The sequence below is a fragment of the Zingiber officinale genome, chromosome 2A (assembly GCF_018446385.1).
Source record: "Zingiber officinale cultivar Zhangliang chromosome 2A, Zo_v1.1, whole genome shotgun sequence".
In the NCBI taxonomy this organism is placed as follows: Eukaryota; Viridiplantae; Streptophyta; class Magnoliopsida; order Zingiberales; family Zingiberaceae; genus Zingiber; species Zingiber officinale.
The window spans coordinates 163,943,019-164,011,408 of NC_055988.1; the positions used below are offsets into that span (position 1 = coordinate 163,943,019).

Sequence of the window (68,390 nt, forward strand, 5' to 3'; positions counted from 1 at the left end):
GCAGGAGATCTGAGCCGTCCATGGCGCGATCATGCCAACCAATGAGAAGCAGACAAGCTTTTTCTGGGGAGAATTGAATTCGGATTCGGTGCCGTACAGATTTGGTGAGTCAACGAAGGCATGAACATGTGGGGAAAATATTGTCAGAATGAAGGAGAATAAAATCATCAACAAATATTGAAATCTAAATCCTAAATAATAATGCTATGATAAAAAATACGAGGAACTTTCAAAGACTAAGATCATGTAATATATTACATTTTCAAGATATATTAAAGAATTTATAAATTTTATGAATGAAAGGAAATAAAATCATCAATAAACATTAAAATCTAAATCCTAAATAAGAACGCACCTGCCCCACAATTATGGTATGCCTTAAACAAAAAGAATTCAAATCTAGTTTAAAAATTTTGTGATGCTAGGCCGTCTGAAGACCAGATAAGTAAGAAAAGATTAACACATACATGATAATACAATACAAATAAATGAAAAGGAATAAGAATTTTTTTTTCTTTTATATCTAACAGCTTTGAATAAAAATCATAAAGTTTAAGAATTAAGAGATGATAAGCTCCGTTGTTGATAATCAATATAACATCTTTACTAATTAGGTTGAATTTTTTCAACTCTAAACTTAAATAAACTTGTCGGTACATTAAGAGAAATTTTAAATCGATCAAATTGGTACATTAAGAGAAATTTTAAATCGATCAAATTGAAATAATTGACGGAGAGGAAGCTAATGATAAGATAAGTAGACGATGCGATAGAATTGATTGATGAAGATGGGTCGAACGAGAGATTCTGGATAGACTCCGAAGTAGTGAAAGAATTAGAAGGGACATGTCTTGTTTGATTCAAGATTTAAATTTGAAATCGATTAAACAATGAATTTGAAAGTAAGATCATCCATATCAACTTTTCCTAAATATAGAATTTACTTTATATTTTATATTTTACTTAATTTTTTTATCTTATCTATTTTTTAAATTTAGATTTCATGAAATTTAGGAATGAAATCCATTTACTAAATATTAAAATATATTTAATTTAGGAGAGAGAAAAAAAATAAAGAGAATGTATTGAATAATGAAAAGTAGATATTATAGAGAGAGAAAAAATAATAAAAAATCATAAAAATGAAAAGAGTGAAGAAAATAATAAAAAAATAAAGATAATAAAAAATTTAGGATAGCTGATGTAATATGCAGTGACAAATAATTATCTAAATTTAATAAAGGGAATGATGCATCTTAAATTTTAGAAATATTATAGGAAAATTAGGATTGATGCTCCAAGTGTCATTTTGTAGGGATTGATGGGAGGGATTCTGTTTTGATAAAAATATATTAAAAAAATCCCCCTTTGACAATTTTAATAAAAAGGTGTTTTTTTTTATTTTTTGTCAAAAAAAAAAACAGGCGTCAAAATGAATGAGAATGCAATTCTTTCCCTACCTTTTCCCCTTATTCTTCATTTGTTCTATTACAATTATTGCTATAACTTTCTTAGTTTCGAATATATTCTATGGATAAGGTGCTTCTCTTTATTTGATTCGTGTTAAATGTGTTTGGTTAATTAAGGAGGTCAATTCAAGTAGCTAAAGGAACTATAAACTGTTTTAATTGATTGGATAAGGATTTTTTTTATTAAATATTAAGTTGGACAATCAATTAACCCTAGAGTTTTCAATCAATTAGATGTAGAATTTAGGCATATAATAATAATTTTATTTAGGTTACAGTAGATCGATAGGATTTTAAATCAACTAAAAATTTGAGAAATTGACTGAAAAATTACTCCAATCATTGAATGATATAGTTGTTGGAGCACAATTTATGTAGGATGAATTATAATCTAGGGTAAGTATAGCAAATAGAGTAGATTTTATTTTTGGGGTTCAAAAAAAAATATGCTATCTATTACGAGCTTCTCACAATACATAAATCATACTCGAAACAACAGCTTCTGATTTTAACCTTTCCCACTTCCTTATTAGATCTACATTAGAGAGAATTATCACATGCATTGTTAACACATGAGGAGATCGCCATCGCCATCATCGACCATCGTTAAAAGGAATATTTGAGAGTCTATTCAAGTAAACACAAATTTAACCTTTTTTTTAAGAAAAAAAATTAAAGAATAAAAGATTTAATATGACGGTCTTTTATAACGGCACGCATCCGATACGTTCGACATGTACCTAAAAAGGGGTGAGCGTTACAGCGACGGAAGCAGACGGATGTGGTTTATTAGGGCTCCGTAGTCGGCACCCACGCTCCTCTTCCGAATCGATCCATGGCTGACGGTGGAGAACGAAGCGGGATGAGAGCAATTAAGGGGGAAGAGGAATAGGGAGAGCGAGATCGCCTTCAATCCCTCCTTCGACCCTCCTCATCCCGATCGAGCGAAGAGGTGCGCTGGAATCACGAGGATGCCCATGGACAAGGCCGTGCTCGACAGCATAATAAGGCGGCTTCTGCTAGCCAAGGGGACGAAGGCGGCGAAGAACGCGCAGGTGACGGATGCGGAGATCCGGCAGCTCTGCATCACATCCAAGGAAATTTTCCTCAGCCAGCCCATTCTGCTAGAGTTGGAGGCCCCAATCAAGATCTGCGGTATACGCCGAAAAGGAACTTTTTTTTTGGATTTTGTTGCGGTTTTGAATTATAAGGCCCCGTTTTTTAATATTTGATCTTTCTATCTTGTGCCAATTTCAATTTTTTTTTTTTGTTGAGATTGTGTGTTCTTTCTAATTTGTGAACCACCAAGATTCTTTGTCTTTGATAGCTAGCTGATGTCATGGTTTCTAGTCTTTCTTGATGCATACTTTATTGTTTGTTTTTAATTCTTTTACTTGATAAATTATGGCGATGCTTAAGATGGTGGCTGGGAATTTTGACTATGGAGTGGAATTTATCGGCAAGACTGAATTGTTTGTTCATAACTAGGTCTTCATGAATGCATTTTATCCTGTTCTTTTGTGGTTGTTGAAAAGCTAATATATGTTTGCTTTCAATGCTCACAAAACTTCCTCTTCACAAAGTAATTGTTGTGGTTTTATCTGTCAACCATGGGGGACCCATAGAGAAGCAATAGCCCTTCCCTGTTTCCGATGAGATATGGGATGCAACTTGGGGCATGGTTTATTCCTGATTGGTTTTGATCTGATCATCTAGCTAATAGTTCCAAGGTAGAATATGATTGTCTGAATTGGATGATAATTATCTGTTTGTCTAAGATGGGATAGCAATCAGTGCAGGGATGCTTCTAAAGCTATTTCAGTTTTACTGAATAAGATTCTATACAAATTTTTTGCCTTTCCATCGCTAATTTATTTTTCCCTAGCAACTCATTTGGCAGATATTTCAATGTCATTAGCTTTATAGTAAAAATCTCTTTGGCTGCAAACAGTGATAAACTTGTGCCAATAAAGTGCTGTGGTATTGGAGTGTTTCATTTTGTTCAGTTGACTTTCAATGTAGTATATGAGAACGAAGATGTTTTTCTAGTTACAAAGGATATATTTGGGATTTTAATGGAAATTGTTTGTCTCAAATGTGTTTGGACAATATAAATTAGTTCCACAGAACTGTTTTTGTATGCAAAATTATAGCCTTGATAGATAGAATTTTTATGTAGATATTTGAGTGGTCACAAGATTTCAGTTGGGGAAATAGAAGTTCTACATATCCTGAAGTTGATGGCAAGATAGGTAAAATAGGGAATTTATAATACAAAACTTGCCCTATGGTACAATTTTCATGAGAAGGGAAATTATCAGCCTCAATAGATGAATTTTTTATATAGATACTTGAGTGGCCACAAGATTTCATTTTGGTAAATGGGAGTTCCACATGATGGAGAATGGTTGATACAAAAGTTGCTCCTTGGTACTATTTTCCTGAGAAGGATAATTGTCAGCTTGCATACATAAAATCTTTATCTAGAAATTCAAGTGGTGTCAAGATTTCCGTTGGGGATTTATAGGAGTTCTACATATTTGGAAGTTAAAGGTAATATAGTGAAATAGGGAATACTAACAAGAGAAAAATGGTCTATTTCTAGTATAAATCATGACAGAAGCTTACATACCTAACTGCAAATAACCCATGTTACTGGTGAGAAGATCAACTTTATGTTGATGGCCATTTATTCAAGTACTGAGAAAAAAATCCTTGTAGTCAGCCATAAATAACTGAGACAATAAGACCTAGAACTTGTTATACTTTAGGACTTTGGTACTTCTTTTTTGTACTGTTCTATAATGTATTATTTTAGGCAAGCTTTTAATTGTCTCAATGGGTTTTGGTTTGATACTTAATTAATTTATGCAAAGATAAGTTGATTTTATTGGCGGTGTGTCAAGGGGAAGAATTATTTCAACTCAAAACTTTAAATCCAAAATTAATTTGAATTGTCTTTGAACTGTTTCAAGATACATTAGTGTTGTAACAGAGGCTTTCTTTTCTTGCATGAGCAAGGCCATGTGCTCACTTTAGTGTGGTGGCTTAACACTCAACACTAGTGATATTCTAAAAGAACTAGTTATAATTTTTGAATGCTTTTATGGACTATAGATATATAATTAGATTTACTTGATTCTTAAATTTGATTGATCTTTGGCAATCAACATAATTTTCTTGTTCTTATCTGCTAGCTATTTGGTTCTATTTTGGCTAAGTAGGACATGGATCTATTAACAACCCGACACAAATTGATACTCTATTTTTGTTTCCCATTTTTTGAGAGACACATATGAAACCAATTTTGATGCTTTGTTATGGATATTAAACTTTTGATGTTGCAGGAGATATTCATGGTCAGTATACTGATCTTCTTCGACTTTTTGAATATGGTGGGTACCCACCACAGGCAAATTACTTGTTCCTTGGGGACTATGTTGATCGTGGTAAGCAAAGCATAGAAAGTATATGTCTGCTGCTCGCATACAAGATTAGGTACCCAGAGAACTTCTTCCTCCTTAGGGGTAACCATGAATGTGCTTCCATCAACCGGATATATGGTTTTTATGATGAGTGCAAAAGGAGATACAATGTTCGACTGTGGAAAGTGTTCACAGATTGTTTTAACTGTCTCCCAGTTGCTGCACTTATTGATGAGAAAATAATTTGCATGCATGGGGGCCTGTCTCCTGAACTAAAGAACTTGGATCAGATTAGAAATATTGCTCGTCCTGTGGATGTTCCAGACCAAGGGCTGCTTTGTGATTTGCTTTGGTCAGACCCGGATAAAGATATTGAAGGCTGGGGAGAAAATGATAGAGGTGTCTCTTATACTTTTGGGCCAGACAAGGTGTCTGAATTTCTTCAGAAGCATGACTTGGATCTCATCTGCCGAGCCCACCAGGTAAGTAGCAACTAGCCACTTGCTTCCAATAACATGGTCATTGAATGAATACATCCAGTTTGCTTCAACACATGGAGCTGATCTTGGCAGGTGGTGGAAGATGGCTATGAATTTTTTGCAAAGCGCCAGTTGGTGACGATATTCTCTGCTCCAAACTATTGTGGTGAATTTGATAATGCTGGTGCTATGATGAGTGTAGATGACACTCTCACATGTTCGTTTCAGATTCTTAAACCAGCTGACAAGAAGAAAGGATTTGGAAATAATTTTTTGAAACCAGGAGTTCCTGCAAGAAAGGTAATAAATCGATAGTTTTCTGGGCAGTTTACAGTCATAAGAAAACACTTCATGCTTATGTTCAAGATAATCTGGTCCTTTTTAAGTTGCAATCTACTAGATATTATTCATGTTATTGACAATCTTCTTTAGTTACATAATGTAGATTCACTAAATCATGAACCTTTATTTATATGAAACCTGCCCTCAGGGCACATAGCATAGACGGTGGGTGCATGACATCTCTGGCGTAATGACCAGAGGTCGATTCTGAGGAACTGACGACCTGGGGTTTACCCCACCATTCGCCTGACGCCTGTGTACCTGCATGTATCTCCCTCCATATTCGTGGGGCCGTTAATGTAGTGGATCTATATTTTTTTTATTTATATGAAACCTCGCCATTCTCTTGCAAGATGTCAAATGTTATTTTAATGTGTATAACCTGTTTCTCTTTTTAAATATATGTTACCCTAGGTTACCAAAAGGTCTAGTGGTCCCCATAGAATTTCTAGCCACCTGATGATGCCCTCAGGTTTTAAGAAGTTCTTGATATTTGAAGTGCATGCTTTAGATGTGTGTTCCTGGAGATCTTTATATGTAGCCAAAACATGCATCATATAAGTGAGCAAATGTAAATTCTATTACCATTATCTAGCCTCATTTAACATACTAAATAGTTGTGCCAATGAATGAACAGGGAGTCATGCAAATAATGAGACAACTAATTCAATAGCAGATCTGGTTTAGAGCCACTACTAGAATTGATCAAGAACTTTAAAAAAATGGCTCTACTCTCCAAAAATCATGCAATTAAAAGTCTTGAAGTAACCTAAAATTGTGTTAAAGCTTTTTTCCACAGCCTTCATCATCGGTGATACCGTATCATCAAACAATGTTTAGCTCCAACTATTTGGCATCATAGATGTTATTCATCTATTGGACTCTAAAACCCAATCACTTGTAGCACTCAAATCTTTTAACAAATTGTTCTATAATTTTATGTTTCCTATCCCTTACCATTGTAACTCTCGTCGAGACATTTCATCATTGAATTATCATTTAATGAGGATCGAAAACACGACTCTGTTTTTGGCATAGGTTTACCTTTGTTTTTTTTTGTCAATATATTTCATGAACCATCCCCTTATCTCAAGCGTGTTTTGAATTGTTATTGAAAAACAAATGTATCATATTATACCATTTCGCCACCTACTGCATGGTTATACAATTTTTACTATTTACCTGCTTTGTATTCTATGTTTGTACTGAACTTGTTGTTACCTTACTACCGCACTAATGTTTGAAGAAGCATGTGTAATGAGTTCATGTATGGATTCAACAGGGAGGGAAAGATTGACAGACAATGATATGGGGAGGGTTGTACATTTAGGACTTGAAAGAAGCATCAAGGGAAGAAATGATCTGAACTGATGCTACATCACGAGTCAGGAATTAGTACCACGTTGAAGTTTTTACTGTTGTAGCTGAGCTCAGGCAGTATTTGTAAAGTATTACCAGCTCATCTGATATTGTGAATTCTGCAAGTTTTTATGACTCACCTTATATGATTGGGGCACTTTAGGTGTAGAAAGAAATATGTTTTATATGAAGCCCCAAATGTTTCTTCTCATGCACAGAGCAAAAAATTTGTTTTCATCAATTTATGATCTGGTTCCATGTATGTGATGGAGTTTGGACCGATCAACCCCATCGGTTCTTAGGGTTTTTTTAGTTAAGTGTGTTGAAAATTTTTATTTTGACTTAGGAACTCAGAATAGTGGAAAACAGTCTAGATTGCCCCCCTTCCAATAGCATTGGTTCTCAAATAACTCAAGGGATTGGCGCTCTCATTTGACTATGTTTAAACATGCTGAGTTGTATAGGTTTGTAAATGAGTTTTGATCAAAATTTATTGATAGTTAAAACTAGTTTTGTGTTGGGAAATTTTAGGAAAAATATCGTGAAGAGAACAAGTAAAGTTTGGAGTGACTGTGTGTTTAAGTGCATTGGTGACTTTTTAGCCAGGGCAATTATAGGAAGAGAATGCATTATGTTTAGAATGAATTTAGTATGTCTAGATTTTTAGTTGAAATTTATTGATGATTGAATTTCTTTTTAGATCTCATAATCTAAAATCAAAGAATTTGAGCAAGGATTGCGAGAAAGAAAATTGTACGTGTTTAAAATGAATCTCATATATTTATTTCTATTAATGTCGACTTTTGACTTTGTAGATGGTTGAAAAAGTATCAGATTCACGTTAAGCATAGTTAGATTCAAGAGAATGTTAGAGAATAGAATGGTGTAAGTTTAGAGTGAATACATTTAAGTTCATTAATGATAAACCTCTAAATTTTTAAAAATAATAATATAGATGAATTTAAGAGATTGTTAGGAGTATAATGGTGTAAATTTTCAAATAAATTTGAATTTTTTAAGGTCATTAATGACTTTAGGTTAAAATTTAATAATGATTATATATATATAGGGATAGATTTATGGGGTCGATAGGAGTGTAATTTTATTTATTTAGCATGAATTTAAAATCTTTAGAGCCATCAAACCCTCTTAATTTAGGGCTATTAAATGTTTTCAATATAAAGTCATCGGTGACCTTAAAAAGACTTTAAATATGGGGGAAAAAAAGAACTTGAATCTATTTAGGGGACTAATAGAAATATAATGACGTAAATTTAAAATAAATATAGTTATTTTAAGACCTCAATGACTTTAAATAAATATAATGACACAAATTATTATTATTTTTTATCTTAAACAAGAAAGGTTCTACTTTAGCTACAATAAGTGAAAAACATGCTTTTTTAATAATCAATGTGTCTGAATTTTATCCCATTAATGAAATGCAAAATATTTTTTAAAAAAATGATAATTTCAGTTAATCTATAATATCTGAGGTGTTTGAAATCTAATTGCGATCCTCATTTGGAAAAAAAAAAAATCTTATAAATATATCAGGATAAAATACAAACCACTTAGAAGCTGCGTATGGTGACCAATAAAAGTATCATCGAGGCCTTGTTAGATTTCAACACCAGATTGTTGCCATGATGTGCAAAAGAGATTTATAAATTCTATAGATTTTTTAATTTAAATTTATTTAACTGTTTGAATTTTTTTATTTTTAAGTTTGCGTAATTTGTTAGTAAATTTAATATATAATATTATTTGTTATCGTTTTTAAAAAATTTATTTATGAACATATGTTCTAATTTTGAAGAACATTTAATTCGAGCCACGTGTAAATTCGTTAAAAAAAAAAGATACATTCGGAAAAATAAAAAAACCGAATTTTCCCTCTCTAGTTTAATGAGTGTTACGAGGGTTCGGGTTATCAGTTTTCAACCGGATCCGATAACTCTTGGGCTTTTTGAATGGGCCTTTTCCATCTTCAATGCTGTGGTTCGCTTAGGATGACGTCACCCGTGGCAGTTTCCAGGGGTGAACTGTCCGGCTCAAGTAGCCGGTCCATTCCTTGACGGTGGAATGAACCAGCGATGTTTCGCAGAGTCGTGAAGGAAGCCTCGAACACCTAGACGACGGCCACCGGCGCTGGATGAAGTGCCCGTCGGCCACGTGCCTTTGGCCTGCCGCTCCTCCCTCTCACCGTGTCACCGCAGCTCTCGTCCTCAACCTCCCGTCTCCCGCTTTCTACACCGGTGGATCCGATGGCTCCATCGTCTGGTGGAGCCTCGCTGCCCTTCCCGAGATCCGACCCGTGGCCTTGCTCTGCGGACACGCTTCGACCATTTCCGATCTATCCCCTTGCTCGTCCTCCGAGTTCGATCTGCACGGCCCCAAAGCGCTGCTGAGTGCCTGCGCCGATGGCGTGCTCTGTGTCTGGACCGCTGCGAGCGGCCGATGCCGTCGCAGGAGAAAGCTTCCGCCTTGGGCAGGGTCTCCTTCTCTTGTATCGCCACTACCTTCGTCTCCGCGGTACGCGTGCATCATCTGCACATCTCCCGACTCTGTTGGTCACCACGCGCCCGAAGGCTCGAGGTGTGCTGTGGTCATAGTCGATTCTTGGTCTCTGAACGTGCTTCGGACCGTCTTCCACGGAAGCTTGCCAATTGGTCCTGTGAAGTCGATGATGGTGATTCCGTTGTCGGATGATGGAGGACAGAAGAGGCACGATGCGATCTTGGTTGACGGGCATGGAAAGACAAAATTTTTTAGGGTTTCCGAGAAAGAACACGACGGTGAAGAAACCACATCCCCTCAAAGAGACTCATCTTCCGATGCCACTGCATCTATCTCCGGAAGGAGTTTTCAGGACGAACCAAACGCCGTAGCGGTGGCAGTTTCCATCGATGGGAAAATTTTGGCACTTATATGGGCGGATTACTGTGTGTTCAAGTTGGTTAAAGATGGTGCCACCTTAGGTGAGATCCATTTAGCTGGTAGCTCCCTCCTCAATGAATACTCTTCTAAGAAGTCACTACTGATTGGAGGTATGTTTCTCAGAGAAGAAGATGAACAAAATCCGTCAGAGCCTGAGGATTTGGCTGATGGGTTTACCAGGAGATTTTTTGCTTGGAGCAATACCGGGGCAGGAGTGGTATATATGGTTTCGATCTCAGATGCTACATTCAAGTTTCAGCTTCTGTGTGAAATTCCAGCAAACCCTAACATTCTCGACGAGAATAAATCTGTCCATTTCTGTCAATTAAATCAATGTCTAGTTCGTGCAGAATCTTTATGCTTCAGAGTTGGTGGTTCTTTAGTATGGAAACCTGTGATTACAAATTGGTGCATTACAAAATCAGAAGGAATGGTAGATGGTAGACCATATGCTACAGAAATGCTTGGCGAAGGCAGTTTTTCTGTTGAACCAGCATTTGCATGCATGAATGCGGTGGAAGAAGGCGCAGAGAAAAACATCCAGGATAGTTACCTCGGATACTCCAGTGGTTCATCTGGCAAGTACGGTGATGGTAGCAGTGATTTCTTTGGAGTGAATAATGCTGTCTCGTCTTCAATGGTCCTTTCTGAAGACTTATATGGCCCATATGCTGTAGTTTATGGTTTCTATAATGGTCAGATAGAAATATGCCAATTTGTAAATGTGTTTCATGAGGAGAATTCTTGTTCTGGAAGGTCAAATAATTCCAATTATTTGCAAATTTCTGATCGTGTATTTGATGGGCACACAGGTGCCGTTCTTGGTTTGGCTGCACATCGTATGGCTCCATATTCAGAGGAGCTTACTTTTCACAATGTTTTGATTTCTGGAAGTATGGACTGCACAACTCGAATATGGAATATGGATACAGGTAACCTTATTTTAGTAATGCATCATCATGTAGCTCCTATTAGGCAAATTATATTGCCACCAACTTGGACCTGTCATCCTTGGAATAATTGCTTCCTGTCTGTTGGAGAAGATTGTTATGTAGCTCTTGTTTCACTGGAGACTTTGAGAGTTGAAAGAATGTTTCCTGGGCATCCCAGTTATCCATCTATGGTTGCATGGGACAGCACAAAAGGATATATAGCATGCCTGTGTAGGAACCTTCAGTCACTATCAGATGCTGTCAGTGTTTTATATCTTTGGGATGTGAAAACAGGTGTTCGAGAGCGGATTATCAGGGGGACAGCATCTCAATCAATGTTTGATCATTTCTGCAAAGGCATCCATAAAAACTCTATTACTGGAACCATTTTAGGTGGTACAACTTCAGCATCTTCGCTGCATCTTTCAGCTCCTAAAGATGCAATAATTTCACTATCCAATGTAAAACCAGAGGCTGGTGCAATCTTGTCTAAAACTGTTAAATCTCATAGGAGTATGGATTCTTTCGACAGCAATACTAATCAGCTAGAGAACACCAAGGCAAGGAAGCCAATTTTGATGCGCACTCCAAACACATGTGATGTTGATCACGATTTAGCTAGAGATATCTCTACAAGCCAAACAAAATCACAAAGAGCTAGTAGAAAGAAGCATCCTGTGAAATGTTCTTGTCCATTCCCTGGTATTGCGGTGTTGAAATTTGATCTTTCTTCTCTTATGTTTCCTCTCTCTATACAAAACAGTGATAAGCAAATAAATGTTCAAGTTTCTGAAAATGATATCACTGAGCCAGGTGGTCGTCACAAATCTTCTACTTTTAATTCTCAAGGACCTGATAGCAGACTTATAAAAGGGTCACTTGAAGGACATATACTTAGATTCAGTTTATGTTTTCTACATCTATGGGATGTTGATGATGAATTAGACAAAGTACTAGAAGATGAAATGCACATTTGTAAACCAGAAGGTTGTCGTATAGGTGCTGGAGTGATAGGTGATAGAGGATCCCTAACACTGATGTTCCCTGGCTTATGCAGTACTCTCAAGGTAATTGCTTCAGATTAGCACTTTTATTAGCTTCTTAGTTTTACTTTTATTAACTTGTCTGAGTTAGCTTTCTCTTTTTCAGCTTTGGAAGTCCTCACATGAGTTCTCTGCAATGAGATCTTTAACAATAGTATCTCTTGCACAGCGCATGATCACTATATTGCATACTTGTGCAACAGCTAGCAGGTTTGTTTTCTTTTGTCTGCTATGAAAATTTTCTTTGAAGATGTTATACGTTCAGGTATTTGTGTTGGGCTATGCTATCATTAGATCATCAAGCTAATTATTGACTTGATGAATCAAATATTATCTATGACATGTGAAACTAGAGGACAATGACCTTAAGATTTCTTAATATTCTATTATAACAGAAGGTATAAATGTATTGTCTCACTAGATATGCACCACCATGTACCATGTATCTACATGAAGATTTTGAAAGGCTCTATACTGTTTCTGTGTGGCATGTTTGTTGAAAAACCTAGTTGAGAGGAATAAAATTGCATTATGTTAATCAAAAGACAAGTAGACATCTCTTTCACCCATGAAACATTGAATTAACACCTAGTTGTGAGAGTGAATATCATTATAAGTTTAAAGAGAACCGCTATTGGACTCTAACATAACATCTAATGATTAAGTATTTAACATGGAATATTAATTCTAACATTCCCCTTAATGGTTCTAAAATGTGGTCGTCTAGGTCATATGTGGCCACCTTGATCCATTGGAAGTAGATCACATATAAATTACACATAGCTTATGCAACCTACATTATGCAGATAAAAATCTTGGCTTATTTTGGATCATTTAAATTGAACTAGATTGACTTACAAACTTAAGCTAGCATATTTGGTAGCATATAACTCATAAGTTTCAACTTGTTTTATAAGTGATGGACACTTTATTTTATTGCGATGGACACTTTAGATATTATTATATATTGTTTATTAAATGATTGACATATATTTTTTATATGAAATTTATAAATTGAATGTGTTGATTAATAAGCTTTAGAGTCATTATGATTAAAGGAATTAATCCACACGGCCTTAGGTAATCCTTCTATTTATATTTCAATATTATTATGAATATGGAATATTAAAAATGGACCCTTGTATCTTACACATTTATATATGAGCCCAATTATCTTATGACATTCTCCCTTTAGCTAGTTCAATTATATTAAAAAAACCTATGTTATTATAAATATATTCAATTTCAAGCCCTCTTAGCTATTTGGTTTGCAAATTTGCTAACTAATCATTATAACTAACAAAAGATACGACAATCTTGCATTTTTTTTCTCCAATGAAGTGAGATTAATATTTATATTGTTTATTTATTTTGAAAAATGAGATTCAAGGCTATACGCTTCTTAGGTTGATTGTCACAATAAAACTTTATTGGCTTTATTAGGGTTTATACCTATTCTGCTATCAAATACATTCTTATATTGTGAGATATAAATATCTCCCTCAAAAGGAGTCATCTCTATGTTAAGGAATTATCTGAGATTAGCCAAACCTATTTCAATTTCAATACTATTGTTAGGCCCTAAGGCATTGACATCACTACTTATTGCCTCTTGAACTCATCTTGTACTCCGAGCATAAGACACGGAGTTTCATCCAATCAATAGAGGAAACTAAGTAAATATGTTAAGTGGGTTGGATATTTCTCTAGAAATACACTTTTGTCCTAAATATTAACTTGGTGTGGATGATAAAAATATTTTGATGCATTGAGCCATGTAATGGTCAAATTACACACAATGAACACCGCCAATGATAAGATTTGATTGTTGGCATAAATATGTCTCTGATGTTCGAGATGGGGATCACTATGATCTTTGATTTTTTGATTTGAGATCAATTTTGCTTGCTCATTGTGACAAGATATTGATTGGATCGTATCATAGATTCACATGTGTCACTCAGTCAAGGCAACTAAATAACACGTGTCTATCATTGATTCTCCATGAGCCTAGAAAGTCATTAGCACATACTTTGTTTTGGGTTTACCTGGGATTAATTAAAGCCATAACTAAATCTTAGTAGTTGTAAATTGATTTTAAGATGTCACCGTGTGACAAGGCCAAAAATGCATCACATATAGCTAAATTATTATTTAAAGAGATTTTTAGACTGTATGAGATTTAATTTAAGTTATGTTTGCTTTCCATCCATGTACTAATAGACCAAGGTCATTCATCATAGTTTAGGAAATTTAGTTAGATGTTTAGTTGGCAAAGAATAGGTATTTAGGATTCTATTTTGGCACTTGGTGAATTTGCTTATAACAATTTAGAAATCAGACTACTAATTGAAGTATATTTGAAGTCGTGTATAGGTCCAAAGTTTAACCTATTAATATGATTCTTTTACCTACCACTTCCCATTTATGAGTCAATTGAGAACTTGTCGAGTCAATTGAGAACTTGTCGAGTCATTTGAGAACTTTGTTGAGTATATAGATTCACTTTGATATCAGGAACATTGCACGAACTTTGTTGAGTCATTTGAGAACTTTGCTGAGTATATAGATTTATTTTGATGTTAGGAACATTGCACTGAGTAATGAAGCTTATGAAATTCAAGACATTATAAATTTAAGGAATATTATGTGCTTGTCATACCTGCCCTAAATGCTTTCCAAAAATTATATTCAAAAAGCTTTATATTCATTTCTCTAGACCCTTTATGATTGTGTGGAACATTATGTTAGGGTTGCAAGGTTGTAAATAAAGTCCCACATTGAAAACACATGGGTATACTTATAAGGGAAAGATTTCTCCATTGGTATGAGACCTTTTGGGTAAAATCCAAAAATAAAACCATGAGAACTTAAGTCCAAAGTGAACAATATCATACCATTATGGAGATATCTAAATTCCTTTTGTCTTAACAATTGGTATCAGAGCCCGAACTGTTAGAAGGTCTAATCGTCGACTGTGCACAAGAGCTATGGTCTAATTGAGCCATGTGAGTAGAATATTGACCTCGAACAAAGGAAGTGGAGGCTCTCGTGTCTGGATCAAGAGGACCAAACACCATGCAGGAAGTTCGTGTAAAGTAGAAACCCTAGTTGCAACTAGGCAAGAAAGACCTAGTAAATCAGTTGGACTAAGGGGCAAAGAAGTCCTAGTAGGTCGGTGGATCAAGGGGCAGGAAGACCTAATAGGTCGGTTGGACCGAGGGGTAGAAAGACATGATGGATCAAGGATCGAACATCAAACGGATAGACTTTCTGCTTGAGAAGGCTATGGTCCTTCGTTTGAGAGAGAGAGAGAGGGGGGGATTGTTGGGGTTGCAAGGTTACAAACAAAGTCCTACTAGGAAAGATCATGAGCTTATAAGAGAAAGATATCTCCATTGGTATGAGATCTTTTGGGTAAGGCCTAAAAACAAAACCATGAGGGCTTAGATCCGAAGTGAATAATATCATACTATTGTAGAGATATATAAATTCCTTCGGTCTTAACACATTAGTACTAATGCATATGTTCATTTCTATGTATCCTAAACATTAGTCTAATTTTCAATATTAAGGACTTACTTTTATGCTAAGGACTTTTGAATCTTTTCAATTGGTTTGCTTTTATATCACACTCCTACAGTGTAATTCCTGCACTTTTATCAGTGACATAATCCACTCTTTAGATTGAGTGTGTGTATTATGGACACTCTGACAGTGGGATTGATGAATTATTGAGGATGAGGCTGATGAGCAATCACCATGCTCCCTAATTACTTGAAAAACAAATGGAGAATTAGTCACCCAAACTATCTACAATGGCATCTCCACTTCGCACATATGTGCAGTGCCATAGATTCTGATTTGGAAAGTCAAGTTCTTTTTGATGGAGGAGAATGATGTAAAAAAGAACCAAAATACAGAATAATTGAATTTAGATTTGAGTTATTGATAATTAGTCTATTTTGGTTTAAGGGATTATCTACTGACTAGGAAAAAGAATCATATTATATGTTAGAATTGCTAACGATGAAAAATATGCTTTATTAATTTAGAGTGAAAGTATAGCATGTGTTGGAAACTTGGAATTATATGCTTGTACTTGACTACTCGATAAAAGCTAATAGAATAAAGAAACAAGAGCTGCATTATCTTATTCTCACTGTTTCTGGAGGAGAAATACAATTCGAGACACTATCCAAGCCCTTGTCTACTATTCCATCCAATTTGTATAGATCATATGTATAAGTAAGAGCAGTGACAAGTATGGGTTTCAGAATGGAGTTTTAAACATTGCTTACAAGGATAGATCTGTCACTCATTCAATAATTTTCCCTGTCAAAACACATTTAGTTCTGATGTTAAACCATACTGTGGCATGAAATAATGGTGATTTTTAAAGCATTTGCCTCCTTGCAGTGCATTGGCAGCATTTTATACACGAAACTTTGCAGAGAAAGTTCCGGAAATAAAGCCTCCTTTACTCCAGGTTGCGTAGTATGCTAATGGTTTGCATCTTCTCTATCTATTTTTTTTTCTTAAAATATAGTGAGCTCCTAAGTCTTATATGTCTTTGATTTATTCTAAATAGCTTACTAATCTATTACTATATCAGTAATTGAATATATGATCTCGTAAATGGGAGAATGAATTGTCATCTTATTGGCAATGATCTGATATACCAAATAGAACAGTGAAACCATATATTTTAAACTTCTATTGATGAGCAGATTGAATCATCGCTTATTTTCATCTGTCTATTTACGGTATTCATTTTCCATGGTGGGAATCATTTCTTGTTAAGATTTTCACTAGTTTTTTTTGTCTGTTGGAATGACATTGTTGATTGTTATTGTTTCACAAATATTTGGAAATCCTGTTGTAGGCTTTCTACACTTGATTTTGGAACTAAATATACTTCAATTCCAGCTTTTAGTAAGCTTTTGGCAAGATCCCAGTGAGCATGTACGCATGGCTGCACGTTCTCTGTTCCATTGTGCCGCACCACGGGCTGCACCACATCCTTTGTGCTGTCAGAAAACAACAGATCCTGAAAGTACAAGTTCTGCTTTTATTTCAAGTGTTAATAATGAACACTCGAGTGGCTACTTAGACAGATCTGCCCAAATTTTTACAAGTGTTGAATCTGAAATAGCCTCCATAATTTCATGGCTGGAATCTTTTGAATTTCAAGAATGGACTTTGTGGATCAGAGGAACAAATCAGGATGCAATTGCCTCAAACATTGTAGTTGCAGGAGCTTTAGTTGTCTGGTACCCCATCATAGTGAAGAATACTCTTCCCAAGCTGGTTGTTAATCAACTACTGAAGTTGGTTATGTCAGCAAATGATAGATACAGTTCAACGGCGGCGGAGCTCCTTGCAGAAGGAATGGAGAATACGTGGCAATTGTGTCTAGGGCATGAAATTCCTCATCTTATTGGAGATATATTTTTCCAAATTGAATGTCTAAGTGGTTCTCCAGCTAAAAATACAATACAGAATACTGCCGTAGCTGTTACTATCAGGGAGGCTTTGGTTGAAATTCTTTTACCAAGCTTAGCAATGGCTGATGTTTTAGGCTATTTGAATGTAATAGAAAGACAAATATGGGCTACTTCATCAGATTCTCCTGTTCATATTGTATCAATTAAGACTCTCATCCGAGTAGTTCGTGGCTCTCCAAAGCTCTTAGCTCCATATCTTGATAAGGTACAAAAAACAATTTGTTTGAATGTGAAAGGTTTCCTTTTTAATGCATCTCTGTTCCTTTGGCATTACATCAATTATAATTTCTTTGAGACAGCCATACGGACCAGAATGTAGTTGTAATGATAACAGTTATGTTTTTGAGCTTGGTGTGGCAACAAAACTTCGCTAACAAAATGCATCTCGTGTCTACCCTTTGCTAAAGTGATTTATGTTTAATGGACGTCACTGTATTCACTTGCAGATGGCTTTTTGTACATCAGCTTCTTATATACCCCAATACATAATTTATGTTCGGGTTCCATTTTTTCATTTTTTTTACATCTTAATTATTCAATATGGAAGCAACCAATTTCACTCTTAAATTATATGAAAGAGCAATTTCACAGATCAAATGGTACTTGGCTTGGTTCTCTCTACTTTTCTCTGGAGGTGTAAAGCATTCAAAGACATTTTAGAACCTAGAAAAAAAATTAAGATGATGATATTTTAGAAATTAAAAATTCAGATATTGAATAATTCCAAATCAAATTTTAGGAGCCTCAAATGGCTGAGTCTTTTTGGTTTGTTTAGACCAAAGAACTCTTATTGGGACAGCTATTTTGTATATTGTGGGAAACATTGCTAAACTGGCATTGATTGGATAGGCTTTATTATTTATCTTTCTTGTCTCACATAAATGATTTGACTTTATTGTAATTATGCTCGCATTTATCATTTTCACAAAGAAAATTTTAGAATTGTCTTTTAAATTGTACGCATCCCTGCAGTCTTTTCATACTAATCCATTTAACTTTACCTATTTTCTATAAAACTAAATAGTTTATTTGCTGGTACAGTTATCGCTACTAGATCTTAACTAGTGACAAATTGCAGGTAGTGCACCATATTCTACAAACTATGGACCCTGGAAACTTGGTCATGCGTAAGGCATGTTTCAGTAGCGCCATGATTGCTCTAAGAGAAGTTTCTCGTGTATTTCCAATGGTTTCTTTAAATGAAACATCCACTCGACTAGCTGTTGGAGATGCTATTGGAGATATTAGCACTTCAGCTATTCGAGTATATGATATAGAAAGGTATACCAATGATGATATAAATTAAGTTAAAGGTATACCAATGATGGTATAAATTAAGTTGGATTTGTGTGTACAAATGTTGTTTCTTGCTGTTATTTTCCAACTCCATCTTCTTTTGCTAGGTTTTTATAGTTTAATTTTAATTAATTAAGATACTTCTTTGTTAAAAAGTTATGGATTGAAATGTTCCTCCTTTTATAAATGTAATCATTTCAATTTATGAAAGTTTAGCCCTGTACTTGTTGGCATAGTTTGGACTACCAATTGAAGCAGTAACTACTGTAACTGCCTATTAAGCTTTGAAGAGGACCTTTCACAACATAAAAATATAATACTATATGTATGCTGAGCTTTTGCCTGACTTGCAGACAGTCAAACCTCACTAATTGATTCACTGAACAGACTTAAAATAGATGTGACAGGCCCTTTTACTATCAGGAGCAATGGAGAAGCATGGCATATTTAGTAATATCATTTCAATTAGATTGAAGAATGTAAACATACCAAACATTTGTGAACAAACTCGGAACTTTAGTCAATATGAACTTGTTTACAAAAAAACTTGAACACCGTGTTTACAGTTCAAAGATGATGAAGCTTAGCCTTCTTGTAAACAGATCTTTTAAACTTTAGGCAAATACAGAAAAAAAAAGAATCATTGCTGGATTGAATCTAGGGATCGAGTTGTAGCGGGATTATTGTTCTTCTTGGAGCTTTGGGTCTTCTGTTCCTTGCTTTGTTATCTTGAACATTCTGTAACTTCCATTTTTTTCTTTCATTGTAGTGTTTCAAAAATAAAGGTTTTGGATGCTAGTGGACCACCAGGACTCCCAAGTTTGCTTGAAGAATCATCAAACTCAAGAATTACCACGGTCATCACAGCTTTGACCTTTTCACCTGATGGAGAGGTACTTTTATCTTTATCTTAATGCCTTTTGCACCCTTATTCATGCCTATGTAGTATTTCCTTGCTTTCTGCTGGAAGTAAAATTGTTTGGTGCATTGATTTGCAGCTGTAATTGATCTCCAGCTTGTAAAACCGTGTCTGGCAGCTTCTTGCTTTGTGGCACTTCTGTTTTAAAACTTTAGAAGAACATTCATTATGCCGGTTCATTTGTATCCAGTTTTTTGTCTTTAAGTTTGACCTTTTAGTCTTGATCCAATGCGTTGCATTATGCTGGTTAGTAGAAGTTGACAATAATTCTGACGCATGAGCAGTATAAACTAAAACTGCATTTCATATATCATCTTTTGTTTGTGTTACATACGTTTATGAATGCCACATCTCTCTTCCTGGCTAAATGAGACTATGAATAGACAGACCTAGGATCGTTTCATTGTGATTCTTGTAACCAAAATTTATAGATACTCTTAATTTATTAGGTATTTCCTTTGCCCGCCTTTTGGGCTTAATATACTCTATAAATCTGTAAAACCATGATTCTGCAATATTTTCTGAGTCTCAAGATTGCTTGTAACTTGTTGCTGGTCTGACATTGTTTTGTGCTGATCCAGGGATTAGTTGCATTTTCTTCTAACGGATTGATGATCAGATGGTGGTCTCTTGGTACAGCATGGTGGGAAAAACTGAGCAGAAGTCTCGTTCCTGTCCAGTGCACCAAGCTCATATTTGTTCCTCCAGAAGGATTTTCACCCAACTCTTCTCGCTCAAGCATGATTTCCAGCTTTCTCGGTTTCCCTAAACAGAATTCTCAGGTATATTTATCTAAAGGATATCTTCAAATATAACTGAAGAATGCGTTCGATAATTTTTCAAGTTCCAATTGTCATAAGTTGCTCTGGACTTGCTGTTGCCTGTGTTGAATTGCTGAAGGAAATGGTTCCAAATCTGTTAATTTCATATTTTCACAAGTTTTTAAAGTTTGGAGTGAATCATGTAAAAGGTGTAAGGAGATCAAACAAAACTCTAGATAATATATTAAATGATTAATTTGAATATTGCTAGTGATACAATATTGCATAGAGCTCAACTAAATGTAGCTCACCCCAAATATTTCAGACAAACACCTTAATGTTTGGTTATTAATAATGACATGGTAACGGTATGGTCTGAACTCTGAATAGCATGATACGACTCGTGTAACCAACATCAAATAGTTCAGATATGTACAAGTTCTTGTTTTATTTCATTTGTCGGACAAAGAAGATATAAATGCAGCATTTTTTATGAATGTGATCCATTTGCAGGATGAGATGCAAGAGCCAGATGATGCAGACTTGCTAAAGCCATTGATTCACAGCCTTGACCTTTCATACCGTCTTCAGTGGGTTAATCCAAGGAAGGTTGGGCTTATCCGGCATGGCCATGAGTTGGGAACATTTCAGCTGTGAGTTAAATCTCATTCGAATGATAAAAAAATGCCAATAATAATGAATCAGGTGCACGAGAACTTTGCCCTCCCAAGATTGTTTCACAACTTTTTTCCACGGTGATAAATTTTTGTAGTTTAGTATGTTAATTGAGTAAATTCCTTTATTTTAAGGTGTGTTAAGGATACAGATTTGTACCCCATGAATATTATTGTGTTAAGGATACACATTTTGTGTTCATTTTAACCAAAAGAAGAAATATGCAAATGGGTATAGATGAGTGGTTGTATAAAATAATATATAGATTTTACAATTTTTGTATGATTTAAAGTTGATCGATGTGATATATAATCTTATTGCTATAAATTGTGTTTTGATACAACTGAATCACACTCATTTGTTCCAAGAGTTTGCAGTGGAGAAAGATGATTCATTACCTTCACAGGCTTTGTGACAAGAGGCAGCAGCAAATGCCTCAGTTCAACAGGATTCTCAATTGTGCATGGCAAAACTCTCATTTGTTCTTAGTAGGCAAGGAAACAACTTGAGTAACTGCATCCGTCGAACAACCCTGTCGATTGGAAACATTTAGTGCATTGACAATGCAGAAATTGCCAAGGGATGAAACCATGTCGCATTTGATGAATGGTCTACACAGAAGGCAACTGGCTCTGAGCAACTTCAACAAGTTTCCAATATTCATGGACTCATTCCCACCAAAAAGTAACTCAGCCCTAAATGATTTTGCAATCAGGCGACTAAGTGCCATACCCTTGCGGCTCAGTAGTAATTGTTCTTGCCTCCGGTGATGCCTCATCAGTCGATATGACTCCCACTACCGGCGAAGGAATCAGAAGTCTGACAGATCCAGTCGCTGCGAGTGGAGGTTAAAAGAGAGAGGCCGGCTATCCATGGGGCCAAGGACGGATCCGATTTCCTAGTGTGGAATTTGATGAAGAAGTGTGAGGGTGAGGGGGGGACTGGTAATCAGTCTGTTGCATAGAGCAGCTACATTGGTCCCCTTACACCTACAATTCTGGATCAAGTAACTCAAATCTTTCACTGGATTCCACTGCCCTCCATTGGCAATAACCATCCATCTCAATTATTGAATCTCAAGTCTGACTCATCTTTCATTCCTATATCTACACATGGATTGGATTATAGTAGAAGTATAAAAATATTTTCAAATTAAAAATAAATTATATATATAGTATAAGTATATAAAAGGAATTCCCTTAATTCATCTATTGGTTAAATCTGAAGTACAATTACGTTGTAATTGCTATAATTACATGCTTGTGATGGAAATAAAGAAAATAATTTTGCATCTAGTAAATAAAGAAAAATATTTAGGGGTGTTAAAAATGAATCTCATTCGTCAATTCGATCCGAGTTAACTTGAAAAAAATTAGGTTCAAGTTAGGAATTTTCGAGTTCGGGTCATATTCGTGTTAGGGGTTTTTGTGTTGGTCTAATTTTGGATCGGTTTCGAGTCGAGTTCGGGTTGACCTAAATTTAGGATTTAAGATTTTTTTAGATTAAATTAAATTTTATTTTAAAAATTAAGATATATACATAAATAACATAATGTAGTATAATAATTATTAAATATTAAGATAAAAGTGAAAAATTATAAAAAAAATAAAAAAAAAAACAAATTGGATGGGTTGGACGGAATATTTGGATTATTTGGATTAGGATTTAAGTTTAAATTTTTCGTATTAAATTGAACTCACTCAACCCATCTAAATTGACATCCCTAAAAATATTATCAAATATTTATCTCACACTACCTCCTTTTACTTTAATAAATGAATTTTTTTTTTGTCTAAAAAAAATCTCAATGGAAAATAATTAATTTTTTCCCATTCAAATAGCACTCATTTACTTGAATAAAAAACTTATAAAATTATATATGAAACTCTATGAAAGTAAAATTATCTATTGTATTATTATTTTATTAATTTATTTTTTTTTAAAAAAAAAAATAAGTTCTATATAAATAAATTAAAAAATAGAATAAAAATGATGATTGAAGTGGGTGGGAGTGAGGGACAAGGGAGGCCCACATGAAGGGGGGTGGAGAGGCATCAAATGGGGAGAAAGGGAAAGGAGCATGTGCGATGTTTCCAAAATAATATTAGAAAAGATCAAAATAATAATAATAATAATAAATAAATAAATAAATAATTTATTTCATTAGGAAAATAATTCTGTTTTTTTTCTTTCTCTTTGGCTGGCTCTTTTTCTTCCAAAGGAAACGGAAGAGAACTCTTTCCATCCTTTATTTATTTATTAGTTATTAATAAATCTTTCACAAATTTGGCATTAATCTTTTTCATTTTCTTTCAATTTACCAAGTAATCGAGAGATAAATTCTTAATTTCTATTTCAATGTTGAGAAGATAGATGAAAATGAAAAGAAAATACACAATTTCAACTTCTCTCGGCATTTCGTTTGATACTCGAGCAAGATAGAGGATGACTCTAAACGAGACTCCAAGAGTCAATTGCAATCACTATACTTAATTTGTCTCATCATATTATAGTTAAAAGTCAATTCCGAATCTTAACACCTCCGAAGTCAATCGTATCAATACAATCGATCTACCTAAACTAAGCTCAAAAGATTAACTATAATCCCACATCGTAAGTTTTTTAGGTCATCCTTTAAAACTCCATAACCATCCCCGAGCGTAAATATTTTTATAATATTATATACTTTTAATAAAATATAAAATAATGGTATTTTGTGTTATTATTTTTTAAAAAAAATAATTAAATAAATAAATAAAGCTTCTTCTCTCCCTCTCTTTCTCTCTCATCCTTTTTTTTTATTTCCTCCCTCCTCACTCCTCCAGAAATTGGAATATTCCTTCTTCCTCACGCTCACACTTCTCTTCTCTCCTCTCCTCTCTTCTCTTCTCTCGAGCTCGACGCTTTTAATGGTAGCTGGCTCTAGCTGCCGAGGCTGATGTCACCGCCTCTCGAGCATGACTACATAGGCCTCTCCGAGCTCCACTCTCCGGCCGCCGCCGTCGCCACCGCCGAGGATGGGGCGCTCAACCTGAAGGAGACGGAGCTAAGGCTCGGCCTCCCGGGATCCGGGTCCCGCGACCGGAGTGACTTGGCGGGGGGGCTCACCTTGGGCCTCATCCCCAAGTCCTTCGTCTCCGGCGCGAAGCGAGGGTTCTCCGACGCCATCGACGGGGCCGGCAAGTGGGGGTTCGCGGCCTTAGGGGGTAGATCTGAGGTGGATTCTGGAAAATGTGGCGCGTTGTTCTCCCCTAAGGGGGAGAACGGCGATGGGCAGCTGCCCGCTCTGGGAAATGCGGGCAAAGGCATGGACGCGGTGGCTAAGGCGACCGAGCATGAGAGAAAGTCTGCCGGAATGGTCGGGAATTCGACTGGGAATGAGCGTGGAGTCGCGCCTGCGGCAAAGTAAGTGTCTCGGATTTTTGCTACGGCTCTTATCTCGTCTGTCCTGTGTGATGGGTTCATTTGTTCAGAGAAGATTATTCTTTTTTGGTTTACATCCAGAAAAATACAATTGTCGTTTCCTATTAAATATATATTTAAGTGATTGCCCAGAGAAGCAATATGTGAAAGTACTGATGAGCTTAGTTATTCGCAGTTCTTCGCCGTAGATTTATTTTGTGATTTGCAGATAAGGTCCAAGTATCCCACCCAAAATAGTTGAGATTAAGATGGTTTGTTGTTATTGTTATTCTTTAACTTGAAAGGGTTGCTGTAATTTTTGTTTTTTTTTCTCGTTCATTTTCAAATATTTTCACTTGGTTTCTTTTAATTTTGCTGAGATACAAAATGATGAGGATGAACTCTTACAGGGCACAGGTGGTGGGTTGGCCACCAATTCGTAGTTATCGTAAGAACAGCATGGCTACAAATCCATCAAAGAACAAAGAAGATGCTGATGGGAAGCAAGGATCAGGATGCCTTTATGTTAAAGTCAGCATGGATGGAGCACCATACCTTAGGAAAGTTGATCTGAACATATACCAGAATTATAAGGAGTTCTCATTGGCACTAGAGAAAATGTTTAGCGGCTTCACTATTGGTGAGCTCTGGTTTTTTGTCCAATATTTCCGTACTCGTAAAACATTAATTCTTTTGTTACCTGTTCATTGTAATTGATCTCACTCTTCTTTAGATATGTTGATAAACATATTGTTTGAGTTCTTGCCAAAAGAAACTTTTCTTTCATGCTGTTTGATTTTTTTTAGATATAGTGGCTTGTTTTCATTACCTTTCCATGTTGTGATAGCTTGAAAGCAAAGTTATTTCTTAACTATTATATTTATATATTTTTTAACATCTTTTCTTCATTCTACTTTTACAGACCATAGATGAATGTAAATTGCCATTGAGAAGTTTGTGGTTGTCTTCTTATATGAAATACTGAAAATGCACATTGTATTTATGTGTATATTAGATTTAGGATCAATTCATGTAAAAGTCTCCCAAGCAATAATGCAATATTGCAAAATAATATTTATAACAGGCCCTGTGGGTTGATCATTGCATGGGTCAACTTTAATACCCCCGACAGGGTATCTAGTTCCTCCTTCCTTGGTCAATCTACTACTCTTGCCTACGGATTTCCACTTGATTGCAAAATTACTCATGCAATCTTTGATAGATTGACTAGATCACAAGTGTCTCATCTCGAGCTTCCCTATGAAATCTTAGGCCGTGACCAATCTAAATCCCACGGGTGCATTTCTATCCACCCAATCTTATTCTGTATGTATGTTTTTCTTGTCTGAAAGAGTTCAGAAACAATTATGGAACAACATGTGTTATACTTGTGGAAAACCATAATGTATGGGATTCTGATAGCTGAAGCAGAATCTGTATGCGCTTTTTGTTCTTGAATAGAAATCTTTACATACCATGATTGCTTGGTTTGGGGAGGAGTTTACTTGTTCTGTGTAATTTGTGGTTACTTCAGGCCAGTGTGATTCTCATGGAATACCAGGCCGAGATGGATTGACTGACTGCAAGTTGACTGATCTTCTAAGTGGATCAGAATATGTGCTCACATATGAGGACAAAGATGGTGATTGGATGCTTGTTGGGGATGTGCCATGGGAGTAAGTACTACAAAGTACCGATGGGTGACATTTTTTAGTCTTTTTTTATCTGATTTTTTTTAATCTTTGATTTAAAATTTCAGGATGTTCATCGACTCTTGCAGGAGGCTGAGGATAATGAAGGGATCAGATGCAATTGGACTTGGTGAGTACAAAAAACCATATGAAAGTAACCTGAACGGCCATTAAGTTTTCATAAGCCATTGAAATTTATTCCCATACATGAGATCGACCAACTTACTATGATATCTATGGCTAGACCAAGCAATAATACATCATAGTAGGCCTCCTTTTCACTTCAATAACAATAACTGTGTTTTATATATTGCTACACTTAGGTATTGTAGTTTGATATATTGTGTTTTAAATTTCACCATATATTTGGAAGCTTTTTTCTCTTTTGAGCATACATTTTATGCTTGATTCAGAATCCACTATTATTAGCCTTATTATCATTTTCCTTCTTTTAATGCATTGCCAAAGCATGTATAACTCTGTTCTACCAACTACAATGGAGTAAATAGTGGGCACTGATATTCCAGCAGTTTCAAGACTTCAAATTTAACATTATGTAGCATCACAAAAAACCCTGCTTGTGGCTTTGGTGTTATGGCAAGGATGAAAATGCATGTTTTAAACTAACCAAACATGAAACATTTCTTGCAGCTCCAAGGGCCATGGAGAAATGCAAGAACCGTAACTAGGTCTCTGGGTTGGACACTTCAATGAAAGGAAATGCACACCTGATCATGTCAGTAAGGCTCTCCTTGAGACCGAAAGGTCTAACAAGGTTATTGGCAAATTGTTATATATCTATTAAATTAGCTGGTTTGCTGCTTCTTTACATGTACCAAGACTCCGTTAGATAAGATTCTCTAGGGGAACTAAGCTTTCTATGATTGTGAATTCAGTATGTGTATGCACTGCAACTACTGTGTCTGTATGTGTAAACACTTGGCTTGGCTGTTTGGAATTGCTATAATTATATTTCCTGTTTGAAAATGTCGTTCACAAAGTCTTTTTCACTCATCTCTATCCTAGCTACCGAACAACAAAGGATAAATAGTTTGTATTCCATTTTATTGAGTTTTGCAAGCAGCTCTCTGGTCATGTAAAGGTCATCACTTCATAAATCATTCTCATAACTTTGTCTTGCTCCCTTGTGTATATGTGTATTAATTGATGCAGATATATCTGTCTCTTTGAAAAAGTGTTCTTCAGGTGGGTGTCTCATGGCTATGGCTACACTGTGTTTCTTATCCTGCAATTTTGATGATTCTTCCATTCGTGTTTTTTTTTTCTAACTCTCCTCAGTATTAGACATGTATGCTTTTTGGAGAAGCTGTGTTGGGTGAGAACCTGCATTCATTACCTATCTTTCTTAAGAACATCGATAAGATACTGTCAATGTAGCTCACGGGCTCCCAAACAATCATTAAATCTGGGAAAAAGCATAGGCAAATACTGATGGTGGCGGGTTCATTTTCCCTGGCAACATGGCTTTCCTTCTCCTGGGAATCAGGCTTCCTTCTAAGCAATGATGGTGCTTCACTCCACTTCCTTTACTCATGATGCCTCCTGTTGGTGCCATTTAAAGTACTGCAATATATTTAATACCACTAGAAAAATGGATACTTGATGCTCCTCATGCAAACATTTATCATCATACTATATGCTGCAGCGTTCTTAAACTTTGATGCTTCCTAGCACATTTGTGCTTCAACTAGACTTATTGTTTGTATATTAGTATGCTCCTTTTTCGAAAGTAAAAGAAAATTCCATATGTTGGCAGGTTGGATGGATTCTTTTTTAGAACATCGCTTCTGATATATTTTCAATCATGCTGGCACATCATGACAACTACTTTTTCCTTTACATGCTTCAGATATATTTATGCTGATTCTTCGTTGAACAGCACTTGTCAGATCATATAAAATGTTGCATGTTTTTAGCTGAAGCTTCTAAAAGAAGCAGCAGATAAAGATAAACACAGATGAGCAAGGAGACACTCAACACTATTTTTACTTTATAGTTTCTAATTATTATTCATTATTCTAATGATTCCTCCTGAACAAGCCTGGGAATATATGAAATGCCCCAAAACCACAAAATCATGAACAAGCTTGAACTGATGTGTCTTGTTGCTTGCTTCCATGTACAACCACAAACAAATAGATTAAGAGTCCCAGTTATTTCAAATTTGAATAAAACATATTTTAGCTTGAACAGGACCTATTGTTACATAAGATATTTTCTGGGAATATATTTACGTTATTTTTGCTCCTTGAAATTTTGTTGTCTTTCTTGAACATTCCTTGTCACAGATCATAGAAACTATCACAAAACCGTACTAACTAGATGAACCCCATTCTTGATACAGTCACTAGTGCTGTTACTATCTTCCATGTCATTTGTCCCTGTATTACTTTTGAGATATAGAAAAGGCTAACATTTTCAATCTCAAGGCTGCAGATCAACCAAACACATGAACACGGTTCATCGACTCACTACCTCTGTTTCTTTCCTCCATGTTATTTGTTATTTTATACCTTGAAATTATGCTGTCTTCCTTGAACGCCACTTTTGAGTAAGACATCTGCAAACCTCAGTCATTTCTTTCCTTTATCTGAAGCTTCTAAAAAAAGCTGCAGATTAACCAAAACACAGCTGAATGCCATTGATGCTCTCCAATGCATCAGAGAAGAAAAGCAAAAGATGATCCATCATCCACTATGACTGATGTTGATCGGTAAAATTGAATAGCAACTAGCAATTCATGGAAGACTCTCAGAGCACTGGATGCTGATGTATAGGAAAGTGATGTGGGGCAGTGACATAAGGCATGGTGCAACGAATGAGGGGCCCCAATGAACACCCTTTGTTTAATTAAAAGAGTGGCCATAAGGTGACTGATAGAATGCCACTACTGACAGCATCCTTGTCCCAGAAGCTATTTGGCTGACCCCTTGAGTTGATTTCATATACTCAAACATGATGAACTCAGTTTTAAGAACCCGAAACGATTATTTGCATGAACTTTTGAGGTTCCTGAAGCATTCAAGCATTGCGTTCCTAGGTAAGTAAATGTTTATCAATTGCTTAACAATATAATACCTACCTATGATTCCAATTGAGGTACAGTAAGATGGATCACAACCACCATCTCGAGGCGAAGCAGTAATCACACTGAAAAGGACAATGGTTATTCCTCATAAAAGAAGACTTCAAATGTTCTTGGCTGGCATTTTCCACTTTATAAAGGCTATCAATCACTTTTGCTCAAAAGCGATTGATAGATCTACATTGTTTAAACAGGTAATGTTTCACTATGAATGTCTTCTTAATGTTTTAGAAGTCTATACAGGTCTTCGAGTAGGTAATATATTACACTATTGAGGTTCTAAAAGTTCATATATGTTCTTGATTGGTATTTTCCTCTACATATTGTTCATCAAGTACTTCATCTAAATTTGGTGGGCCTACACCTCATGTAGTTCAAAACAGAACTATCCAATTCAATCCGTTGAACCGAGAACCAAGTCCCAACTGATGAGTTCAATTTCTTATACAATATTATTATTCGATTTATCTGAACTTTTGAAATGTCATGACTCATGGGCCTTAATGAGGAACAAAGGAACTCATTTGGTTCTAAAGAAATAACAAGTCCCCTGGTTTGTCAAGTGATGCACCAGGGATTCTACTCTGGAGCCTGGAGGTAAGTATCAACTGAGACAGTATCGAAAACTTATATTTAAGATCTCCAACAGGACTCGTGCCTACTCATGGAAGACAAAGTTAAAATGAGAGATAACTGGCTTGAGGATAATCATATTTGTGGGGCAGAAAACGATATTATTGGTCTTGAAGAACAAACAGAGATTCAGCCACAAGGAGTCTATCACAAGATCTAGAGAAGACGAGGAGCACAAATATGGGAACATGTTAGCAAGTTAAGTAAATAGTTAGAACAAAGTTTGTAGCTACTATGTGAGAAAGTCTATTACAGTTTACACAGTGAAGGCAATCATACAAGCAAATTCTCCTCCGTTTCCTTCCTCTTCTTGTATCGCCGCTATCCCTCATGTCTCTCTATCAATCTCTCTATCAGACCCCATTGCTTTATCTCTTCTCGATCTCGATCCTTTTCTTTCATCATGTGTTATTTCCCACCACTCGGGCCATCTCCCTATATGAAGGCTCTGGTTAGCTTTTCCAACTCATTGTAAGTCATTCATTGTGTAATTTGGGATAGTTGACAAAATCAATTGAACCAAAGTACTCTCCCTCCCATGGATAAAGCTTCAGTTGTTAAACCTGTTAGCTTTCCTTTGACCTTCTCCACAACATCTCGAAAGTGGTCTTTAGCAATTGTGTTGTGTATCGACGTCGCTTTTATGATCGAGTTTAGCCATGGTGTTTTAATATAGTAGCAACATAAATTGGGTGTATACTTGAGCTTTAAGGGTCTGACACTTGGGTTGAGCAGTGATGGACGCGAGCCGGGATCTAAGAAGAGCTTGACCGACTCAAGGGCAAGAGGCCAAGATCGAAAGGATGCTCGGAATACTGAGGGGAGGAGAGAGCTTGATACTGAGGCAAATGACTTGAGGGTGAAGAGCCCAAATTTAGGAGTTAAAGAACTCCGAAATAAGATTTTTCAATCATTTGAATAATTCACTCTTAATATATCGACATACAAGTTATTTTCTTCATATATATACATAATTTATCATGATTTAGTCAGGAAGCTCTTCAAGGCTTGCAAGATGCAACTATGCAACGTGCATATATATATATTTTTTAGTTTTTTATTTAACAAAAAATAGGATGTTGATAATATTATGTAGTGTAGTTCTTGGAGGTTACCTAGGGTTGTGTCTATATCAAAAAGTCAACTAGACAAAGGATTTCCAATCTTCTCATATCATACATTATCATGCAAAGTAGATAGATAAATGCTTTCACATGAACAATGAGTCAAAATGAGTTGTCTCTTCTCTATTAGTCGAGGTTTTTTTGTCCTTTTTTTTTAAATGATAATTGCTGCTGTCTTGCATGTGAAATCAAGCTTACATTATTCTTTATTATTTGTTAATTAATTAACTGATCTCATCATCACATTTGGCAATGGTGAGAAATAAAATAAAAATAAATGAAAGTTGACTCCATAATTTAAGTGCATCAACGGGCCTACTCCAACAACTTACTATGCTACTAACTACAATTATTTGCTCGCAAGGTAATAATATAGTGGTAGGAAGTTTAATTTTTCAATTTCATAAGCATGAACAGATAATTTTTATTAATGAACTGTTGATCTAAAAATACTAGATTAATGGACCGTCTAGTAATAAAACTTTTTAAATTATCTAATGATGGATGAGAATTTTTTATAGGGTTGAATTAGTTACCTTGAAATGAGATGCTAACTAAAAAAAATAAAAAACTACAATCATAGAAACAAGAATATGATATCCATTCGTTAGTACATGATGACAGTCAATTTAATGTTTTTTTAAAAAATTATTCATATTTTTACTTGTTAATTTTAGTAAATGAATAATATTAAATTATTTTTAAAAATTTTAAAAGATATAGAGGTGTAATGATGCATGAAGGCACTCTTGGTTTTAAAGTCAACTCCATCTTTTTGTGTGTCTCCTCAACCACAAGCAATCCTTGATGGATCTCAATGTTCAAGAAAAAAAACAAAATATAATTATTTTTAAAGGAAGAAAATAGATGAAGCATAAATATTAGTTTATTTAGCCTATACAATATAAAGAACAAAAGTAAAATTTTCATATATGTATATATAATTTTGGCAAATCTTTCTCAAATATTTTTCCAATCAATCTGCTTTGTCCTAACCTGTTATTATTCAACAAGCAATCAAACACTTTTGGATGCTTGTAATAATGGGATATTATTACCCCGGGATTATGATGTGATGCTAAATAGGGAACAGACTCCCTACAAAATGAAGCTTCAAATGGGTTTAAAAAAACTTAAATAGAAAGAATTGAATACCTAAATTATATATATATAAATGAATATTATTCCAATTTGCTAGTAATCATAACAACTCTATAATGGATTAAGGAATTAGAGATAGATTGAACCGGAAGGGATGGATTTTAATAGATTAAGTAAAAAAATTTACATAGATAATTATACTTCTTTAGTAATACTATTAAAGAAGTATAATTAAACTTCAAAATTAAGTAAAAAAACATAAATATAATCAGGGTTGGTTTGATATTAATTTAAAGTCTTTAGAATCGTTCAATAATTTTGATTAAGAGGTTTAAGGATTTATAGAGCTTTAATCACTTTTGACAAAAAAAAACTGAATGCTATTTAGGAAACTAATTGAAAATTTAATTAATTAATTACTAATTAACTATTTAGTAATTATTTAATTGACATTTGAATAATTAGTAACTGTTAATAACCAAAATTAATAAATTTGATTACCAAAGAGTGGTAGATGATCAAAATTATAATTCTTTAGGAAATAATAGGAGTTTGGCTGCCAAAATTATTCATTATTTAAAATAAATATAATTATTAATTATTTAACAATGGGAGGTAGGGATGATAATTTTTTCTATGGATTTGATATGGAAAAAATTTGAAACGGAGATAGTTTCGGAAAGTCTTTTTGGGTATGAATTCAGATTGAGAGATTTTTTAAATCCCTATAGTAGTTAAACGAGGAGGATGAGAATTTCTCGATTAAATAAAATAATAGATGAGGACGAAAAGGGGCTCAGATATAATTTTGGGGCAGGACTACAAACCTGCCTCCGCCCTCTCGCCATCCCTAATGGGAGGTCACACCATAATTAATTTATTTGCTTTTTATTTAGCAATAAATTATTAAATAATTTTAAATGTATGCTATTTTTTCAATTAGAGAAGAAGTTGAATTATTAATTTAATAATATATAGATTAATTACATTCTTAATAAGAATATATATATAAGAATAAAATAAATGATGTTATGTTGTTTTTCCTGCATTTTATGAATTCACATGATTAATGAGTTGTCACCTCTATAAAAAGAAGGCAACGCCCAAAGTTGAAGGCAGAGCAAGAGCAATCGCCACAAACACATCAACAATGGCGAAGATCGCGTTGGGAGACCACCGGGAGGCGGCGGAGCCCGGTTGCATCCGGGCTGTCCTTGCTGAATTCATCCTCACCTTCCTCTTCGTCTTCTCCGGCGTTGGCACCGCCATGGCCGCCGGTGAACTCACCAATCCTTCCTCTGTTCCCTCTTCGTTCCGATTCCCCTGCTTTGAATGATTAAGTGTTGCATGCGTGCAGAGAAGATGATGGGCGGGGACTCGATCATGGGGCTGACGGCCGTGGCAGTGGCGCACGCACTGGTGGTGGCAGTGATGATCTCGGCCGGGCTGCACATCTCCGGTGGCCACCTGAATCCGGCGGTGACGCTGGGGCTGGCCGTGGGCGGAAACATCAGCGTCGTGCGTTCGGTGCTCTACGTGATCGCGCAGCTACTTGCCTCCGCCGCTGCATGCTTCCTCCTCAAGTACCTCACCGGCGGATTGGTAATCATTTATCCCATTTTACTTTTTACCCCTAAAAGCTAAGATTATAACACTATCGTACAATTTCGTAATTTATTCAATACATATAACTCCCTAACACGTAAAAGTTAAGGTTGCAACATATTTAAATATACAAAAGCTTTGGTTGTACTATATTGCATTATTTTACAAGTTTCTTAAATATATCTTTTGCATCATTTTACTTGTACATTATTTATAAATAAGTCAACTATTGCATCATATTTTTAAACCCTTTCAATAATATCATTATAAATTTAAGTATTCGACCATATATATATATATATATATATATATATATATATAACTGCATTTTGACTAACATAATTCGACTAATGACATCAGGACACTCCAGTGCACACTGTAGCAGTCGGGATGGGCTCTCTACAGGGAGTGATCATGGAGATCGTCCTCACTTTCTCTCTTCTCTTCTCGGTCTACGCCACCATTGTGGATCCTAAGAAGCTCATCCCTCCAGGACTTGGACCCTTGTTGGTAGGTCTTGTGGTTGGGGCCAACATCCTCGCCGGTGGCCCATTCTCCGGTGCATCAATGAACCCGGCTAGATCGTTCGGACCAGCCTTGGCCACCTGGAACTGGACTGACCATTGGGTCTATTGGGTCGGACCGCTCGTTGGAGGTGGCCTTGCGGGGCTGATCTACGATCAAGTGTTCCTGGTGAGGCCAACACATGTGGCCCTCCCAAGAGAGGACGTGGACTTCTGAGGAGTTAATTAACTATGGTTGTAGCTTCTTTGTTTGTCTAATAATAATGCCATGAATGTTTAGGCTTAAGCTAGTAATTTAAACAAACAGGTTGATGCCTGGCCTTAATGAAAGCAAGTTGATGTTTGGAAGTCTTTGTATTGCCTTCTTGGGTGAAATTGAACATTATCATATAACATGGCATATTCCTACAAGTTCTAATGCAACGACACTGACAATGTGTTAGGGAACTATAGAAACTTATCTTGGACTTCTTTCTTCAACTGCTCCAGCCTCTGAATGATCTTTGGGTTCATCAAGTCCCTTGCTTCCTTCACTAGTGTACCTTCCCTGCTGAATAGATAGGCATCCACCACTGTGTTAATCAAACTGTACAATACCTCTGGAGTTCTGCAAGCAATGCACATAGATTCAATCAAAAATAATAATACTGAACTGGGAGAGCAATGGTGTTAGTCGGAAAGACTTACGTGAACAAACAATCAACATTCTCTCCTTCCAATTCATCCCCAGGTGTAAATGCATCCCGGAGTGCAGATAGTCGTTGTTCAGGATCCTCGATTGTGAGGAGATATTTGAGTATCCTGACTTCCTTCGGCATCAATCTCTGAAGATTACCAGCAGCAGTCTTGTATAGATGATAAAGTATATCCTTTGCCTGGTCAATGGTTTGAACGACATGCAAACATGTGAAAGATCAAAAAAGGCATTGCAATACGCCTCTAATAAAGGGAACTAGCCGTTTAAGAAAATAACTAGTACCTCATCTTTCATCAAGTTTGATTCTTTTGCAGCTGACCACGCTTTGGTAAGCATCAGCGTCAAAGCAGAATCAAGTTCTTTTTTCTCGGCTAGATTGTCAATCTTCCTGCAGGCAGCATCTAAAGTCGGCGAATTGAGTATATCATTTAACTTCAGCTCGGCAGTATTGAGGGCCTCAATGCTTTCTGATGCATTGTCGTATGATTGTACAGCGGCAATACAAACATTTCCTAGCCTTGCAATCTCTGTTGATCAATTAATTGACCAGAAGCTAAATTACACCGAGAACAGAAGATCCACGAGAAAAGACGATAAAAAGGATATCTATAAAAAACACCACCACCATCATTCAGCCATTTTCCCCCAACTATTTGAGGTCAGCATGATACTCATCTATAAACAAACCTCTGAAAATTCAACTCCAAACAAAGGACAGATATCTTTGCGAGTATACATGTATTGTGCATCAAGTTTAATGGAACAGTGTACTCATTTATTCATCTTTAAAAACTGGATTGGGAACCTACATGTTAGGGCCGCATCCTAATCGAATAAATTGGTGGATTAAACAAGAAGCACTAAAAAAAATTACGTGTTCGTCTTAAATTTATATTCAATAACTAACATTGAAGCATTGCAGAAAGAAAAGTTATTGCTATAACAATGGCCAAAATACTTGGGGCAAGATGGCCAAAACTATAGAAGGAATGTTGCTAGTGGAGTGAATTTGTCAAACAATCTGCACAACTCAACTCTATTTAGCAATAAGAGAGTTGGGTTAAGCCTTTCAAAATCGCATTGATATTTTTACTTGTTAATTTTAGTAAATGAATAATATTAAATTATTTTTAAAAATTTTAAAAGATATAGAGGTGTAATGATGCATGAAGGCACTCTTGGTTTTAAAGTCAACTCCATCTTTTGGTGTGTCTCCTCAACCACAAGCAATCCTTGATGGATCTCAATGTTCAAGAAAAAAAACAAAATATAATTATTTTTACAGGAAGAAATTATATATATATATATATATATATATATAATTTTGGCAAATCTTTCTCAAATATTTTTCCAATCAATCTGCTTTTTCCTAACCTGTTATTATTCAACAAGCAATCAAACACTTTTGGATGCTTGTAATAATGGGATATTATTACCCCGGGATTATGATGTGATACTAAATAGGGAACAGACTCCCTACAAAATGAAGCTTCAAATGGGTTTAAAAAAACTTAAATAGAAAGAATTGAATACCTAAATTATATATAAAAAAATGAATATTATTCCAATTTGCTAGTAATCATAACAACTCTATAATGGATTAAGGAATTAGAGATAGATTGAAACGGAAGGGATGGATTTTAATAGATTAAGTAAAATAATTTACATAGATAATTATACTTCTTTGGTAATACTATTAAAGAAGTATAATTAAACTTCCAAATTAAGTGTAAAAAAAACATAAATATAATCAGGGTTGGTTTGATATTAATTTAAAGTCTTTAGAATCGTTCAATAATTTTGATTAAGAGGTTTAAGGATTTATAGAGCTTTAATCACTTTTGACAAAAAAAAAAAAAAAAAAACTGAATGCTATTTAGGAAACTAATTGAAAATTTAATTAATTAATTACTAATTAACTATTTAGTAATTATTTAATTGCCATTAGAATAATTAGTAACTGTTAATAACCAAAATTAATAAATTTGATTACCAAAGAGTGGTAGATGATCAAAATTATTAATTCTTTAGGAAATAATAGGAGTTTGACTGCCAAAATTATCCATTATTTAAAATAAATATAATTATTAATTATTTGGAAGGAGAGCCTTGGTGCAACAGTAAAATTATTATTTTATGATCAAAATATCACGGATTCAAATTCTGAAAACAATCTCTTACAAAAAAAGAGAATAAAACTACGTACAATGAATCATTCCTCGAGATCCCGTATAGTGAAAGCTTCGTGCATCAGGTTATCCCTTTATAATTATTAATTATTTGACAATGGAAGGATGATAATTTTTCTTATGGATTCGTGGAAAAAAATTTTTGAAATAGAGATGGATTCGGAAAGTCTTTTCAGGTATGAATTCGGATTGATATTTTTCAAATCGCTATAGTTAAACAAGGACAGATATGGGGATCCTTTTATGAAAGATATTGAAAATTAAAACCCTTTTTGCTAAGTGAATGGACACTTAAAGCGGACATGAAAATGAAAATTTAATTCTAACTAGATAAGGATTTTTTGATTAAATAAAACAATAGATGAGGATGAAGAGGGGGCTGAGATATAATTTGAGGGCAGGATTGGGGAATCCGCCCCCCGCCCCGTCCTCTTGTCATCCCTAATGGGAGGTCACACTATAATTAATTTATTTCCTTTATAGTTAGCAATAAATTATTAAATAATTTTAAATGTATGTTATTTTTTCAATTAGAGAAGAAGTTGAATTATTAATTTAATAATATATAAATTAATTACATTCTTAATAAGAATATATATATATAAAAGAATAAAATAAATTATGTTATGTTTTTTTTTTCTGCATTTTATGAATTCACATGATTAATGAGTTGTCACCTCTATAAAAAGAAGGCAACGCCGAAAGTTGAAGGCAGAGCAAGAGCAATCGCCACAAACACATCAACAATGGCGAAGATCGCGTTGGGAGACCACCGGGAGGCGGCGGAGCCCGGTTGCATCCGGGCTGTCCTTGCCGAATTCATCCTCACCTTCCTCTTCGTCTTCTCCGGCGTTGGCACCGCCATGGCCGCTGGTGAACTCACCAATCCTTCCTCTGTTCCCTCTTAGTTCCGATTCCCCTGCTTTGAATGATTAACTGTTGCATGCGTGCAGAGAAGATGATGGGCGGGGACTCGATCATGGGGCTGACGGCGGTAGCAGTAGCGCACGCACTGGTGGTGGCCGTGATGATCTCAGCCGGGCTGCACATCTCCGGCGGCCACCTGAACCCGGCGGTGACGCTGGGGCTGGCCGTGGGCGGAAACATCAGCGTCGTGCGTTCGGTGCTCTACGTGATCGCGCAGCTGCTTGCCTCCGCCGCTGCATGCTTCCTCCTCAAGTACCTCACCGGCGGATTGGTAATCATTTATCCCATTTTACTTTTTACCCCTAAAAGCTAAGATTATAACACTATCGTACAATTTCGTAATTTATTCAATACATATAACTCCCTAATACCTAAAAGTTAAGATTACAACATATTTAAATATACAAAAGCTTTGGTTGTACTATATTGCATTATTTTACAAGTTTCTTAAATATATCTTTTGCATCATTTTACTTGTACATTATTTATAAATAAGTCAACTATTGCATCATATTTTTAAACCCTTTCAATAATATCATTATAAATTTAAGTATTCGACCAAATATATATATATATATATATAACTGCATTTTGACTAACATAATTCGACTAATGACATCAGGACACTCCAGTGCACACTGTAGCAGTCGGGATGGGCTCTCTACAGGGAGTGATCATGGAGATCGTCCTCACTTTCTCTCTTCTCTTCTCGGTCTACGCCACCATTGTGGATCCTAAGAAGCTCATCCCTCCAGGACTTGGACCCTTGTTGGTGGGTCTTGTGGTTGGGGCCAACATCCTCGCCGGTGGCCCATTCTCCGGTGCATCAATGAACCCCGCTAGATCGTTCGGACCAGCCTTAGCCACCTGGAACTGGACCGACCATTGGGTCTATTGGGTCGGACCGCTCGTTGGAGGTGGCCTTGCGGGGCTGATCTACGATCAAGTGTTCCTGGTGAGGCCAACACATGTGGCCCTCCCAAGAGAGGACGTGGACTTCTGAGGAGTTAATTAACTATGGTTGTAGCTTCTTTGTTTGTCTAATAATAATGCCATGAATGTTTAGGCTTAAGCTAGTAATTTAAACAAACAGGTTGATGCCTGGCCTTAATGAAAGCAAGTTGATGTTTGGAAGTCTTTGTATTGCCTTCTTGGGTGAAATTGAACATTATCATATAACATGGCATATTCCTACAAGTTCTAATGCAATGACACTGACAATGTGTTAGGGAGCTATAGAAACTTATCTTGGACTTCTTTCTTCAACTGCTCCAGCCTCTGAATGATCTTAGGGTTCATCAAGTCCCTTGCTTCCTTCACTAGTGTACCTTCCCTGCTGAATAGATAGGCATCCACCACTGTGTTAATCAAACTGTACAATACCTCTGGAGTTCTGCAAGCAATGCACATAGATTCAATCAAAAATAATAATACTGAACTGGGAGAGCAATGGTGTTAGTCGGAAAGACTTACGTGAACAAACAATCAACATTCTCTCCTTCCAATTCATCCCCAGGTGTAAATGCATCCCGGAGTGCAGATAGTCGTTGTTCGGGATCCTCGATTGTGAGGAGATATTTAAGTATCCTGACTTCCTTCGGCATCAATCTCTGAAGATTACCAGCAGCAGTCTTGTATAGATGATAAAGTATATCCTTTGCCTGGTCGATGGTTTGAACGACATGCAAACATGTGAAAGATCAAAAAAGGCATTGCAATACGCCTCTAATAAAGGGAACTGGCCGTTTAAGAAAATAACTAGTACCTCATCTTTCATCAAGTTTGATTCTTTTGCAGCTGACCACGCTTTGGTAAGCATCAGTGTCAAAGCAGAATCAAGTTCTTTTTTCTCGGCTAGATTGTCAATCTTCCTGCAGGCAGCATCTAAAGTCGGCGAATTGAGTATATCATTTAACTTCAGCTCGGCAGTATTGAGGGCCTCAATGCTTTCTGATGCATTGTCGTATGATTGTACAGCGGCAATACAAACATTTCCTAGCCTTGCAATCTCTGTTGATCAATTAATTGACCAGAAGCTAAATTACACCGAGAACAGAAGATCCACAAGAAAAGACGATAAAAAGGATATCTATAAACACCACCACCACCATCATTCAGCCATTTTCCCCAACTATTTGAGGTCAGCATGATACTCATCTATAAACAAACCTCTGAAAATTCAACTCCAAACAAAGGACAGATATCTTTGCGAGTATACATGTATTGTGCATCAAGTTTAATGGAACAGTGTACTCATTTATTCATCTTTAAAAACTGGATTGGGAACCTACATGTTAGGGCCACATCCTAATCGAATAAATTGGTGGATTAAACAAGAAGCACTAAAAAAAATTTCGTCTTAAATTTATATTCAATAACTAACATTGAAGCATTGCAGAAAGAAAAGTTATTGCTCTAACAATGGCCAAAATACTTGGGACAAGATGGCCAAAATACTTGGGACAAGATGGCCAAAACTATAGAAGGAATGTTGCTAGTGGAGTGAATTTGTCAAACAATCTGCACAACTCAACTCTATTTAGCAATAAGAGAGTTGGGTTAAGCCTTTCAAAATCGCATTGCTTACCATTTTGTTTTTCTAGGTCGGCATAATAGGATTCTGCTACAGTATGAAGATGTGCAAAGAATTCCTTTGTGAAATCCTTCCGACGCTTAGCAACAATATAACCTATATTATCTGGTGTCTCTATAATAACTTGAAGAAGCTCATCATGCCTTTGCACGTCATCATCAACCTGAAATAATTGAACAGGAATAACTGATCAAAGATAAGAAAGCACTAATTCGATCCCAAAGATAGAACAAGATATGTTAGTCCCAACCATTTTAGGGTCAACTATACGAATCTTATCCTCCATTGAACTTGCATATATTACTATATCACTAGCAACATCTCTATAATCACTATCATCGCCAACCTGCCTTTGTCTCAACCATTTGCATCAGATACATGATGCTTGTCTTTACATTGAGCTAGCTATCTCACTAGTAATATTCAAATCATTAAATCACTTTTAATTACATTAACCAGAATTTCTTGCATTCTTTCTCTACCATTTACACCGGGAATTCTAGTTGAGTCAGCTTGTCTGACCATAGAATATATTAGTTGGATTAAATATATTTATGTTATAATTAACATATTTTCCTTCTATCACTTTTGGGAACTACACAATTTTTCTTGAATATATCTTTCATCGCTTGAAACTTAAGCATTCCTAGGCATTGTTTAACCATGTTAAAGTGAAAAATAATTCTCTTACTCTCTCCTTCCATCCTTAGTCCCAACATCACCAGAGCTGGAGGACCAAATTTGATAACATGTACACGCCCAAGGGAGCCTCAATCCAACAGCAAGGCATTTAGGTGAAGGGCCCTTGATATTTATGCCTGTTCAAGGAGTCAATTATGTGAGACTAAAATGAAGAGGTTACCACTTATTATACCCTCAAAGCTACAAACATCCATCTGAGTGCTCTCATTGTTTTATTTTTTTCTACCAGTTTTCTTTTCTGACTACTCTATAATTTGACCTCTGAAAATAAAACTCATCTTTTGCCCACTCCATAATCGTGTCAAATACTAACACTCAAACACCAACGCTCCTAGTGGACAAGATATCACTATTGACCATATACAAAAGATTTTAGAAATAACATATCACAATCCACAACTATGTCAGATACTCTATTTGAGTCCAAGTAACATAGACTTGGACTCATAAAGTATAGCTTGCTATACCATAATCTTACAAAGTTTCCTTTTACCCTAATGAATACACCACAAGAATCTACAAGAATCTAGAAACTCATCTTCATTCCAATAATCTACTATACCATAATTATGTTATCTTCATCATCCAAATATTTAGACTCTTCATTTCCCATTCATAGCCATGGTAAACACTGATACTACCCTATTGATCACTTGTAAACAAAATTAAGAAAAAAATGTGTCAAACACTTGGATGCACAATTCACACCCATGTTGGATAATTGGTGATAGAATCCAACCAACATAATTTCATCAACATCTTTTTGAACAAAAAATAAAATATATCTAAAATTCTAATAGAAATTTTGTGTGCCTCCAATTTAATACTTTCCTAATATCTCTTCTTACTGGTGAACTATGTTTCATTTGTTCTTTTTGAGTTCTACTTAACATAAAACCTTTGATTTTTTAAAGTCTAACTTCATAACTCAAAGCTTTGACTTAAAAGAGCAGTCCGGTGCACGAAGCTCCCGTTAATGAAGGGTCCCACTATTATATGCAGCCTTACCTTGCTTTGCAAGAGGCTGTTTCCGAGACTCGAACTCATGACCTCTAGGTCACATGGTAACAACTTTACCATTGCGCGAAGGCTCCCCCAACTAAAGCTTTGACTTATTCTATTTACATGCTAATCAATTAGTATATTAGTGCCTACAAGTAGAAAACACAAAAATATCTGTGTTGATTAAGATCTGAAACAATAGACGGACTACAGAGAACATTCATCACTATAATACACCAAGGTAACTATCAAACAAGTGATCATATTTGAAAAGTGAGTTCAACACTATTGAGCACTACCCATCAAGGTTATTCTAGAACCTAAAGAGCATTCAGAAGAACTTGGAGAATCATACGAGCAAACTTGATAATGCAAAGAGAGAATTCAAAAGAAAAGGTGTAAAAAAACCTCTTTCAATTTTCTACTCAATCGAAGAAGCATGTGCTTCCTCCCTGGATCACTCTCACTATCTGCTCTTTCCTGACAACGCTTGTAAAAATGTGGCCTGATATTATTCCATTCTCTGCTAAAAGCTAGCAATCTTCTCCAATCGGTTGTGGTAGGCTTATCAACCAGGAACACTCCAATTAGTTTATCACAAACTTTAACCATCTTAGAATCACTGATTTTTCCTGGGTCACTGCCTTCATTTTTATTTCCCTTGTCATCTTTTGATTGCTCTTCACACAAGGTTGTGTTCTCGGACTCTATGAGATTTGATGAAACCTTTTCAGTAATGCTACTTGGCACTGCTGTCATGTCACCGAGTGCTGCAAAGAAAACAGCAATATCATGAGCACCTTGGTTGAACCCACAATGTAGAAGCGGCCAGATAGACCACCCAAGTCTAAGTAGTTCAAATGAATGCCTAATAGATGATTTGAAGAGTATAGTCAATTCCAAAGCTTCCTCAAGCAGAATATCTACAGGCAAATCTTGCACTATTGTTCAGATATGTAATAAAAGGACGAGCAAACGCATAATTGTTTTTCACGGGTAGCATAATTTCCTCTTCAAAACAACCAACAAAAAGAAGGGAAAATGATCTGAAATAGTCGAATTACCCCTAATTGTAAAGGAAGAAGACAAGATTCCTCTTCGACGATCGGATTGGATGGGAAGAAGCCTCACAGATACGATGGCACGCGAAAAGACCGGAGCGGCAGCTGAACTCCGTGACGAACAAGAACCGATGCAAAGAGGCAGGGACGACCGGAGAACGAAGGAAGAAACCATCTCCGCGATTCAATCAATCGTTAGGGTTTCCAGCTCGCAGATCACTGCGCGAGAAACCTCAAAAACCAACAAGACGCCACGACGAAGGTATCGTAACGACCCTATTTGCGATGTTGCTTGTAGCGTATGGAGTGATATATCAGTGATATACCGGTGGAAGTTGTTACCATTCCGGGATATTAATTCTGATATGTTCTGATCTGCAAACACAAATTTTCAGAAAACCCCCTCCTCAAACTTCAGAGAGCAATTCACCCCCTTCTCGTTCATTCTACTATTTCATCCTCTTCCTCGAATCAAATTTAAGTTTAGATAGAGCCATTCTAACCTTAATTTGAACATATTCGAACCATCAAATCTTAATTTGAAACCATTAAATAAAAGCTCACAAATGACTCAAGAACAAGTACATATTGCACGGTGGGCAAATTGAAATATTCACACCATAGAAAATTTTCCTAATTGCAAACTGCAAAGAATTCGATACAATTTATTCTATACAATAGGGAAAATATCTCAAAGCTACGAGAATCAAAGAATCAAATACTGACTGAAGACGTGAACAAGCCTGTACATTGTTAAAATTTGGGGAAATAACCGAAAGAATGAATGAAATGGATGAATACACATGCAGACCGACGACTAACTCTTCAAGATATACACTTCACAGGTAGAGGAGAAGATTTTAATCCTAAATAAATCGCCTTCACAATGGCAACGAATTTTAACAGGGTGTCTTTCGTGTACCACTTCAACTTCCATGTGTGGACCTTTGGGGTTTCGACTGGTCGCTTCTCCTTCTTGATATTACCAGAAAAGAAGTTAGTAGCAGGCATGACTTCGACGAATGTCAAGGTCACATATCCCTCGGGACAGAGCTCAATGACCTGAGGAGGCAGACATGGATAAGTTGTAAATACTTTATGCCACAACAAATCAATGTGAAGGATCTATGAACTTGAGATGCAGGCCAAACACAGATATGTCAAACGATATCCATCAGCCTTTCAACTATAATAAACATAGTCGCAGTCTAATGATTTTCCTGCTTTGTGTGGTCTGCATGTCTCAACGTCCTATCGAGCTATATATATAACGAGTTCAGGAAGAATAATATCATGGATAATTAAAGTTTTGACAGAAAAAAGGAAGAGAAAACTCATAAGAACCATGTTTGTATGCATATTCATTTACTATAGGCCCATCATTAACTGATCTATAATGTTTATTAACATTAAAGATTTTAACTACCAGCATGGTAGCGAAAGAGAACTATACCTGACTTAGAGAACAAAAACATGCAACTTCAGGATAAACAACAATCAACTATTACCATTTCAAGTATATCCTGAATTATGCATCCAGAATCCAGAGAATAGTATGGGGAGCTCGATTCAGAATCAGCTATGGAAGTACCAAATTGTGGATGATTCTCAATGCACACGAGCATATATTCTTCAACTACAATAATTGTCCTCGCAACCCAAGGTTCACCTGTGCATTTGACCAAAGAAACTGATAGTCCAACTAATCAATCCATCCTCAAAGATCATCAAAAGTAAGAGGGTGACAGTGCAAGATGTCTTTCGAAAAAATTAATCATTGAATGCCATAACACGAAAGATTAATATGAAAAAGACTCCAATACTCTCGATCTTGAACCTAAGAAGCAAATTTAATGCCAGAAATTGTTAAACCATGGCATAGACATCAAGTCTAATAGAATTGAACACAGGCAAGCACTATACAGTGCTAACCTACCAACCTGCCTGGTTTTGCATGGAAATTTGTGCAAACCATAATTTAAAATTCATTCCATTCCGTGCCGTCGGCATGGACGAAAAAATTGATTCCACCTGCCAACCAGTATGTGAAAAAGCCAGACACCTATTCTGCAAGATTTATTTCCACACGATACAAAATGAATGTGTGCAGTGACTCATCCATACCCCCTCCAGACCCCTTCTTTATAGAGAAAGAAACAAAAGCAGAGCTCCTCCTCTGCACACCTCCTTAACACAACGAAAGCATGAGTAGATATCTTCTTCCTCTTCTTCCATTGCTCCTCCTATGCATTGGCTCCGCTCAAAGCTCTAGGTGTGTCAGGTGAGTTCCTCATCTCTACTCTTCCTCTCCAACCTCCTTCCTTCTCTCCTTTCCCCTTCTCCTGCTTCAAGACCCACCCATCTAGCATCGATACCAACATCGACAACATTATCTCAAATTCTCAAGCCACTCAGACACTGAAGGTCTCCTGATCATATATAATTAAAATGAGTCTCCCAATCATGTGTAATTCCAATGAGTTAGATCCTGTAGCAGACTAAGTAAGAAATACACTCTGGCATTCCTGAGGTTATACACTCACTGCTGAGTTTGTGCTTAGGACAGTTTGTGCTTTGTTGAGCAAATAAAGAGCTAAGGAAGACTTCACCAAAAATGAGAACTAGGAGATGTGAAAAAAATGCATTGTTATCTTTCTACAAACCAAAACTTGATCTACTCACTAGAGATGTCAAGAAAAGTTAAACAAAATAAGAAAAGAACTAACAGATTCATCAAAAGTTTCTGATCTAATGACTTCAGGAACATGGATGCTTGTTAGAGACTAAGAGTAATTAAAATTAGCTAGATACTATAATAGTGTAATTAAAATAAGAAACACAGACACTCATGAGGTTCTTGATTGATTCTGTAGTTTGCACTAAAATGGTTCATGCTATCTTGAGCAAGTCAAGCTGTGAGGCTAAATAAAAATAAGAGCCAGGAGATTTAAAAGAAATGCATTTTGTCTTTGGACAAAACTTGACCTACTCACTAGCAATGTGAAGCCTAATTAAACAAATCACAAGAAAATAACTAAACAGATTCTTTAAGATTGTGCCTACGTGAGGAGAAGAAGAGGGAAAAGAAAGGAAAAGTTTTGGGGAAGGAAAGAAGTTAAGAAAGGGAATGGCGAGGGATTTTCTTTATTTCATCTGATCAAAGAATGGAAAGATGACAAGCTTAAACTCTTTTCCCTTTTTTCCTCCCCTCTTACGCCAACTTCTGGAAGGAACCAAAATAAATTGCTCCTTTATTTTCCCTTATTATTCATTCTGCTACTGAAGTAGACAAGGGACTGCTTTCCTTCCCCCCTTAACAGCATACAGGGTCTTGATCTAATAACTTCAGATTCATACCTCCAGCGTTGTCATGCCAAAACAGAACCATGGAGCATAGGAGCAGTCCCATCTTCGGAATTCCACATACATATTTCTCAAGCATTTTTACCTGGACATTCTCCCAACTGCAATTCAAATTTTTGAAAGAGAAATCAGAGAAGAAGTGCCAAAACTGGAAAAACATAAAGTTTGTGTGGGCATCATAGTTAACACTATTATGACATGATTGGAAGCTTACCTCTTCAGAGACCATATACCGTTCAATGCAGCAGAATCAGATATCTGTAACAGAGATAGTAGATTCTCCAATTTTATAGAACTCCTTGTCAAGAACAGGTACGTTATCTTCCCCTCCAGATATATCCTAACAATGATTTCACAATTTAATGCACAAGTCCTAGATTAGCAATCCAAGAACAAAAACTATATGAAACCTCAGTGCTTGCAGTCCAAGTCCAGCCCAAATTTCTCTTATATCTTCCAGTTTGTGGCTTCCGACAATTTGGGTAATAATGTCTGATGAGGAATTACAGAGTCATTCCTTGAAGTTGTATGAAAAATAATAAACAATTGAAACAGTTTATACAGCAAATAGTCATACAAGAATAATTGATTCAACTTGAAAATGATTCAAACCTTGGCTATCAGGCATTGTATCAATAAAAATGACATATATTTTTCTCTCACAAGTTCGCAGAATAGCAACTTCACTGCATAATATACAGAAGCAATTTACAAGTAGCTTCAAATGAACATGATTATTTAGCCACTGGCATAAGATACAAAATTGATGTCCTAAACCTTACCGCTCTTCAACAACCGTTCCGAGCTGAAATATACAACCACAACAAACTATATCCTCAATTGTTTCTGCTTCAGAAGTGCCAAAGTCCACTATCTTCAGTTGCAATAACTCCTTTAGGTTTTCATTTTGTGCAGGATTAAGGGCTCCACTACCAGTATCTGAATATGTCATGTTACTTTCTTGTGAATCCTTCAAATGGGTTTGAGTAACTTCATTGCCAGTTGGTTGATCAAGTATTGGTTCAGTATTAAGATTTCCTGAGAGTGAGATAAATCTTCTCTTAGGTTTTGATCTAACTTTCTGTTTCTCAGATCCACCAACTTCATGATTTGCAATGTGATTGAAACAGTCCCCACCATTACTGCAAATGCCGTGTGCATAAGATAGATAGTCACTGTCTTCTAGGTTAACTTCCACACTGACATCTTGCTCAACACAATTATCATATAATAGAATGTTATTTACTATTGATGGCCTGCAATGCCTTCCACCAGCAAGATATTTGATGTCCAGTGATGTCAGTGAGTTGTCACTAGAAACATGTTTCATAGGTGCTTGATTCAACAAGCTATCCAAACTGGAGGAGCTTAGATTGTGTGAAACACCACCACTGCTACTGGTATCATCTGATGTTTCCATAGAAGTTACATCAGCTGAGTGCTGCAAAAATTCTTCCTCATGGTCAAGTTTGTGATGAAGGATATCCTCTCTATAATGTGGAGGTGAGTTAGGGTGCAGAGAGGATGGGTGTGATCCAATGATCTTCTCAGGAGCCATAGTTGGTGCATTTTCTGACTCATAGCCTCCATCTGGTGAATCACCGTCAACAGAGTGAAGCTTTACTTTTAAATGAGAAACATCTTTTGTTTCTAGAGAATAGAAGTTTGATTTGCCTTGCTCACAATTAAATCCTGAATTTCTTCCATTCAATGACGTATTGCTATCATTCTTGGTAATCTCAAGCTCAGTTATCTCCTTACTGGAATAATTACCATTATCACTATCTTTAACTGGCATATTGAGGTCCAAGTTGCTTTGACATGTTTCTCCTTCTAGAGTTTCTGCAACCTCCGTAATGTATTTTGAACTTGAAATACTTCCGAGCTGATTATGGTATTTTATTTGTCTTATCATAGGATAAGCCAAACCAAACTCCACTGAGTGGATTTTATCCACAAACTTATCAGGTGTCTGATTCAAATACTTTTTAAATTTTTGCGACCAAATGGTAGATCGTTCATTCTTCATGTATTTTGCTACATTCATTAACTCAGCTATTCTTGATTCACTGTCAGAAATGATCTCATCTTTTCTCAAACTTTCACTATCACACAATATAGATTCTTGGTCAGAGCTAATTAATTGCCTCTCATCCTCAATATTCGCTAGACGAGAAAACTTTTTCTACAAAGAGAATATTTTATTCTCAAAATTCATAATTTTTTGCATTTTTGACAAATGTATAGAAATTCTTCATTTTAGAAGGTAAAAGGTGATATGAAAGTTTCACAACAAATATTAGGTTATTAGTTTGCCATTTGTACCTTCTTAGTAGCTATGATACTCTCATCTTCAACAATATCTTTTGCAGGAAAATAATATCCACATCCAGCAGCAGGCTTCTTTTGGCTCCTTGCAAATATAACATGTCTTTCCCAATACTCCCTTGTGCTAATGCTTTTTCCATCTAGCACTAACTAAAGCAGATAAATGATAAAAACATCACCAACAATTTGTACTGTATTATGTAGAAACGACAAAGTAAATTATTTCAGGAATACAAGAATGAAGAGTAAAGAAAAAAGTCACAGCTTACTCTTTCCGGATTAGAGAAGAAACTGAAAACATGTGCTCTGAACCACCGAGTGCAACATATTGGATTTCCTTCCAGCCACAGGTTATGCAGGGAAGGAAGGATGCCGAGGATTTCAAGTGCTGTGAAACTGGAAATAATATTGTAGGAGAGATCGAGCCCTTCAAGTGACTTTAGATTCTCAATTCCATGAACTGAAGTTAAGGCATTATATCTTAGAACAAGTTTAACTATTCGACAAGAAACCTGGAGAAAGTGAGGACAAAAATATCATTTCCACATCTTGCATGCACTCCTCTTAATAAAGGTCATTTTAATCTGAGTACTAAAACTTCTAATAGGCAATGAAGCGACAAAAACTTCAAAGCAGTATAGTAAGCCCATGAAAACCAACTATACCTCACTAAATCGTGCTACTGATCGTAGATGATTGAACCCAAGATCAAGATATCGCAGCTTTGTAACCTTTTGAAGGTTGTCAATTTTGGCAAACCTGTTCTGACTTAGATCCAAAGACTCGACAGCGGGTAATAATTGCAAGGACTCATCCATTAGAACTAATCGATTGCAAGCACATGATATAAACTTCAGTTTGTTCCAGGTTGGAGATTCTTTTATGTCCACGATTCTATTGGCAAATACATGTCTGAGGCATTCCTAAGTTTCAGCAACATAGAATGTGAAAAATAAGCGCCCTTGAGAATCATCAAAATCAGCAAATGCCTAAAGATTCTGGCATAAAACTTAGAGGAATGCGTGAAAGATAATAGTAAAAGTTTTCATTTCATATTGCAAATTATGATCTTTCATATTTTTTTCTCTTAAGTCAAATCTGCATACTCATAGAGAATTTTTGAGCCATAAAAATTTGAATAACTAGCACGAGAAATCTTGGGCCAAAAAAAACATATCTGACGCAAGAAAATTGGAGAAGGAATGGAATCTCAAAAGAATTTAGAATAAAAAAAATATCAATCAACTCATTTCTAGGAAGAAAAGGCACAAAACCAAGAATCCTTGCGCGTGAAATATGCACATAATCTGCTATTAATTCTTTCCTTAATAAACAATATATTAGAGTAAACTGGAACGAACCGAAACAAACTGTGGACACTAAGTTAAGCAAGAGAACAGTTAATTAAGAGCACTCAAACGAAGTACGCGGACATGCTGTAAGTAGCCATACATGTTATTCAACAAACCGAAAGTTCGAAACCTTCATGCAGCACTTCTGGATCAATTGAAAATGAAAGGCAGCAAGAAAGAATCTTACAGTGGAATTGTAGCAAATAAGCTTCTCGAGCGAGTGGCGTAGCTCGAGCAAGCCCCTGGCGGAAGAGGTGGAGAGGTCGCATCCCCGGAGCTCGAGGACCTTCAGCCTCCCAAAAGGAAGCAGCGAGATGGGCGTCGGGTCCCTGCCCGGCGGCGGGAGCACAGACACCACCTTGAGCGAGGTGAGCAGCGCGAGGATTCGCCGCATATGCTCGATCGCCCTGTGGTCTCCGAGATCAGAGACGTAGGCACGGAGGTAGTCAACAGGGGCGCCGGCGAGGAGGCCCTCAAGCTCCTGCAGCGCCTCCAGCCGCGTGTGGACATAGCGGAGCCCCAAGGGATTCAGCTTCAGAGTGAGGGATCCCTCAAGGAGCGGCCCGGCGTTGCGCTCGACGAACCGCAACAGCTGTTCGAGGTAGCGATCTCCCGTGACGATCGCCATCCCCCGGCGAACCGAGCGAAGGGCGTCGAACGATTAGGGTTCCCGAGGCACCGCCATTGGCAAGGGCTCGAATACAAGGAAGAGAATTTCGGTTTAAAACTGACGAATTAGGGCTGATAGGAGACCGGAGGAGAACGACGACGAGGGAGCGCGAGAGGAACCGCCACGGCGATGATCGAGCATCTCCGTTTCCGCCAAGGAATTTCCGCGATTGAGCAACCGTAAGTAGTGACGAATCCTAATTATTGGAAATCAAATAATTATTTGAAACATTTATTGATTTATTTTAAAGACAATGGGTCCAAAAAAGGCCAACCTGTCCCACCGGCTAGTGGTGACGTGGGTTAACTTGTGGGAGAGAAGGTGATCGTGGGGCCCGCTTCGGCAGCGTCGTGGATGGAGAATGGATCCGCTGTCGTGCACAGATCCGTGTTCGCTGTCCGTTGAACAAGCATGTGGTGACAAAGAAGCCGCAATTATGGAGCACAATGGGGTCATAACTGTGCTTTGATGTGACGACACGTGGTTTGGGCAGTTTAGTCTGCCTGACTTTTTGTATGGGACTTGTTTTGATAAGATAGATACCTCTAGTTTTTTCTAGAGACAAAAACTTTAAACCGCAATGATTTTTTTTATTGATATTTATTTTTTTAAAAAAAATAGAAAGTTTAGAATTTTGGAAAAAAAAAAGTATTATTGATGGAAAATTAACACGAAAATTAAATAAAAACATCATTAGATTTAAGATCACATATATAAGTAATTTATTAATCTTCCTTCTTGTGATATTAACGTCTCAATGGTCCAATATCGGTCATGAATAAAAAAAGGATTAATGAAGTCACTGTGAGAACCTCTTTTTTTTTTTTCACCCCACCTTCCTTTTATATATTCCTTTATAAATGAAAGTGGGATTAAGGAGGTTATAAAAAAAAATAATCATTCCCTCCAAACATTCAAATCTAATATTTAAATTTATTTAAGTCAGGTCGGGCCGGGTTAGTCCTCATTAGCGATCCATTTAGTCATTATCTATTTCTTACATCTCACATTCGCATATGAGGATTTAACTTCTTCCATCTCTAAATAGATCATAATCATATACCATCAATTTCATACAAGGAAATGGATTATATGACCAATGAGCATATTAAATTAGAGCTCATAGTCAAACACATGTGAAGAATATATAGCAGCTCATTTCAAAGTAATCATGAAGACATTCTACTTGTTATACCCCAGATTTATTTTACCACATTAATCAACATATCTCTTATCCCAAAAATAATAAGAGCATACTTGATTCAAAATATTTATCTATATTCATATATTCACAATTATGTTATAACAACTAAGTTAAACATAATTAGCTTGGTTGTGAATATAAAACAAGTGCAAAAATAAATCTTCCCCTTTCTCACTAGAAACTTTCAATCTTTATTTTTTTTAGTTGCTTTCTTAGACATATACCATATTGTCGAATCATTCATAGCTATTGCTAGCATGTTAAAGTAGCATCACTAAAAAAAAAAATAAAAGAAATAGTTGAAAGTCTTAAGGGTATTAGATTGGGTTTATATTTATAAACATATGGATCTCACATAATGAACTGGGATTCAACTATTCATTTTCCAAATGGTCACTTCAACACATGTGATATGAAACACATGCTACAATATGTTTCTTCCTCTTTAGAAGCGTATGTCATAAAATATTCACATCATACAAATATTAGTTCAAGTGTGTCTCAACATTTACTTGAGTTTTCTCCTTGTGTTTCCTCCAACATGTATCAATATAATGAAAACTCTCATCTGGCTATCAGGCAAGTTTAATGGATTGTGAAAAAAATCCATTTCAATTACAATAAAGATTTATAAAGTAATCTCATCTTAGTAATATATTACTAAAGCAACATATGTATGGATTTGTTGCGACAAAATCAATGTTGTCTTGCCTCTACTTGTTTCTTAGCATTAGAGGCGATTGTTTGTGTGAGAGAGTCAATCTCAACTTGTCAGACATACCTTTAATGTGCAGATTAATAACTCATAAAGTAAATGTGTACACATAATGCATAATAAAATATTATTATAATAATGAACATAATGTCTTAAATACTTATGTGTTCAGTTATAATCACATCTTACGCAATTTAAGAGATCTAACATGATAAATAAATACGTCTCTTAGTATTGGCTTAATAAAAGGATCAACCACCATCATTCGCGTATACATGTATTTCAAAGTCACTTCCTTCTTTCCAACTATATATCTAATAAAGTTGTACTTCATGTTGATATGTTTGATTTTCCCATAATATTTAGGGTCATTTGTATAAGCAATGGTTAATTGATTATCGTAATAAACTGTTAGAGCTTCTACTCTATTGCTTACTACACCCAAATTATTGGATCGAAAGCACTAGAGGGGGGTTGCATGTAACTCCCGTTTTGATCTTTGCGCTAATTTGGGTTGCCTTTTTCTTTTTGCACATCTTCCATACGAGCTTTATGAGTTCGGCAGTAAGCTTGTCGTCTTCATCGTCTGAATCAGGTTCTTCTTCTGATTCTGGTTGGGTTCTGCGCCTCGATTTCGGTTCACGTGTTCTACTAGTACCTGCAATCCTTTTCGACCGGGCATGCATTAATCTGCTCATGCAATTCAAATTCAGAGAAGAGTTCATCTAATTTAATTGAGGATAAGTCCTTGGATACCTTGTACGCATCTACCATGGATGTTCACAAGGTATTCCTAGGGAAGGCGTTGAGTGCATACCTTATTACATCCTTATTCTCCACTTTCTGGCCTATTGCGTGGAGTCCATTTAGCAGGTCTTGAATTTTGGCTAAATTAGTTTGGTTAATTATAAAGTAAATTAGTTTGGTTTTAATTAAAAGAATTTTGATTATTGAACTAAGAGGCTTTATTATTGAACCAATATGATTTGTTCTTAAACCAAATTTAAGACTAATGGTTTGGACTTTAGGTTATTGGATATGAGTTTTAGACTTGCTCCTCAAACTTGATAAGTGATCTATATATTGATATACTTGGGAGAGAAATAGAATTAACAAAAAACATCCTAATTGAGAATTAGATATTTTTGTTTATGCTCCTCCCTCTATTCACCGCCGCCCGAAGCAATCCTCTTGTGTAGTCGCCAATAACAAGGAGAAGAATTCTCCTTGTGTCACTGCCGACCAAGGATGACCGTCTTGTTGTGTCGGCCACTCGATAGGCTTTCTACCCGCCAACATCTCGCTCTAGCCAGCCCTGCTGATTGCTCCAACTCATGTTGTTGCTGGAGATTTCTGGTTGAAACGTGAACTACGACTTATGTTGCTATTAGATGTTGCTTTTGTTCTAATCAGTAAAGGTTATTGATTGAAACATGGACAACAATTGTTAACAATGACTCATGTTGCTTTTTGCCCCAATCAGTAAAGGTTGTGGATTGAAACGTGGATAGCAATTGTTGTTTTTGCTACAATCAACAAAGGTTGACGATTGATACGTGGACAACAATCTTGAACAATGACTCATGTTACTTGTTGCTCCAAACGCGGAAAGCCACTCACGTTCAGAACAACAAAGTTTGAGGCTCCGAACAGTGGCTACAAGGGTTATAGTCGTCGGTCGATTTGTGCCAATTGCAATTACCGCTGGCACAAATAGGATTATGATCCCTCTCTCGGATCATTCTGTCTTCCCACTTGGGCTAGTACTAAAGAGAAGACTTGACTCAAGCTTTGGAATCCCTCTTGACCAATGCTCAACATGGATACAAATAGAGGCGAGACTTCCGAGTGTCGCTTAGTTGATTCCAATTCCACTCTGCATCATATATCAAGTATATGTAGTATAAATTTAATTTTATAAAATTTTATTTCATGATCATGTTTGGTATGTTGTATCATATATGCGTGTAGTGCATATGATGTAATAATTAGATTTTAACTATTACTGTTTATGTCTTTCACTGCACATGTTAATGAAACATATTTTAGCACTTACCATGTCAGGCTCTGCAGCAGGGGGAAGGTGGACAAGGTATTCAAGATCTAGAAGCATGTCACTCCACACTCCTATGTCGGACGCTTCGAAGCATTTAAAGCAAGATGTATTCACTTTGGGTGAGATGGGTGCATCACGATTACCTCAAGAGCTCAAACATTTGGCAAAGGCAAGGTAAAAAATCAGACTCGCCATTGATTAAGAGATTGCTCCAGATCAGGAATCAGCTTATAGGTTGAGCAGGTGGCATAGGAGCAGTAAACATGCTACTCCTGGACTAGTTTGCCATAGACAAGCATGGTGCAGCAAACTCTTATGCATTCTTTTGTATGCTGGGACCTGTGGTTTATTGAGTGGTAGTAGTATGGAGTCCAGGCATCCTCCCTAAGCTCCACTTCACCTATTTATTGATGCAATTATCCTCGAGTCAAGATTGACCAAGTTGACTGAGCTCGAGTTGGTTCAAGCTTGAATTTTGATGTTTTGACAATATGTGAGAGAGAAGTCAAGTAGGTCAAGGGAGAACCAGATACTTGACTAAAAAAGTCCTAACTAAATGTTAGGAAATATATACTTCTAGTGGAGCTAGGCAGTGGAAGACCTAGTTGGAAACTAGGTAATGGAAGTCCAAGTGGAGTCAGACGGTGGAAGACCTAGTTTCCCCTAGTTGGGAACTAGGTAATGAAAATCCTAGTGGGGCTAAGTGGTGAAAGACCTAATTTGAAACTAAGCAATTAAAGTCCTAGTGGGTCTAGGTAATAGAAAAATCTAAGTGGACCAAAGGGTGACCAGACACTTTATGATTGGAAGTTCAACGGGAAGGTTGGTAAGGGAAAGTCTAAGTGACTCAAGGAGGACCGGATACTTAGTGAAAAAGTCCTGGCAGGTTAAGGTTGATCGGATGCTAGGCATGAAAAATCCCAACAACTCACGGATGACTTTAACATTGGGCAAAAGAACCCTAAACTTAGATTCAAAGTTTAAGGTTGATCAATTAATTAGGGTAACTGATTGACCAAAAGTGATCGATTGATAGCAGTTTTGTAGAAAATAGAAGGCTATCAAATCAATTAGCATAATCGATTAAGTATTGCTGAATGGCAAGGTTTTCGTGAGGGAACACAAGGTTGATGAATTATTGGCTTAATCGATTTAGCATGGTCAATCAATTAAGACAATCAATTAAGAACTTTTCGTGAGATAACAGAAGGTGCTGGAATCAATTAGGTAAATCAATTCAGTAGAGGGTCAATCCATTAGACTAATTGGTCGAAGCATTTTCATGAAGAACAAAAAGCTTTTGAATTAATTGAGATGATTTATCAATCGATTAATGGATAAAAAAGAGTCATTCGGTAAGTTTTGAATAGTCGATCTGATATGACAATCGATTGGGGATACGATCAATCGATTAGGAGATATTTTTTAGCCTAAAAGAAATCCTATAAAAGGGGGTTTCATGAAGACTTTGAAGTGAAGTGTTGTTGCATTTTGGAGTCAACAAGAGGCATTTTGGAGCAACAAGAGATCAAGCAAACAAGATGTTCATTGTATTTATATTTGCTTTCTTGTTTTTATTCTCGTGTTCAAACTTCACTACAACAAAAACGTAAAAAGACAACAGATTTTATCTGTTGTCGTAGACCCTTTAAAACCATTGTAATTGATAGTATTGTTAAAAGTAGGGGCTACGATAATGGTTTTAAATCATTGTCTTTGAATGAAAAGACAATGGTTTAAAATCATTATTATTTAGAGCACTTTTAATAACACTGCCAGTTACAACGATTTTTGGGGCTATAATAACTATTTTTTACTATTGTCTTTGAGGGTGATAAACAATAATAATAGTTTTAAACCATTGTCTTTTAAACTATTGTCTTTTAATATCAATATATTATATTTCAATATAAATATATAATAAAGAATCATAATCACAAAAGAAAGAATATTCCCCACATCAATGTCATTCAAAATGTTACTTATACAAAAATTACAATCACAAAAGAAGAAATATGTCTCGTGTTTAAATAAAATTTATCCCAATACAAATAAACAAATAAACTCTATTTATAACTAATGAACAATAGCCAAAAGACTAGAAACTTATGATGATGGTTCATGCCATGTAAGATTACACTTAATTATTGTAAACCCAAGTCTCATTACAATCTTCAACTTGTAGGATTTCATTGGACTCTTCTTTCTCACTTGCTGATTTTTTCATGTCAACCTTTTCTAATATTGTTGATCATCAGTTCCATAATAAATCCAGTCTTCCCCACACCAGCTCCATCAAAAAGTCCAATCTTTCCACCTCTTTGATAAGGCACCAAGATATCAACATCCTATTAATATCAAAAGAAATACACTGTTATACACATGAAAAAAACTTATTCTGAAAGAATAATAAACACACATATATTTTTACAATAGTTACCATAAGTGTGCCTTTGTTATTCTTTCAGGATCGTGAATGATTCCACAATTTAAAAGTATACATAAATTTGAGATTTTATTTCTGAATATGCAAAAATATGATAATTTAGATTTTACCTTTATATTCTGCATCAGTCGTTGATCTTGTGTAGGGTAACACTTAAACAACTTCCAAGTAAATTGCAAGTGCTAACATGCACAAGGCACAATATAATCTACAATTATAGAAATAAAAACAAAGTTGTTAGATCTTGTAAAAACAATCATATAAATCAAGGAAATGTTTATCAGATCTTGTAAAAACATGCAAGTTATTTATGATCAAAAGAGACAAGTTTCAAGATCTTTGAAGAACAAAAAACTTGAACTTAAAAGAAATAAAAATGCAATGCTAACTTTAAATTGATAAACTATTCAGATTATGTTGATGTTGTTTTTAGAAAGTATAACAAATAGAGAAATACAAAAGTATATTACATATAAAGAAAATCATTCACATAAACTAAAATAGAATAACTAGAATTTAAATGTTAAAGAAAAACACACTAAGTTTGTAAAAATATTAAGGAAATTCATGTTTTCCCATAAGAAATCTCGAAATCAACCAAATTTATTAAAAATAAGGTGCATGAAGCATATTCTTATGAATTTGCTGATCTTATTTTTTTTTAGTGCAATTAAATATTCACAATTAACATATAAAAAATATACATGAATAAGCAAGTAATGTGATATATCCCAAAAACTAAAAAGTAAGTAATATAGCATATCACAATTTACTATAATCTGATAGTGTAAATAAGAATATAATAACAAAAATAATAATATTAAACATGGTGTATACCATTCTTAGTTTGTAATGCAGAGAATGAATAAGGAATCTAAAAAAAATCCAACAAGAAAAGTAAAGAGTTTAAAAGCATTAAAAAGATGATAGAAGCACCTTCTATGTAAAGTGCAGGGCACTCCGACCGTTCAAATAGTCCATTCTTGTCACCTTCAGGATTTTCGATCTAGTTAACTCTCAACTCCCAAAAAAAAGGATTTCAATTTATGTAAACATAAAAAGGAAATCTTGACGAACCCATACATAGAATACTTCCATAGATGAGCAGAGTCTGCACCACCTCCCAATGACCGTGACGACAAGCTTGCATCAATGCTGTCTATATATTCAATTTCATTCATGATAAACACAAAGATCAAACCTTTCGAATATGGAAGTTCCAATAAAAGGATAGATTTAAATCGCAAGGCAAAAGAGGGAGAAAACAAGTAATCGAATACCTGGCCACAATAGTTTCTCAGATTCACGTCAGACCCATTCTCTAGCAGCAACGTCACGATCTGAGGAGACACGCTGAGTTAGTAAGACAATCCACAACACGGCGAGAAACATTGAAAGGTCAAATCTTGTAAGAGGAGAAAAAAACCGACCTCGTTGTGGCCCTTGGCGGTGGCGAAATGTAGAGGGGAGTTGAGGCCACGGAAGGTGGAGTACTTGACGAGTCCAAGGTTGAACTCCAGCAACATGCAGGCTTCGATTAGATCACCATCCCGAGCCACAGACACCAATCTCTCGCTAGAGGCCGAGCACTCGAGAGAGTTCCCCATGCCTCCAAACCCAAGCCTCCAGCGTGGGGGCAAGTCGATGGCTGCCGAGGAGCGTGCTACGCCCTCTCCCTCCTCTTCTTTCGGTAGATACAAACGCTGCTTGGGTTCCAAGGGAAGCGGAAGCAAACAAACTTAGCAATGGGTCGAAATGAAAAAGGGGTGGATGTTGGTGTTTCCAATCTACCTCAACATTTTGATATACAAACAAAAGTACTGCAGTTCTAGGGAAACAACTATCACTTTGGGGAGAGGAGCTCTAAGGAGTGTAGTTCGTCAAGAGGGATGGAAGGCAAAAACATGTGAGGAGAGGAGAAGATCGTATGAGGAGATCGTGAAGAGGAGATTGTGTGAGGAGAGGGAACATGAAGAGATCGTGTGAGAAGAGGAGAAAGACACAAAAAGCTAGGGTTTAGGAAGACTAAGGATGGAAAACAAGCACCCAAAATTTTTCAAAGAGGGAATCAAAACACGGCATTCGAAGGAAAAAAAGAAAAAGAATTAAGTCAAAGACAATGATTTTAATAAATCATTGTCTTTGACTATATAAAATAATATAAAAATATAATGATTTAAAAAATTATTATCGTAGCCCTAAAAAATATTTTAAAATAACAATTTTAGAAAATTATTATAAAATACGTTGTTGATTTTAAAAAAAAATCCGCTCAACGACAACAATTTTTACAAAATTGTTATCTTTTATCTTTTGGGGAGCTCAAAGACAACGATTTTATTAAAAACTGTTGTCTTTGAGTAAATTAACAACAGTTCCTTCTAAAATCATTGTCTTTATGTTGTTATCTTTTAACAGCTTTGTTGTAGTGCTTATATGAGGCTCCTTTACCTCTGAAAAGCTTCCGAGAATGAGATTTTCATAGTGAATCTCTGAGAGAGAGTTAGATCATAGATTAGTCATTTTAAGGAGATGAATACCAAGTAAATCGAAGGTGTTAGTGTTTTGATGTATTTGCTTCAAGTTTCTGCTGTAAATGAAGTGAGCTATTCCCCCCCCCCCCCCTCCCCCCCAATCTCTAGCTCATACAAGTCCTAACACTATTGGTTGCTTACGCATGGATAGTTGCAGACAACAAATAGAATGCCTTACGAGCCCTACAAGACTTGCTCACCATGTCAGCAAGAAGATGAGACCAACAGACACATATTATTTCACTATGCAATTGTGGAGCAAGGTTCATGGTTGGATTGACATCAAATCAGAGAAACACACGGTGACAAGCCTATTTTTCAACCTTTCCAATGGCAATTCGGTGGCAAAGGATGAGTGCAGAAAGCACGTTACTTAGCGGTATCTTGTATGATTTTTCTCTTATGGCAAGATCACAATCGATGTCATTTTGAGAGATGTGAGCCTAACATTGAGAGCATGTTTCAGAATGTGTAGACTTATGTCTACCGTTTTGTAGACATCTAGTACTTGTATAGCCTCTTTAGTTCGGCTATATATTTAACATTCCAAAAAAATGAGAGAGAAGCTTTGCCATTTAGCTCAGCCTACTCGAGATAAGAAGTTTCATCATTTGACTCAATCTATCCAAGATGAGAAGTTTCATCCTTTGGCTCAATCCAGTGAGATAAGAAGCTTCTCCATTCTACTCAGTCCACCTGAGATGAGAAGCTTCGTCAATCAGCTCATTCTACCCAAGATAAGAAGTTTCATCCTTCGACTTAGCCCACCCGAGAAGAGAAGCTTCACCATTCGGCTTAGCCTATTCGAGATGAGAAGTCTTACTGATATGACGTTCCTGCTCGTCTCCTCTTGGCCTCTCCGATCTGATGCTCTTGCTCATCTCCTCTCCCCCTCCCCTGATATGACGCTCCTACTCATCTCCTGTTGGTCCCACTGATCCAACATCTCTCATTCCAATCCAACTACTCCATCTATTAATAGCACGTGAGACGTCACGTAGGTTAGCATAACATGTGAGACAACATGTGTGTTGTCATAGCACGTGGAACAACATGGTCTATATTGCGTGACCCCATACGATCTTCTATAGTACAAGATGTAGGTGATATGATATGATGATGTGACACATTCCCTACTAGATACGTGTCCCATCAATCAAAATCTAGAGGAGAGAGATATAATTCCATTCCTTCAGCAGTGATATAAAAGAAGTCTGCTCCTGTGAGCAAAGATAGACCCACACATATATGCACAAACCTCCACCATCTTCTCATTTTTCATTGTTCTTATTCTTCACTTTCTCTATTAGAAATTGACTTAAGCGTAGGACTGGTTGAGCCAAGCCACCCCTGACCTCCATTATAACTCTCTTTCTCTTGAGCTTCACAGTCATTCTTAGTGACCCTACTCTCCCTTAACATTCAACGACTTCATCAACATAGTAGACAGTTGTCTGATGACTTATGATCATCAACAATCTCAAGTAGGAATACTTATATGATATTAAAAATATAAGCAAAATATATAGGCATAGTTTACTTTGTTTCATAAAAATTATGTGATTAAATTGACTTAAGCAATATCATATAGGTAGGTCATTGAATTAGTTAAAAAATACATTATCTCAATACCATCATTAACTATAAATGATGTTTACAAATGGTTCGATCCATGCAATCAATTACTAGGACTACTGGTTGTCATATTTAGTTTGTATGTAAGTTTGTTAATTATATCTAGATGAATTGGCTAATAAGTATAATTATTTTGACTTGTGTCATACTTCTTACTATTGAAGGATTGTCTAACAAAGTGGAGCTGGTCTTTAAATAGTTTAATTTAGTTTAATGAAAATCATATTATTTAATTGATTATTGACAAAGCTCGAATGCTTTATTTGTATACCGTAGGAAATGAAAACATATGCATCAATAGTTGCAAAAAAAAAACCCACATATCTAGCATAAGTTACATTTGATGAGTAAATTGAGTCATTTTATAGAATTCTTTTGTCAAACTTTTCCAAAAGGTAAGGGCGAGGGAAAAGGGCATTCATGAGTGAATCTCTATGAAAAACACATTAGCATTATAAATAATGGCTCCTTTGTGTCTTTTCTTAGCATATCATAAATCCACTCAGGAGATTACTAGTTAATATCTTTGATAACTAGAATTCAAAATTTTTAAATTTTGCAATGTGATTGTGACTTTCACAACCAACAACATGACATTATTGCTCGGGATCCCAAATAGAGGCATGCATATAAAGATAAATTCCAATGTTACTTATGGAGAATTGTATAAAAGATATTTTATAAGGAATGAGTTAAATCGATCTATATTGAAACACCTAATAAAAAATATTATCTCCACATGGAATCAGATGAGAATGTTAGATCATTTTGTAAATTTTATATTATGTATATTTTTTTCTTCTATTTTATTTGCTTCTTCTATTATATGATGCATGAACTCTCAAAATTTGGAGAAGTATTTGTCATAATGACTCCTAGTCATATCATTGCATTACTTTATAGGAAGGGATTTATTGGTCTACCCGTTGTAAGTCGTAAATATGTAATTATTTTTTTTACATAAATAGCTAATAGCATCCGGTAATTTATTTATAACATAGACTTTGTTTCTTAAATATGTCTCTATTCAACATCCAACCAACATCGTAGGACCGATAATAAGTAAGTGGAGGTCTGCGTATTCTCGTATTAATAAAGTAACCTCTCTAGGTAAACATAAGGTGTATTTATTATAATCCTATTTTCTGTGTAAAAATTTGTTAGTTGAGTATATATTGTTAATGATTATTTAGATTATTATTAATATTCTTCCTAAATCATGAAGTCCATTTACTTGGACCCACTCGCCACTCAATTTGAGATAACATCACAACAAGGCGACACATTTATTGCATAAATCGATATAGACTTATCAGAGGTAGCTGAATGTTCATTTTATATTTTAAAGGAAAAAACTATTGAATTCCTTAGCCGTTAGAATGAAGAATTAGTGATATTAAATAAATAATTAGTTGTATTCTGGAAAGGAAAGATTATCTTATCCAACTAGGCAGCCTGCAGAATATCCTCCTATTGAAGATTCATCGATCAATTTGATAAGAAGAGAACACAACTAAAGTTGCTATGACTTCAAAGACACTCCTAAAGATAGACTGCAATGGTCCCGGATACAAGTAAATCAGAAGCAGTGTTAAATATTTTATTTAAAAATAATTTTCTTAAATTTTTTAAATATTTTTAAAATATCTAAATGCATTTTTTTTTACTTTTATAATAATTTTCTTTAATTTATATAAATTTAAAATACTTTTTATCTATTTTTTTTATATTTTAAATAAAATTTTAGGTTGTGATCTTAAATTTATAATCTGGATTTATTTTTGGTTATAAAAATTTATATATATTTTTTGTTTTATATTATAATAATTTTTTAATGGATATAATATAATCTTAATTTCATTTATAATCCTTATTAATTTCTATTTATAAAAATTATATGATTTTTGTCTCAATTTATTTTAAAGTCTGTGTTAATTATTTTTGATATATTTTATTAAAATAAAATGGATTAATAATTTCTTAGCAAATTCGTCTCTAATTGATATAAATTTAAAATAATTTTTTAATTAAAATATTAATTATTAATAAGCATGACCCATAAATATTTTTTATGTGTCAGCTAAATTTAGTAAATTAAAATCAATAAAATGTTAGGTAAAAATACTGACTAAATCTAAGGTTAGTAAAAAAATTAAATTTTAATGGCAACTCTCATTTTGGTTAGTAATAAATTATAAGCAAAATAAATTTATCTAATAAAAAAATAAATATTATTCATAAATTTAATTTTAGTTGATAAAAAATTAAATTTTACCCATCGAATATAATTTTAACTAAAAAACTAAATATTCTCACCTAAATCTAATTTTGGTCAATAAAAAATTAATATTATCTGTTAAATATAACTTTGGCAAGTATACAATTAAATATTATAGGCCAAATAGATCTAACTAGTAAAAATTTAAATTTTACCGATCAAATTTAAGTTTGGTCAGTAAATATAAAATATTATAATGGGACCACCAAAATTGAAATGTTTACTATCAAAATTGATTTTGTAAGGATAAAACTCACCGATAATCTCATCTTTTCTGGTGGGGACGGTGTCCAATATGTTTTATAGGAAAATAAATGAGTCGTTAAGTGAAATATCTTATAATGTTCTTTAAATCACATCAGGCATTGGACGGTCACGTGATGGTAAAAAAATGATTTATTCATTTATATGTTCGTTAATGCGTTTTTAGACCGAGAGAAAGAGATAAATTATGAATAATTATTAATTTTAAATAATTGAATAACGTACGAAAAATGATAGGCATCGGGTTACTTGATCAAAGTTGAACTCTCAGATTTTATAGAGATAAATTATGAAAAATGATAGGCATCCGCTTACTTAATCAAAATTGAACCCTCAGATTTTATAGAGATAAATTATGAATGATTATTAATTTTAAATAATTAAATTATGGATGATTATTAATTTTAAACAATTGAATAGTGTACGATAGGCATCCGGTTACTTAATCAAAGTTGAACCCTCAGATTTTATAATGGTAATATTACTGTGTGCTATAGCTAATTGTACGTCATAAAGGAACACTCCACTTCACTTCGGACGATCAGGTGATGACACATGCGATTTTTTAAAGGGTAATTTTACCTGCAATCCCTATTGGTAAACAAATCTTTGCACTATCCATGAAAATCTTTATTTTTACTCCCCAGTCAAACATATTTACCTAATTATCCATGATATTTTTAGATATAAAAGTCTAAAAATAAGTATAAATCCTCTTAAATTTAGTATATTAAATTAGAATCTAGTATATTTTCTATCAAATTGAGTACGATTTTTTTTTCACCTCAAAATATACTCGATTTTAATTTAATGTGCTGAATTTAATAGGAATTATATTCATTTTTAGACTATTTGTACCGAAAAATATGAGGATTAATTTCAATAGAAAATATACTCGATCCTAGTATAGAGTGTTGGATTCTTGTGTAAAGTGCTGAATTTAACAGAAATTATACTTGTTTTTAAACTTTTTATACCTAAAAAAATAAAAGGAACAATTTTGATAGAAAATATACTCGATTTTAATATAAAATACTGATTTTAAGAAGAATTATATTCGTTTTTGAACTTTTTATATTCAATTTTGGACTTTTTATATTTAAAAAATCTGAGGGGCAATTCAAGTAATACTTTGTATGCAGAGAGTAGAAATAAAATTTTTTTGGACGTAAAAATTATGTACAAAATTAACATTGTGATTATAGATTTTCTCTAATTTAGAGTTTTTTAAAAGAAAAAAAATGAGAAATGAATCACCTCGAGCCTCGAGGCCCCACAATTTGACAATCCCAAAATCAGCTATTTGATAAATCGTATAACACCTACTCGTATAACACCTACGCAATATAGGAACTCGCCGGTGACGGAGGAGAGCGACAAAGGCTTCGGCATCTGCAGCGAGGTGGCTGCCGAAGAGAGGAGGGATGGCAGCTCGGCGGTCTCACTTCTCAGGACAGGGACACGGTGTTCGTCGGAGTGTTTGCTGACGTCATGGCGCTGGGGGCGCGGACATCTCCATGTTCCGTGTCTCGGTAATTAAACGCCTCATTTGGTAAATTACTATTGATAGTCGCACACAATCTACCTACAAAATCTTCCACTGTAATCTTGCTGTTTTCCTACTCCGATTTGAAATCAAACAAGCATTAATTCAAATCCACGTCGAGATCAATCTTCATCCCTTACTTTACTTGCACCCAAGTTAAGGATCACTAAAAGCGTACCAATACCGGCGATTCCATCATCTTCCTCCTCTCTGGCCGGAGATAAAACTTTAAGTAGCACAAGATTGCAAAAATGGAGAAGGAGACAGAAGCAGCAGAAGGCAACCTGCATCAGTCAGTCAGCGACTGCGCGCTCCAGGGGATGCTTTAATGTCTCGCAGTGAGTACGGTCACCTCCCGCACATGGCGTCCCGGTTGTTGCTCCGGCTCGTCGCCGGCGCGCTCCTCCTCCTGGTCGGTCTCCCCGGCGGGACGCCGGATCTGGCCTCCGACACTGCCGCGCTAGTGGCTTTGCGCGATGCCATCGGTCTCTCCGCTCTGCCCACGTGGAACTCCTCCGTCCCAACCTGCAGCTGGCCGGGGGTCACCTGCGTCTTCGGCCGGGTCGACGAGCTCCGCCTCCCCGGCGTTGGCCTCATTGGCCAGATTCCGGCCGCCGTCGGTAACTTCACCGCCCTCCACACGCTCAGCCTCCGGTTCAATGCTCTTTCTGGTCCTCTGCCCGGTGAGCTAGCGCGCCTCGTCGAGCTCCGCAACCTCTACCTCCAGGACAACCGCCTCTCCGGCGAGATCCCGCTCTTTCTCGCCTCCATGAAGAGCCTCGTCCGCCTCAACCTTGCTGGCAACCAATTCACCGGTCGGATTCCTTCGGAGCTCAACAACCTCACCCGCCTTGGCACGCTCTACCTGGAGAGCAACAGGCTCAGCGGCGAGATCCCGCCGCTTGACATCCCCAGCTTGGTCCAGTTCAACGTGTCTTACAACCAGCTCAACGGATCTATACCGGCCGGCCTCCGTTCCCAGCCCAAGAACGCGTTCCTCAACACCAGCCTCTGCGGCGGCCCCCTGGGGTTGTGCCCAGGCGAGATCGCGCCTTCTCCCTCAGCGGAGGGAGCTTCTGGGAACAATGCCGGCGGCGGCGTCTTTCCAGAGTCCGGCAAAAAGAAGAAACTCTCCGGCGGGGCGATCGCCGGGATTGCGATTGGTGCCGCCGCCTTCGTGCTCCTCCTGCTCGTTGCGCTCATCCTTCTCTGCCGTGGCAGGATGGGCGCCGCTGCTTCCGGCACGAAGCCGATGGAGACAGCGGAGCTTGCAGAGGAAAGGGATAAAGGTCCCGGAGATGGAAGAGCGAACAGTAACGGAGCGGCAGTGACCTCAACCGCTGTCACCGCCGCCGCAAAATCTTCGTCTGCTTCCAGCGGTGGCCCCGGGGTTAAGAAACTCGTGTTCTTCGGCAGCCGGAGAACAACGCCGGCCTTCGATCTAGAGGATCTCCTGCGTGCGTCTGCAGAGGTGTTGGGGAAGGGAACCTTCGGGACAACCTACAAGGCGGTGCTCGAGTCGGGGGAGGCGGTGGCCGTGAAGCGGCTCAAAGACGTGAATCTGCCGGAGGCGGAGTTCAAAGAGAGGATCGAGGCCATCGGCGCCATGGACCACCTCAACCTTGTTTCCCTCACGGCCTACTACTTCAGCGCCGACGAGAAGCTCCTCGTCTACGAGTTCATGTCCACGGGCAGCCTCTCAGCTCTCATGCACGGTAACCCCCCTCTTAATTAGCATCCGAATGCCGTCTCCGGCCAGAATTCATGCTAAATTCACCGATCATCTTCTCAGGCGACAAAGGGTCCGGCCAAGCGGCCCTCGACTGGGAGACAAGAACCGGCATCGCCCTTGCGGCGGCTCGAGGCCTGCAGCACATCCACTCCGCAAGCCCATCGACTTCTCACGGCAACGTCAAGTCCTCCAACGTCCTGCTCACCGAGTCGTACGAAGCTCGACTTTCCGACCACGGCCTGGCTCTGCTCGCGGCGGGGTCGACTTCCCCTGCTCTTCGCGGGGCAGGGTACCGAGCTCCGGAGGTCACGGATCCCCGGAAGGTATCGCAGAAAGCGGATGTGTACAGCTTCGGAGTTCTCCTCCTCGAGCTGCTCACGGGCAAAGCGGCGGCGCAGGCCGTCCTGAACGAGGAGGGAGTAGACCTCCCGAGGTGGGTGCAGTCGGTCGTCGGGAAGGAGTGGACTGCAGATGTGTTCGACGCCGAGCTGCTCAGGTGGCAAAACGCGGAGGAGGAGGAGATGGTGCGACTCCTGCAACTGGCCATGGATTGCGTGGCACACCACCCAGACAAGAGGCCTTCCATGTCCGAGGTGATAGCTCGGATCAGATCAATAAGAAGTGAATCGTGATCGTGCTGAATCTTTTAGTTTCTTGACGAGGAAACAAAGTCCATTCTTTTTCGTTGGTTGCCTGTGATTAAGCAATTGGTTACTTGTTTGTTTCTTTTTTGTTTTCCAAGGATTTCGAAAACCACACACTG

At 36.4% G+C, this 68,390-nt stretch overlaps 11 protein-coding genes across 15 annotated transcripts in view; 7 read left to right on the forward strand and 4 right to left on the reverse strand.

Moving 5' to 3' along the window:
* LOC122042994 (RING-H2 finger protein ATL67-like) overlaps positions 1-259 on the forward strand; it is a 5,642-nt gene extending 5,383 nt beyond the window's left edge. For all 3 annotated transcript variants that reach the window (XR_006129416.1, XR_006129417.1, XM_042603417.1), the window contains one exon: positions 2-259. The gene's annotated coding sequence lies outside the window, so the exon portion shown is untranslated. The remainder of the gene's footprint in view (position 1) is intronic.
* A 1,965-nt stretch (positions 260-2,224) lies between these two features.
* On the forward strand, positions 2,225-7,315 carry LOC122042995 (serine/threonine-protein phosphatase PP1-like). Its single transcript, XM_042603418.1, has 4 exons — positions 2,225-2,624; positions 4,817-5,376; positions 5,467-5,673; positions 6,998-7,315. The coding sequence occupies exons 1-4, from the start codon at positions 2,441-2,443 to the stop codon at positions 7,010-7,012; spliced, it is 966 nt and encodes a 321-aa protein (XP_042459352.1). The 5' UTR covers positions 2,225-2,440; the 3' UTR covers positions 7,013-7,315.
* Positions 7,316-9,132: 1,817 nt separating this feature from the next.
* Positions 9,133-21,402, forward strand: LOC122042996. Of its 2 annotated transcripts, XM_042603420.1 has the most exons (9): positions 9,916-10,055; positions 10,138-12,013; positions 12,096-12,199; positions 16,409-16,478; positions 16,919-17,701; positions 18,575-18,777; positions 19,562-19,685; positions 20,293-20,493; positions 20,986-21,402. In XM_042603420.1, exons 2-9 carry the CDS (start codon positions 10,238-10,240, stop codon positions 21,127-21,129), a joined length of 3,405 nt encoding a protein of 1,134 aa, XP_042459354.1. In that variant the 5' UTR covers positions 9,916-10,055; positions 10,138-10,237; the 3' UTR covers positions 21,130-21,402. The 2 variants fall into 2 exon arrangements, with proteins under 2 accessions (XP_042459353.1, XP_042459354.1); XM_042603419.1 differs by having other exon boundaries at positions 9,133-12,013.
* A 2,545-nt stretch (positions 21,403-23,947) lies between these two features.
* LOC122042998 (auxin-responsive protein IAA21-like) lies at positions 23,948-27,227 on the forward strand. The gene is made up of 5 exons (XM_042603421.1): positions 23,948-24,552; positions 24,960-25,189; positions 26,084-26,225; positions 26,309-26,370; positions 26,892-27,227. Exons 1-5 carry the CDS (start codon positions 24,086-24,088, stop codon positions 26,927-26,929), a joined length of 939 nt encoding a protein of 312 aa, XP_042459355.1. The 5' UTR covers positions 23,948-24,085; the 3' UTR covers positions 26,930-27,227.
* Positions 27,228-33,294: 6,067 nt separating this feature from the next.
* On the forward strand, positions 33,295-34,681 carry LOC122042999 (probable aquaporin TIP4-3). Its single transcript, XM_042603422.1, has 3 exons — positions 33,295-33,481; positions 33,562-33,806; positions 34,170-34,681. Exons 1-3 carry the CDS (start codon positions 33,355-33,357, stop codon positions 34,548-34,550), a joined length of 753 nt encoding a protein of 250 aa, XP_042459356.1. The 5' UTR covers positions 33,295-33,354; the 3' UTR covers positions 34,551-34,681.
* On the reverse strand, positions 34,673-35,589 carry LOC122043000 (uncharacterized protein At4g37920-like). Its single transcript, XM_042603423.1, has 3 exons — positions 35,313-35,589; positions 35,021-35,208; positions 34,673-34,940 (listed from the first exon to the last, which is right to left on the reverse strand). Exons 1-3 carry the CDS (start codon positions 35,364-35,366, stop codon positions 34,781-34,783), a joined length of 402 nt encoding a protein of 133 aa, XP_042459357.1. The 5' UTR covers positions 35,367-35,589; the 3' UTR covers positions 34,673-34,780.
* A 2,311-nt stretch (positions 35,590-37,900) lies between these two features.
* On the forward strand, positions 37,901-39,280 carry LOC122043002 (probable aquaporin TIP4-3). Its single transcript, XM_042603426.1, has 3 exons — positions 37,901-38,092; positions 38,173-38,417; positions 38,769-39,280. The coding sequence occupies exons 1-3, from the start codon at positions 37,966-37,968 to the stop codon at positions 39,147-39,149; spliced, it is 753 nt and encodes a 250-aa protein (XP_042459360.1). The 5' UTR covers positions 37,901-37,965; the 3' UTR covers positions 39,150-39,280.
* LOC122043001 (uncharacterized protein At4g37920-like) lies at positions 39,268-43,788 on the reverse strand. Its single transcript, XM_042603425.1, has 6 exons — positions 43,508-43,788; positions 42,852-43,213; positions 40,734-40,902; positions 39,912-40,156; positions 39,620-39,807; positions 39,268-39,539 (listed from the first exon to the last, which is right to left on the reverse strand). The coding sequence occupies exons 1-6, from the start codon at positions 43,677-43,679 to the stop codon at positions 39,380-39,382; spliced, it is 1,296 nt and encodes a 431-aa protein (XP_042459359.1). The 5' UTR covers positions 43,680-43,788; the 3' UTR covers positions 39,268-39,379.
* A 325-nt stretch (positions 43,789-44,113) lies between these two features.
* On the reverse strand, positions 44,114-51,416 carry LOC122043003. 2 transcript variants are annotated; one of them, XM_042603427.1, is made up of 11 exons: positions 50,735-51,416; positions 49,861-50,118; positions 49,465-49,707; positions 49,193-49,345; positions 47,650-49,052; positions 47,480-47,553; positions 47,278-47,359; positions 47,082-47,207; positions 46,862-46,968; positions 45,013-45,173; positions 44,114-44,566 (listed from the first exon to the last, which is right to left on the reverse strand). In XM_042603427.1, exons 1-11 carry the CDS (start codon positions 51,173-51,175, stop codon positions 44,330-44,332), a joined length of 3,285 nt encoding a protein of 1,094 aa, XP_042459361.1. In that variant the 5' UTR covers positions 51,176-51,416; the 3' UTR covers positions 44,114-44,329. The 2 variants fall into 2 exon arrangements, with proteins under 2 accessions (XP_042459361.1, XP_042459362.1); XM_042603428.1 differs by lacking the exon at positions 49,861-50,118.
* A 5,763-nt stretch (positions 51,417-57,179) lies between these two features.
* On the reverse strand, positions 57,180-59,703 carry LOC122040239 (E3 ubiquitin-protein ligase XBAT33-like). Its single transcript, XM_042599575.1, has 7 exons — positions 59,430-59,703; positions 59,069-59,341; positions 58,919-58,978; positions 58,722-58,797; positions 58,575-58,628; positions 57,749-57,846; positions 57,180-57,540 (listed from the first exon to the last, which is right to left on the reverse strand). Exons 2-6 carry the CDS (start codon positions 59,243-59,245, stop codon positions 57,821-57,823), a joined length of 393 nt encoding a protein of 130 aa, XP_042455509.1. The 5' UTR covers positions 59,246-59,341; positions 59,430-59,703; the 3' UTR covers positions 57,180-57,540; positions 57,749-57,820.
* A 6,398-nt stretch (positions 59,704-66,101) lies between these two features.
* LOC122043004 (probable inactive receptor kinase At1g48480) overlaps positions 66,102-68,390 on the forward strand; it is a 2,319-nt gene continuing 30 nt past the window's right edge. Inside the window, exons 1-2 of the mRNA XM_042603429.1 lie at positions 66,102-67,610; positions 67,688-68,390. The exon at positions 67,688-68,390 is cut by the window's right edge and continues 30 nt beyond it. Of these exons, the coding sequence (XP_042459363.1) occupies positions 66,224-67,610; positions 67,688-68,259 (1,959 nt within the window). The 5' untranslated portion in view covers positions 66,102-66,223 and the 3' untranslated portion in view covers positions 68,260-68,390. The remainder of the gene's footprint in view (positions 67,611-67,687) is intronic.

Excerpts from the sequence above, each read along its gene's own strand:
- LOC122042998 (XM_042603421.1), top strand. The coding sequence starts at position 24,086 with ATGTCACCGCCTCTCGAGCATGACTACATAGGCCTCTCCGAGCTCCAC. Across the intron at positions 24,553-24,959 it reads GGAGTCGCGCCTGCGGCAAA|GGCACAGGTGGTGGGTTGGC; the intron begins GTAAGTGTCTCG and ends GAACTCTTACAG. Across the intron at positions 26,371-26,891 it reads ATCAGATGCAATTGGACTTG|CTCCAAGGGCCATGGAGAAA; the intron begins GTGAGTACAAAA and ends CATTTCTTGCAG.
- LOC122043003 (XM_042603427.1), bottom strand. The coding sequence starts at position 51,175 with ATGGCGATCGTCACGGGAGATCGCTACCTCGAACAGCTGTTGCGGTTC. Across the intron at positions 50,119-50,734 it reads TTATTTGCTACAATTCCACT|GAATGCCTCAGACATGTATT; the intron begins GTAAGATTCTTT and ends GCTGAAACTTAG. Across the intron at positions 46,969-47,081 it reads GGTATATGGTCTCTGAAGAG|TTGGGAGAATGTCCAGGTAA; the intron begins GTAAGCTTCCAA and ends TTTGAATTGCAG.
- LOC122042999 (XM_042603422.1), top strand. The coding sequence starts at position 33,355 with ATGGCGAAGATCGCGTTGGGAGACCACCGGGAGGCGGCGGAGCCCGGT. Across the intron at positions 33,482-33,561 it reads TGGCACCGCCATGGCCGCCG|AGAAGATGATGGGCGGGGAC; the intron begins GTGAACTCACCA and ends GCATGCGTGCAG. Across the intron at positions 33,807-34,169 it reads AGTACCTCACCGGCGGATTG|GACACTCCAGTGCACACTGT; the intron begins GTAATCATTTAT and ends TAATGACATCAG.
- LOC122043000 (XM_042603423.1), bottom strand. The coding sequence starts at position 35,366 with ATGCTTACCAAAGCGTGGTCAGCTGCAAAAGAATCAAACTTGATGAAA. Across the intron at positions 35,209-35,312 it reads CAAACTTGATGAAAGATGAG|GCAAAGGATATACTTTATCA; the intron begins GTACTAGTTATT and ends ACCATTGACCAG. Across the intron at positions 34,941-35,020 it reads AATGTTGATTGTTTGTTCAC|AACTCCAGAGGTATTGTACA; the intron begins GTAAGTCTTTCC and ends CATTGCTTGCAG.
- LOC122043001 (XM_042603425.1), bottom strand. The coding sequence starts at position 43,679 with ATGGTTTCTTCCTTCGTTCTCCGGTCGTCCCTGCCTCTTTGCATCGGT. Across the intron at positions 40,903-42,851 it reads TGAGTAGAAAATTGAAAGAG|GTTGATGATGACGTGCAAAG; the intron begins GTTTTTTTACAC and ends CAATTATTTCAG. Across the intron at positions 39,540-39,619 it reads AATGTTGATTGTTTGTTCAC|AACTCCAGAGGTATTGTACA; the intron begins GTAAGTCTTTCC and ends CATTGCTTGCAG.
- LOC122042996 (XM_042603419.1), top strand. The coding sequence starts at position 9,230 with ATGAAGTGCCCGTCGGCCACGTGCCTTTGGCCTGCCGCTCCTCCCTCT. Across the intron at positions 16,479-16,918 it reads TAAAGCCTCCTTTACTCCAG|CTTTTAGTAAGCTTTTGGCA; the intron begins GTTGCGTAGTAT and ends CTTCAATTCCAG. Across the intron at positions 19,686-20,292 it reads CCTTTTCACCTGATGGAGAG|GGATTAGTTGCATTTTCTTC; the intron begins GTACTTTTATCT and ends GTGCTGATCCAG.
- LOC122042995 (XM_042603418.1), top strand. The coding sequence starts at position 2,441 with ATGCCCATGGACAAGGCCGTGCTCGACAGCATAATAAGGCGGCTTCTG. Across the intron at positions 2,625-4,816 it reads GGCCCCAATCAAGATCTGCG|GAGATATTCATGGTCAGTAT; the intron begins GTATACGCCGAA and ends TTGATGTTGCAG. Across the intron at positions 5,377-5,466 it reads TCATCTGCCGAGCCCACCAG|GTGGTGGAAGATGGCTATGA; the intron begins GTAAGTAGCAAC and ends TGATCTTGGCAG.
- LOC122040239 (XM_042599575.1), bottom strand. The coding sequence starts at position 59,245 with ATGGGGAACTCTCTCGAGTGCTCGGCCTCTAGCGAGAGATTGGTGTCT. Across the intron at positions 58,798-58,918 it reads TGAGAAACTATTGTGGCCAG|ACAGCATTGATGCAAGCTTG; the intron begins GTATTCGATTAC and ends TTGAATATATAG. Across the intron at positions 57,847-58,574 it reads CCCTGCACTTTACATAGAAG|ATTATATTGTGCCTTGTGCA; the intron begins GTGCTTCTATCA and ends CTATAATTGTAG.
- LOC122043002 (XM_042603426.1), top strand. The coding sequence starts at position 37,966 with ATGGCGAAGATCGCGTTGGGAGACCACCGGGAGGCGGCGGAGCCCGGT. Across the intron at positions 38,093-38,172 it reads TGGCACCGCCATGGCCGCTG|AGAAGATGATGGGCGGGGAC; the intron begins GTGAACTCACCA and ends GCATGCGTGCAG. Across the intron at positions 38,418-38,768 it reads AGTACCTCACCGGCGGATTG|GACACTCCAGTGCACACTGT; the intron begins GTAATCATTTAT and ends TAATGACATCAG.